The sequence below is a fragment of the Canis lupus genome, chromosome 12 (assembly GCF_011100685.1).
Source record: "Canis lupus familiaris isolate Mischka breed German Shepherd chromosome 12, alternate assembly UU_Cfam_GSD_1.0, whole genome shotgun sequence".
NCBI classification, from domain to species: Eukaryota; Metazoa; Chordata; class Mammalia; order Carnivora; family Canidae; genus Canis; species Canis lupus.
Genome location: NC_049233.1, coordinates 51,264,509 through 51,336,597, shown reverse-complemented (window position 1 = coordinate 51,336,597; position 72,089 = coordinate 51,264,509). Strand labels below are relative to the sequence as shown.

The 72,089-nt window shown below is 33.9% G+C and overlaps 2 long non-coding RNA genes across 2 annotated transcripts; one reads left to right on the top strand and one right to left on the bottom strand.

Annotated features, from left to right (window-relative positions):
• Positions 1–34,837: 34,837 nt before the first annotated feature.
• On the bottom strand, positions 34,838–59,278 carry LOC111098363. The gene is made up of 4 exons (XR_005368026.1): positions 59,094–59,278; positions 40,506–40,669; positions 36,668–36,877; positions 34,838–36,139 (listed from the first exon to the last, which is right to left on the bottom strand). It is a non-coding gene; the product is annotated as an uncharacterized LOC111098363 (long non-coding RNA).
• On the top strand, positions 36,622–60,743 carry LOC111098364. Its single transcript, XR_005368025.1, has 4 exons — positions 36,622–37,120; positions 53,850–54,129; positions 58,779–58,815; positions 60,377–60,743. It is a non-coding gene; the product is annotated as an uncharacterized LOC111098364 (long non-coding RNA).
• Positions 60,744–72,089: the final 11,346 nt, after the last annotated feature.

Here is a 72,089-nt window from a genome sequence, read left to right as displayed (position 1 = left end):
CTTTTACCTCTTCACTTGGTTGTATTTTCTTAAAGTCCTAACACCATACCTTCTATTTCTTTCTTTATTTTACTGGATGCTTATCATAGTATAATCCACTTGGCATATCCTTGCTGATTAATTGACTGATTGCTGTCAAGTTCTCATTAATTATTCATCAAATTTCAACGGCATTTTTCCTCAAAAAGATCAAAGAGTTCTACAGAAGACTGCATATTTATAGCATTTAGCACTATGGAGTTGAAAATAGTAAATCCAAGGAGGATGTAGAATAAAAAATCAAAGGGTTGAAGAAGGACAAATGATAAAATCAATTCAACACATACTTATTGGTTACTTAATTATATGCATTTCACTATATTTCCAAATCAGTTTGCCATCAAAGATGATTTTATTACAGTGGTACAAAAGCAGAAATATTCTTCTCTGTTTCACAGCCCTCAGAGATTTTGTCTGTGTTCGTGTGGATAGCCTTCAAGTCTTGTTTCAGCTTGAAGTGTTATTTCAGGTTTTCAGATTTCCAAGCAAAGAGTCAGAGACACATGCTGCTGGTCCCACATAGTGTAGATAGAGAGTATATGGGGCAGGGGAGGGGTTGGGAGCTTACAAGCAGGGAATTACTTGAGTAAGCAAGACCCTGCACTCTCATTATCCCACATTTTAGGCCAGCCATAAATGATCTGTATGCAGCATAGCTAAATTTCCTGTAAAGAGGCTCCTCTCTCAAAATGCTATCTATACAAATGTGTGTGCTGGGAAAGGGAGGAATGAGGGAGAGGGAGGGCACATCTATTCCACTCTGTAGTAATGGATATTCCCGGTTCAGAGAAGTGTCCCTGAGGCATCTAGTCTGTCCCAGTGAGTTATCTCACACTGCTGAGATAGCTCTCTGCTAACTACTGGCACACAGAGTGTGGATAGAAAATGAGCCTCCAGAGTGAGGCATGAACAAGAATAAGAGAATTTAGAAGTCAATATTAAATTGTCAAACTAAACCTTCTAGAGTAATGGGGCACTACAGGAATCATTACATTACATTTCTGGAAAACTTTGTTCAGATAGTTTTGACGGCGGCGCATGATACCGAGTAGCAGAGTGTTGGAGCCCAACTACCAGTCACTCTGCCCTTGGGTAGAAAGGGATTTTATTACAGTTAATGCAACGCAGATACCACCCTTGATCATATTCTTTCATGCTTTTACAATTGAGCACTTCCCAATGAAGAAGAGCCTGGGAATATCATTTCCCATGGCAAATGGTCGACTTGTTTGTATTATAAACATGATTTGGAGACTTTCAGATTGCTTTACATATTTTAAAATTTACTTGTAAATGTATATCTGAAATACACTGTTTAATATAAAATTATTTTTAAATAATTCTAAAATCTCTACAGTGATGCAATGTAAACCAGCATAGGGATCCCCTAATCATCTAACCACTACAATAATTATAGTCCTCATTGATTTTATAAGCTGTATTTGCCATTTAATTTAACATTTATCTTGCCTGTTTACATTATTTAGTTTCATGGATACATCTCTTCGATATGTATTGGGTATTTGGAGTAACAGGTTATTTGTTGCAATAATGTTCTTTCTCTTCTTCATAAGTTCAAAAACATATCTATACTTGCTCTCTCTTTTACTACCTTTTAGCTCTTCCTTACTTCTACTTTTATCCCATGTTTTCTTTGAGGACAAAAGTTTATTATTATTATTATTATTATTATTATTATTTCATATGGTAATAGGAAATGAATATTTAGAAGCCAGACAGAAGTTGTCAAGTGGAAAAACAGATAAGGGAGAGTTTGGTACCAAATCCATTTGCTATTGTATTAGATTACATTCATAAAAAAGGAACACTTCAGAAGAGTGAATTATAAAATTTTGGGTTTTTTAAAATTTATTTTTATTTATTTATTCATGAGAGACACAAAAAGAGAGAGAGAGAGGCAGAGAGAGAAGCAGGATCCATGCAGGGAGCCCGACGAGGGACTCGATCCGGGGTTCCCAGGATCATGCCCTGGGCCAAAGGCGGCGCTAAACGGCTGAGCTACCAGGACTGCCCGAATTATAAAATTTTGTACTTGGCCTCTCAATCTACTTAATTGCAAGGCATGGAGACAATTCAGAGAAAAATAAAGGGTTAGTGGGGGAAAAAGCTTAGTAAACATATACAATTGTTTTTATTTACAGCTCACTCATCTATGTGTCTCCTATGGTCTGCTCATTATTGTTTAAAGAACATTAGCTAAAATAAAGAAATTGAAGTCTTTGCTACACCTATATTGGATGAAAGTTTGAATTTAGATTTCAAAGAAACACCTGTAAGAGCCTGTTCACACATCTTAGTTCCCATTAAATCCCTCCTCTTAAGGTGAAGGGTCAATGAAGTCCTAGGTAGTGACTACTGTGAAGTGGTTATTTACTTATTTCTTGATTCCACGAGGCTCCCAACTTCTTCCATGACCCCCACAGAGTCTATCCACCATGACTGATTTAAAGCTGTTGCAAACGTGCTCATAACAAACTTGAGAACAGTTGTCGATTGTTGTGATTAAAAAAGCAACAAAAATAATTAGTAACTATCATAGAGTTACTGGAATTAGAAGGGAAAGAACAGATGAGGAAAACTATTCTTGTTTTCACAAGTCTAAAAATCAAGAAATTGAGTAAGCTTTTCTATTAGTTGTCTTGCAGTCCTATATTCTGTTACATGAGACACATTTCTATGGAATGTATTGATGGGAATACAAACGCTATGCTGCTTGGAAATTGGGAACTTTCAATTTGCAATTGGGAACTGCAAATGAAAAACAGTAAAAGGGGTTCTAGCATTGATGTTTAGTCCAGTAGCCACTCCCATCTCCATAAAAACACATAATAGAAGGGAAAAAAAAACAACATAGCAAATAGTGATCAAGCAATATTCATTGAATCTGCCGTCTAGCAAAAACAAAAAGTGCTTCTTTCTTTTGCTATAAAATTGTTCTTTACAATTCCTTGATAAAAACAGTGTAATTTGAAAATATATAGTGTTTTGTACTCATGTACAAAATAGTTTCAGGTATACATATATATATATAATCTTATAAGGTTTTTGATTACTTTTATTTAATAAATGTTAATATTTATTAAATATTTTATTACATTAATATTTTATTACCTTAAAATGAAAATAAGGGCATATTAAGGAGATAAGCCAATTAGAGTAAAAGAAAAGAATAGTTTATGCACAGAGAGGTTGGGCTTCACTTAATCATAATACCTCCAGTTTGGGTATCATCAAAATGCTCGAAGTACATCTCTAAAGACACAGTGTAAGCCCCCTGTGCCAGTCTCCTGAGACAGATTTAGTGTTTCAGAACATGACAGCAGCTTGTTAGTCAGAATTCACACAATTGTGAATTCAACACAAATTAAAACAAATTGTGACACAACAATCTCAGACCAATACATGGGAGAGTGACGTTTCTCCGTAACTGTGATTTTGACTGTGTTGGAAAGAGAACAGAGGAGGGAAACGCAAGCTCATCCCACTTAGTGTCGAGATCTATAGAGAAGCAACACATATAACCTTAATTTCTTTAAGCTAGTAGTAAAGGTTGAGAGACAAGTCCACTAAGCCATTTAGCCTCATCTCTTAATTTTTAAACTCTAATTTAATATCAATGATAAGAGGGCTGGTGAAAAATACTTGAAACTGTGATCAAATATATTGAAATGCATGTACTTATATTAATTATATCTTTTTAATTTTTAAAAAGTGCATACTCACTGTAAAGAATTTAGAACATACGTGAAAATTAAAATAAAAATTAAAATATGTAATCAAAATTACCTTATATAGGAAATTGCTATAACTAATTTGTATATATTTTTCTAGCTCCTAAGTTTATAATTTGAAATTATAATTAAATATTTATATACAATATCTACAATATATTAAGATTAGATAGACTTGTACAGAATTGCATCCTTATCTTTAACTTAATTGTAAATTGTAAGCATTATCGCATGTCGTTATATACTATTTTAAAATGTATGCTTAATCAATACCTCATGTTCTACTTTATAACTATAGTAAAATATATTTAATCACTATCCAAACATTAGACATTTAGGCAGCTCATAGGTTTTTACTGTTATAAATATGTCATGATTTTCATCTTTGTATTAAATATTTGTCTTGATTTTTTATTAGTTCCATAGGATAGAGTTCTAGAAGAAAAATTACTGTACTAAAGGGTATGAACTTTTTACAGACCTTGCTGTATGTATTGACAAATTGCTTTCCAGAAAGGTTGTACCAGTTTATGCTCTCACTAGTAGAGTATATTGATAAGTCTTACAGAGCACATATACTAGATACAACATTTTTTTTAGATACAACTTTTAAAATCTCTACTGACTTGTTATTTAACAGTAGTAACTGTTGTTATAATTTGAAAATTTGCGATTAATAGAAAGATTGAAATATTTTTCATGGGTTTATATATCATTTCTATTTCTTTTATCTGAATATGTTCATGCTGTGTTTAGGCTTTTCTATTGCTGTTTAAGTGACTATTATAACTTGTTTTAAAAGTTTGTAATTAAAGTCATTAATCTTTTTCGTTTTTATTTTTTAAAAATTTTCATAATTCTTTTTTGTCCTTTTATTTTTTATTTATTTAAATTCAATTTGCCAACATATAGTATAACACCCAGTGCTCATCCCATCAAGTGCCCTCCTCAGTGCCAGTCACCAGGTTATCCCATTCCCCACCCCCCGCCCCCACCCGCCTTCCCTTCTCAACCCTTTGTTTTCCCAGAGTTAAGAGTCTCTCATAGTTTGGTCTTCCTCCCCAATTTTCCCCACTCAGTTCCTCTCCTTTCCCTTATAATCCTTTTCACTATTTCTTATATTCCACGTATGAGTGAAACCATAGGATTGTCCTTCTCTGATATATCTTTGCTATTTTATTTCCCTCTTCGTCCTCAACATAGCTTTTATGATTAGAAAGTGTCTTCTGACTTGATAATCAGACCAAAATTCACCCTCAATTTTTTACAGATTTATAGGTCTGTTATAAAAATTATGATAGATTGCTATTGTTATTCAACAATGTAAAACACCAGATTTAAAGTGTTTTACGTTCCTACTCAATTATTTATTATATAACATGTAGCACTTTTTAAGGTATGACTAGCAGTTCATTTAAATTTCTAAGGAAATTTAAACCTATTGTAATGCAGTGTTTGAGTTCTGTCAGAATTCCTTTAAGCTGTCAGAAGTTTTGATATGCTATAATAATATTGATACATTTTAAAAGAAAATATAGCACCATATTCCCAGAATCAGCGTCTTTCATATAAAAAAAAAGTGGGAAAAGAGTCATCATATCAAGATTATATTTGATTCTGTGGTTTTTCATCGCAGTACAAATTTGTTTCACTGCCGTGATTTTCATCACATACTTTTCTAAGGTTATTTTACCCATTTGGGATTTGTATGGCTTTCTTCTGATATTTAATAAAATGATTCTAGAATGGTATGGGTGATTATCCTTGAAATGATCATCCAAGTGATATCAATGATTGGCCATTACTTTATAAAGAACTTGAACATCCACTCCCTCTATAATTTGATCCTTACAACAACAGGCCTGTGAAATTGGCATTTTACAACTATTCAATTTTTTTTATTCCGACTGACGAGAAAAATAAGGCTCAGAGATGCTGAGCAACTTTCCTAAAATCCTATAGTTAGAGATGACAGAGTTGGAATTTGAAATGGTTCTTCTCAGTCCAGATTCCATATTTTGTAGTATAATAGCTTTTCAGCTCCCAATGATCACTCGATCACTCGCTCGTGTCAACAAAAGGATATTTGAAAGGAGTCTTACTCATTTTGGAGTGAGTCAACCATCTATATATTAGAATAGTAACTGCTCTGTAGTAAATGGCTATGGTAAACTGCGTATGCATTTTCACATTTGTGTATTCCAGAATATCATTTGTGCATTCCAAAATTTGTGTATTCCGAAATATCATAATTTCTTTAGAAATAACTTTAAAAAAACTTGACTTTTTAAGAGAAGTTTTAGGTTCAAAGCAACATTGAGCAGAACATACAGAATTCTGATATGCCCCTTGCCCTGACATGTGTATATTCTTTAGGTTTGCATAAGCGGATAGTGACATATACCTGCCATTATACTTTCATTCAGAGTGATTTCATTGCCCTAAAAATCTGCTGTGCTTTGCTTGTTCATCCCACCCCCGACACTTAGCAACAACTGATCTTTTTATTCTCTCCATCATTTGCCTTTTCTAGAATGTCATATAGTTAGAATCATATAGTATGTAGCCTTTTCAGTTTGGTTTCATTCACTTAGTCATATGGTCATTTCAGCCTCCCCCATGTCCTTGCATAGCTTGATAGCTTAGTTCCTTTTAGAACACTTTTCTGGATAACTTTTCTGGATTTTCTGGATATACCACAGTTTATTTACGCACTTAAAAAAGGACATTTTTGTTGTTTTCAAGTTTTGAAAATTATGAATAAAGCTGCTAAAAATATCATGTGCTGGTTCTTGTGTGGGTATGTTTTCAAGCACTTTGGGTAAATACCAAGAAGCATGATTGCTGGATTGTATGTTAAAACTATGTTTAGTTTTGTAATGGGTATAATTTATTCAAATAATGTATTTATGCATAAAGATACATGCAAACACACTCAAGGGGCCCTAGTTTATGGGAGGAAGCCAATGCATAAATATTAATAAACTGAGCTCTTCAAGTTATAGCACATTACTCAGCTTAATGTTAAATTACATAATGCATAGGAGGTAATTATCATACAGTGAGATACGTGTGATGATGATCATCATATTTCTGCAACCTTTTAGATAAGAAGGTTTGCTTCTGAGCCTAGGTAGTTGTTTGTTATGTGATTTTTCTGTAGAGCAGATTATTTGTAGTCTACTCGAGGTGTTCTTAGTGACCTGGGGTTGGATTAATTCAGTGTTCTGAGCAAAAATTTCCTTTGTAAATAAAACCCAGAAGTAGTTACTACCTAGAAGAGTTGTGTTATTTAACACCAGCTAAAACAGGGAAGTCTTGAGAGATCAGCAGAAACTTGTTTCTGTAAGAGCTAGCAGGATGATGTGAATAACTTATTTGTGCCTAGTAGGAAACTATCAGTTTATTGAACACATAAATACTGAGCCAATTCACAAAAGTAGATTATCATTTGTTATAATTTTAAGTTATAATTGATTTGTTAACTTTCTTCCTTTACAAATGGTAACCAATCTGTGGGGACATACTTTTCTCATAAACGATCATGGCAAGATTTAACATCCATTTATGATTCTTCACAGAACCAATGCAAGTTTCTTTATAGACATGCATACCAAGTATATACTGATATCACCAACTTCACACCATCCCTGGGTTCTTACTTGCCTTTCCCTATGCCTCTCTCTGCCTTAATGAAAACCCTGGCTCCAGCAATGCCTGGGTGGCTCCACTGGTTAAATGTTTGACTCTTGATTTCAGCTCAGGTCATGATCTCAGGCTCGTGAAGTCGAGCCCCATGTTGGGTTCCACGCTCAAAGTGGAGTCTGCTTCTCTCTCTTTACCTCTCCTCCCATGTGCATTTTCTTTCTCTGTTATAAAGAAATAAATCTTTACAAAGAAAAAAAAGGAAGGAAAGAAAAGAGAAAATAAAAAAGAAAAGAAAAGAAAAGAAAAGAAAAGAAAAGAAAAGAAAAAGAAAAAGAAGAAAACCCTGACTCCAAACACCAATATACTTACTTACTCAATTTGAAAACATAAAAACCTTCAAAATTGCTTACACTAGACTCATACTAGCATGAAAACACAACCTACAAGGAAAAATTCGAGATTTATTTTCAATTTTTAAAAATATATTGATTAAAATAGCAACATCCATAGGAATAATGTGCATCAAAACTCATTTGATATTGAATTTGTTTATGGTTAGGACATGCTTCAACTTAAATCTATTTCCCTGAAACATGGGAAGCTGGACTCAAACATTCTGTATGCTGATCTTTGCTTTTCACTGGTCCATGAGAGTGGAATGGTAAGTTTGTTTCCTCTCTTGTGTGAATTGCCCTGCTGTTGTTGTATGCTGTGAATTCTGTGTTAAGAAGATTTCTGTGAACAGTCTAGATTTAGTAGCGATTCTGCTACACCATGAATACTGATGTCTGCCTTAGATATGAAACCAGCGCCTGGAAGCCTGTGTTTATTTCTTGTTTATTTGCTAGACAGTCACTTCTTCCTTCCTTGCAAACTCTTGTTTTCCATTAAAAGAAAGGAAAAGAGAAAAAAAGGAAAATAAAATGAGAGGCAGCATATAATGTTTTCTCATCAACTGTAAAGGTTGTTTTGAAAATTGAATTATATGGTGTTTGTAAATTAATTGAAAGTAATAAATCATCTTAAAATATAAGTTATTATTGAGTTTGGAACAGAGGAGACATAGATGTATAGAATGTTTCAATCTTATTTTAAGATAAAATCATTGGTGCCTTATTTTTGGCACCTCTGCATGGTGGGAATTAAAGTCCTACCTCAGAGACTAAGGTCTGTAATTTTAGAGTATCTAAGAATAGCAGGATAAAAATTGACCAGAGGCTAGCTCCAACTGGCCCCTCCAATGAGTCTGTGGGCTACTGGTGGGTCATGATCATAAAGCCTTCCAAAGCTCTGCCATGTTTCCTTTCAAGATTACCTCTGCTGGAATCCTAAGAACATCTGATCACAGCAGGAGGAAAACTTTCTCTCTGCCTTTTTACATTTCATCAGCCTGACTCATGACCTTCCCAATCAAATAGGAAACCGTGATGGAGTCTGTATTTCTGATTATATATTTCAACTTTCCTAGCATATTATACAAAATAAGCACCTTTCTCTGAAGTTTTCTAGTTCAGAACCAGAGGATACTCACTGCCATGCCATAATCCCTGGACATGACTCCTTGGGAGTCAGGCTGCCTTATGGCCTGTATTTCTGGAGCAGTGAAGCACCGCGCAGATCCCTGTGCTTGTCCTCCCTGCCAACCTTAATGCTAGTAATAAATTTGATTGAGCAGCAACAGCCACAGGGGAATCAAATACTGTTTTTCTTCTGCCATGAGGACTGATTTTTAAAATCATTCTGGAAAATCCCACCATTCACAGTCCCCTTACCATCCCTAAAATGCCAAAGCAGAATGATCATCCTGCCCAACAGAATATTGGATTTATGCACCTTAGACTCATCAGGAAATACAAGAACCACAACAGTAGCTTATCTGTAAATATTTTATTTTATTTTTCTTTTTTCATCTATTTGTTGACTAGACCAAATGCAAAATACATTATAAAATAAAAAAACAAAACACAAAGTCACCTCCTTTGAATATTTATCTGCCTCTTTCCTGACATCAAATCGTTTATTCATTTATATTTGTATTTATTATTCATCAAAGCACTTTGATATTTAAAGCTTGATGTCAAGAGATGGAATGCAAACAGTTACTTCTGAAAAAAGGACCCCCAGAACTTTAAGCTATGTTAAATCTAAGTTAATGTGCATGGGTATATTTTACAATAGCATTTAATTCATTTATGTAGCATTTTAAATAGCCATCATTAAGTGGATGTTTCCAAAGAAGCTGATTGCTTGAAATAAACTTTATATTTTGAAAAACTTTATATTTTGAAAAGTTTTATAAAAACCTTGAAGTTTTATGATAATCTAAAAGTCCTACAATAACGTTAAACTATATTTTAGAGCCATCTCATTATTTTTCAGGTTGATAGATACACATATACATATATGTATATAGATATATTTTTCCTTGAGGTTAGTAAATTAAATAAATTTTTAGTTGTTGCTTTTTTACTGAACGCTTATTGAAATATGCTGATATGCAAGGTCAGGCCTCGATGTTTATGGTTTAAAGACAGCCTCAGACAATAAAATAAAATAATAGACTAGCTACTTATAACGTCTTTATTTAGAAACATGAATTTTCAGTACAAATTTGAAAGATGTGGATTTACCATATGGTCCTCCTTTGCTATAAATCTCTATTATTGGAAAGTGCCTATTGATATTGTGAAATGCATTGCAATTGAAATAATGAAATAGATAAAAATGAAATTGAGAAAAAATGATAATGGTGAGGCTGCATTAATGTGCCTCACTGATAATCTAGACAAGGCAGGTGATCAGAGAATAATAATATGATGATTTCTTGAAATTTCAACTACATAGGAAAATTAAGAAAATAAACCTCTGAGGTAGAGATCTAATTATTTGAGCCTTTTAAAAACAGCAATATATTTTAATCAATTGTGTCTATGGAAGGGTTGTAAAGTGTGTCAGATATGGACAAAAGTCAAATCAAGTTAATGTGATGTTCATTAAAAATGAATTTTATTCTATGTTTCAAAATGCCTTATTGCCCAATCTTGATTATATGTTTTAGGTCCATCATTGTGTGTTCTGGCATTTCTTTGTCCTAAGAAGATGAATTTCAACTACTAAGTATATTGCATATTTCATATCTAATATATATGTATGCCCCTTATACAGTAGGTTCATTTTCACATTTTAATCTGTAAGAACAAAATGCCAACTGTAAAGACATCTACTTATTATTTAGTAACCATCATTCATTTTATTATGTTGGGAGAGTTAGCCACATCATGGCTATTATTTACACAGAGCAACCAAATTTCACTCAGTCTCAGTTACAAGTATTTGATGACATGTTTAAATGCATTCTACACATATTCATTCATTTTAAAAAATGAAATTGGTTTGTTTCCCCCTTTTTTTTCAAAATCACAAGTAATCCATCCACATCAAACGGACATTAGTTACATTCCACTGAAAAACTGATTTTTAAAAAACATGGTGAGCAGCTGACTCAAATACACAGTAAAGCACCTTTGATTACTAATTTTTATTGAGTTCCTTTGCCCTCTGTGCTAAAATGATACGGTGAAGTTTCTACACCACGACTGCATGGGTCACTGCAGCTGCTAGTGGATTTTTAAACAACTGCGCCACAACCTTTGAAAGTGGGGATTCATCATGGAAATGAGGACACCACCGTAACTGATGCAGTATGAATGGTTTTGCTCCATTATGCATGCTATTAGTAGGTGTAGCTGAAACTGGCCTCGATCGTGTTTAGCAAACTTTGACCAAAGAGAAGTCTTTGACACTTCAACAAGAAACAGAATTGTCTTGCGTGTTTTTATTTGTAGGGTGCAAGAAGAGGTTGCGTTGCGGGATTCATTACCAGGTCAGTTTCTTGGGGTTGGCTAATCACTGGCCCGAATACAAATCCACGATCTCAGCTTTTCCAGATATTTGTATGGCAGGCAGCTACACAGCAGCAACTTCTGTAATCCCTTCTCCTGCAGTTAGAGCTACCAGAAAAGCTTAATAATATCCCAGAGGCAAAGATGAAACGGTATTTCCACAGCTACTGTTTGCTGTAGAGAGCTTTTGAAGTCAAGCTTAAGATGTCTTTATTTCCCTACCAGAAAGAAATTTTTTTTGCCCTCTTTTACTCTGGTGTTGTCATGATGATGGCTTTCTGCTTGAAAAATATTCCAAGCAGCTGCAGCTCTCCCATAAAGCATTAGGGAATGAGAACAGCTTTTCATCAGGGGCTGTTGGAATCTGTGACTACAGTTTGTCACTGCCGAAACCCACGGCTATGCTGGTAGTGATCTCAATTTAAAACTCGCAGTTGCCTTCTTATCGGGCTTAGGGCAGCCACAACTTTCATTGTCAGCTTATTGGGGACTGCTCTCACTTTTAACTTTTGTGGTTAATTAAGTTCTAAATTGGGTGTAGTGTAGAGCTCCCGATTGAACCTTTGTTCTGTACCACCTAGAAACAAAAAGCAGTAGCCCCAGAATGCACCGAAAGTTAAATTAATTGCAGGAGGGGGTAACAAGGTGAAATGCAGATCCAATTTATTTAATATAGGGGAAGGGATACTACATGTTGATCTAGAAAGCCTTCATTTCACACAAACCCTGATCATAGGATCACAGTGAAAAGTCGTAAGGAAATGTAGAGAGTAAAACGACCTTTTTATTGATTTAATTTGGCAGTGCAATTGTAGATATAGTAGCATCTAGTGATTTTGGAGAAGAATGTAGCAATGAATTCTAATTATAAAAAGAAAAAGAAACAAATCAAATTGAACCAACAAGAAACCAAATAAATAAAAATAATATACTAATAACAACAAAGTCAAGAGGATTTGAAAGTTCTCCAGAAAACTCAACACTGTAAATATTTCTGTTTTAAAAAAAATTGTTTGAAAAGAATTTGTATTATACTGACACTATTTTACTGTAAAAACTCGATATACTATACAGAAAGCGAAAGTATTTTATGAAAGGAATAGCATACTCCTGACAGATATGTTTGTGGATTTTTTAAAAACATATTTTACAAACTTAAAATTTATTGCATTTATACTTTGAACTACAGACAAATGTAATTTGAGGAAAAAAAATCCAATTCCAAACACATTTTTTTTTTGTTTAAACAAACAAAAAATAATAGACATTTGAGGAATTTGTGCCTTGTTTTGTTTTTGAGTACATAAACCTCTATTACCACTAGGTGCTATAAAATAATGAGAATAATTTCATGTGTGAACAAACCCCATCAGATGATTCTTTCTCCTCTATTAAAGTTAAGAATTATGAAGAATTGGGTACTAATAATTATGGTAATTTAATATGTAATTCATAATTATATAAACTTTATGAAAGTTTTTGCTTAACTTGATAATCTTATCAATAAATGAAAAAGATTATGGCTGTTTTTGAATTTTGAAATGTGTTTTTCTAATACACTCTTTACTTCCAGAAAGGATTTGAGAAAGCTGAGATACCTACCCTATTACCACTAAATAGGTATGTAATTTGTTTCACAGTTGTAGTCCAAATAGTTCCATATCAAAGTTGGGAAACATGACTAATGGGGTTAGTCCTAGGATGAGTGCTATTTAATAATTCTATCAATCATTTCAAAACATGCTCATTTACTTAGTTAATAACATCAGACTGAAAGGGAAGGGTTATTTAGCACCTTGAAGGACAGAATTAAAATATAATGTGACCTTGAGAATTAACAAGTTCCAGAAGTTATCAGAATCAAATGATAAAAATCTTACATAAAATACATATTAATGTAGCTCTGTAGGCCGAAAATATCTCAATGGCAGGTTTGAAACAGATGCATTTATTAATTTTTCTAGGAAAGAATCTTATCTATCTCAGTGGAAAAAAATTAAATGAGACACAAATGACTCTCTTCTTAAAGATGGGTCTACGTAGTTAAGAGTGTGACCACGGCAATCTTCTGGCCAGGGTTCAAAGTCTGTGTCCTCCCTCACTGATTTGTGTGATCATCATTAGGCTACTTCATAGTGCTGTGTCTCAGCTTTCTCATCTATTAAGTGGTAGAAATTATAGTACTATCTTTAGGACTTTTGTTAGGATTTAACAAGGGGCTTAAAACAATACCTGGAAAGTAGTAAGAGCTATATAACTATACACACAAATATTTGTAATTTATTTGTACAAAGATCACGAAACAAAGAAATGAACAGGGCAATTTGGGTCTATTTTATCCACTGGGGAAGACATTCTAAGCAGCAGGAGTTTAGATCTAGTTTCTGAAAATGATAAGATTCATGATTAGCATATAAAGGAGAATGTTTCAGACACTTCTGTCTGTTAAAGCACAATTATGTCCCTCTAGAATCTTGAAAAATAGTTAAATCTATATAGAGTACTTCCCATATTGTCTCTTGGCAAGTGGAGAACAGCTATGACTTAAGAAATTGAAGGAGTTTCATTCAAGATGGAGAGTCATAAATTTACAATTTGATAGAATCTAGTGAACTAACAGCCTAGTGTGCTGGGTTAAAAACAACAACAACAATAACAAAAATTGAACTTTGTGATTCTAACATAATAGGTGCTAAGAAAAATGGGAGTATTACTTTTTTCAACTGTAAACACAAATCAATGACACTTACTTCTGAAAATGCCATTTTTTAAAAAGATTTTATTTATTTATTCATGAGAAACAGAGAGGCAGAGACACAGGCAGAGGGAGAAACAGGCTCCATGCAGGGAGCCCGACACAGGATTTGATCCCAGGTCTCCAGGATCACACCCTGGACCAAAGGTGGCACTAAACCACTGAGCCACCCGGGCTGCCTGCCATTTTATTTACATGAAACAAAATGTTATTTGTTTAAACTAAATAATTAGGAGACATTGGGACTCCTGGGTAGTTCAGTGGTTGAGCATCTGCCTTCAGCCCAGGGCATGATCCCCAGATCCGGGATGGAGCCCCACATCAGGCTTCCTGCATGGAGCCTGCTTCTCCCTCTGCCTATGTCTCTGTTTCTCTCTCTGTGTGCCTCTCATGAATAAATAAATAAATAAATAATAAATAAATAAATAAATAAATAAATAATAAATAAATAAATAAATAAATAAGAGACATAATTTCAGACCCTCCAGAAATGAATGAATACCCTTCTTTCTGGTCAGTGATTCTCACTTGAGATGAGGAGTGAGGGTATCAGAATTATCTGTGTGGTACTTCTGCAAATTAAAACCATTCCCACATAGGCACAATGCACAAATCGTAATATGTTACCTCGGAGGAAGATGATTCCATCCACATGAGAATTATCAATAGGTAGTCATTGCCACACAGGAGAAAATATATCCGGTAGTGCTATGAGAAAGTTCACGATCCTCTATTGTTATAATGTTAGCCTTTCTCTATATGTCTTTCTCATAATGTATCCAACTAGGCTTAGATGATGTATCAGTCAGAGTTAAATTAACCATCACAGTTATTGTACTCTATTCATGCCTCAGTCTTTTCATCTTTAATATGGGAATATTTTAAATTATTAAGCACTAATTGGAAGGTTAATTCAAATATGTTTAGTACTTGACAAAATATACAATGCCATGTGTGTGGAAAATAATAAGAAGTCATCACTATGTGCTGAAAATAGCCAGACCCAAGTGCACAGTAATTTAGACTACATAAAATACTGCCCCAGTTTGAGTTCCAGTTAATTAGGTCAAGATAATTTGGCAGCCTTTCTAATATCTTTCTCTGAGCACTAAGGAACGTGGTGATGGGCATCTCTGTAGTGCCTAGAGATAGACACTGAACAGAGCTGACTCAAGTAGTTTACTAAAATTGGTCATGCCCTACAAGCCTGCAGATTTGCAGCCATTCCCCAATGCCAGTTGTCATACAAATGTCCTCTCAGCAAAGTTCTGTACCCAGGTGCTTGGTTTTCAAGGCATTGTACAAATACGACCTGAGCCATAATAAATCCATCATTAAAGTTGTCACCATAAGCCTCTACAACTGACCATAACACGATCCAGAGATTTTTCAAGGAACTGATCTTATTCATGTTTATGTGGGGCATTATCTTCTACCACTAGAAAGCATCTCTTGTTTTCTTTAATAAACCTCTGTTTTTTCAGCTGAACGTATAGGAAAGTGTGTCATTTTTCATAAATGTTTCTTCTGTGTGCTTTTATTTATTTTCAGAAATACTAAGAATACAGTGTACTTCAGGATTTAATATGTAGCCTGCTGCTAAACTATTTATGTAAAAATAATAGCTAACACATTAAGAGGAATGATATTAAAACTAAGCCCCCTACAAGTACCTGAGAGAAACATCAAATTCTGCAGATGTTTCTTAAAGTTAAAATGGAAAGACTTGATCAAATTTAAGGAGGCATTTCTTTAAATTTGGTCAAGAATGTCTTTCAATAGATACGGGAAAGGGATTTTGTCATGAGATTATAGATTTAACTTGTCAGTTTTGGTTGACCACTTGAGTGCTTGAAGAAACTGAATAGGAATCTGCTGGCATTCCACTGATTTCATTAGCAACACATTATTTTTCTACTCCTCCTCACTACTGCCTCAATGCCTACTTCCTAATCATTGCATTCTGATACATGGAGAAGAGAGTGATGGATTTAATTTCAAAAAAATGAATTTAAATTTGTGATTTTCACAATCAAAAAATTTAAATAAACTCTCTCGTGTTTATTGAGAGGAAAAACAATGTTTGCATCAAAGAACTACTTCCGATAATTCAGTTTTATGTAAATTAATGGGGTGATTTCTGTCTTTCAAATCTACCCTTCCTACAAATGTGGCTATTATTTATCTAACTGCATTTCCATGATTATTCATTGATGAAATCAACAAAGACTTATGAGAACCTATCAGGCACTGGGTTATGGATAAGATGCTAGAGGTAACGTTGTATAACAGATAGTGATTTTTACTTTCAAGGTTTACTTTCAAGGTTACCACATTAACCACAGGTTAACTAGAGACACAAACAGAAAATGACAGTGCAATGTACCATCATTCATGTTTCATGGCAGTCCAAAAAATGGACGTCTGAACCAATTTTGTGTTTCAGGAATTGATAGTTTTCCAACAGATAGGCCAAATCTGTAATTAGACAGTAGCCACAGACACTAGAAACAGAAGAATAAAACAACACACAAACAGAAACTTTGACTGACTGTGATGATATTTGGTTAGGCAGTGGGAGGGGAATAAACAAGAAATTTATTGGATTTGCTTATACTTATTTGATGGCTTAGTGGATGTTTAATTGTATATAGACTGGTATCGAAGCCGTGACCTGGAAAACACAGAGTTCAGGAATAGAGAGAGATAGGAAGACAAAGGGGAGTCTGACTATCAGTGGTGATATGCAATAGCTCTCACAAATGCTCAACATGAAAGAATTTATCCTGATCTAGGAATTGGTAATAATCTCTTCAGTAAAACAGAGGTTCCTTCAATGCACAAATCTTGCCTTAGTTATGTTTATTAAAGCCAACACCTAGACAGGACTTATCAAATTTTAATATCATAAAGTCATCTTGGAATATTTTTGAAATATATATGGTTTTTTAGAAGGTCAGAGATGGGACCAAGATTCTACTTTCCTACCAAGCTCCCGGGTAATTTTGATGTTGCTGATCTGGGAACTACACTTACAGTTTTACAGTTTCAAAGAACTCTCCCAACATAAGAGAGTTTATAAACTATTGTGGAAGACAGACTTATATATACCTAATTTAAATAAAATAAGATTTTAATAAAGATGTATACCATATACTATGAAAACACAGATGAAGGCAGGAAGCTACTTATTCTGCAAGCAAGTTTATGGAAGATTTCCTAGAAGTGACATTTGAGAATAATCTTGATTTCTGATTGTAATTTCAATGAATGGGCCAAGAGAATTTTTGCAAAATTAGAGAGACACAAAAGTTAACAGATTTTCTGTGGATCATTAGTGTTCGGTGGCTTAGGGTGCATGCAAAGAAGTGAGAACAATTTAAAAAGTGGAGAGAAGATTTTGAATGCCCTGTTAAAGCATCCAAATTCCAGCCTTTCCTAAGTTCACAAATGTAAATTGCACAGAGAGTTGATGCAGATAAAGTACAGTTAGCAAATGTTCAGTTAGTGCAAACTGTCAAGCTAAATTTTTATGTCTGGGTTTGTAATCAATTCTATGCATAGCATTTCCTTCACCCAACTGGGATTATTAAATTTTTTTCAGAAATTCTCATACCATCGTAAAATTTTGTACAATGCTTAATTTTTTTGTGTCAACTTTGTGAAACCAAGATACCCAGATAATTGATCAAAAAATAGTCTAAATGTTGCTGTGGAAGGTATTTAGATGAGGTCAAAATTTAAATTAATAGAGTTTGAGTAAATATCACTCTCCTTAATGGGTTTCATCCATCAATTGAAGGTATTAAAAGAAAACAAACTGAAATCTCCCAAGGAAGAGAGAATGTTGCCTCCAGACTGCTTTGAAACTTGATCTGCAATGTCAATTCTTTCCCGGGTCTCTAGGTTGCTGGATCATGTGAGCCAATTCCTTAAATCTCTTTCTAAACACACATACACACACACACACACACACACACACACACACACACAGAGTTCCTATTGGTTCTATTTCTCTGGGCAACTCTTGCTAATATATTTTACTTCCACTAATTCTAGAAACTATTACCTACATAAGTTTGTCAGCATTTCAAAAAACTACACAATTTCAGGGATGCCTAGGTGACTCAGTCGGTTAACTAGCTGCCTTTGGCTCAGTCACAATCCTGGAGGTCCTGGGATTGAGCACCCCATCTGGTTCTCCACTAAGCGGGGAGCCTACTTCTCCCTCTCTTCCCTACTTGTGTTCTCTTGCACTCAAATTAATAAATAAAATCTTAAAAACACTATGACACTTCAGGCTAGTTTTTGAGTACTTCTTAGGTAATGGTTTCACTTAGTCCTGAGAGGTACTCAGGAAAAGAGAAACTACCTTTACCTTTAGATGTCCTATTTAATGAATTAAAAATACTATATATCAAAAATGTTTTGTATGTCTGAATAAATGAATGAATTAAAAATACTATATATCAAAAATGTTTTGTATGTCTGAATAAATGAATGGGATTATTGCCTTAGTTCAGTTTATTTCAAAACATGATTGGTGAGCACAGGGTCTATGTCAGACTTTGTGCTAGTAGCTAGGGATAAGGAAATGAATAAGGTAAAGTCTCTACGTTAAAGGGGAGACCATGTTCGATACTATATGGTGCATGCAAGATAGGTGAATCTGGAATGCTCATGAGGCTATGGTAGATATCCTGCAGAGTTGAATAAATAAATATTACTCTACAAATAGCACGGTATAGTACATAGGCTTTTTTAAAGATTTTATTTATTTATTCATGAGAGACACAGAGAGAGAGGCAGAGACAGAGGCAGAGGGAGAAGCAGGCTCCCTGCGGGAAGCCTGATGCAGGACTCGATCCCAGGACCCCGGGATCACGCCCTGAGCCAAAGGCAGAAGCTCTACCACTGAGCCACACAGGTGCCCTAGTATATAGGTTCTTTCTGGTGTAGAGTGCTTTATGGTTATTTTGGGAAAATAAACCGTTAACCATTAAGGGAAAGTACCTAATTTAAATGTCCCTAAATATTTGGTTAAGGGGAAGGGAAAAAAAAAACTTGAACAAATGGAAAATCTCTCTTTTATAGAACCTATCCTCAGCTTGGTATGTTTTTGATAGGTTATTAAGTGGTAAGTTGAGAGGCTGTAGTCAGTGGAACAGGTAATGAGAGGAGGCAGCAGAGCTGTTCTTATCTCTTCTGTGACACGTTTCCCTGCAGTTCTGATGGACCTCACCATGTCTGGACATCACATGTTACATGCATATCAGCCAGTCCTGCTGTTAGTAACTGACAAAAGCCACTGTCTCTTCACTTCACCTATGTCCTCAAACCTGAGGCAGCGGAGATTTGCTGCCACTCACCTTTTAGCCTACTCTCTGAAATTACCCAAAGTATTTCTTGGGTCACCCAATTTAGACTGGGAATCTGGTTTAGGAGTAATTTGAATGGCTTCAGACAATGATAATACTGCGATGATATGACTTTGGATTAATGTACACTTTTAGGTCTTTCTCTAGGGACAGGAGGGAGGGAGTAAGTACACTCCATGGCATCATATAAATTCAACCTCTGGGCTAGCAGGGTCGAATTTCCATGTTTTCTTTAATGGAAAACCAACTAGCCATAATTGTTTGGGAATGATTTAAAAATCTGCCTGACATGCATTAAGCTTTGGGGAAATGTAAACATGATCACGACTTTTAGGATGAGTGTTGGACGTTGAAGACAGTTGCAGGTAAAAGAGGAAACTATTTCTCTGTGCTATTGCTTTTAGTGGACTTTTGTGCTTTATGTCATTTTCTCCATTTCTCAGATAAGGCACATGAAATGAAAGGGAGCCAAATGAAACTGTGCCAATTTCTGGGTCAATTAAAATGTTAGATAGTTGTCCAAAAATAGTACAAGGAGTGTATTTGCTGATGTGTACTTGTAGGAAAATTACTTTTTTAATGGTCCCTTTTGTTTGTTTACACTGATTCCTATGGCATATATGGCATTCATGGACAAAGGCACATGGATGATTTTCCAGAAGTATATAGAGCACATAGCTCCTTCAGCAAAGGGAGGAAAGGAAAGTGGGAGAGAAGAGAACAGAGAAGACACGCACACACATACACACACACACAAACACATACAGAATGAGATATTTTTATTATTCTTGTCTGTTATAATTCCTTGAGCTTAGAGCAGAGGGTAGAGACTATTAAATCTCTTTATTCTAGCTAAGCACTTTGGTATTTGTGGGAAAAGAGGGAAAAATGAAGAGAAGTTCAACATCCAGGGAAATGCCTAATTTTCAAATCTGGAATATATTTTGTTGGAGTTTCCAGAAGAGTACTGTCTGTATGCCACTGAGCATTCATTAGATTGCTGGCAGTAACATCATGTATTTTAGCAGATGATACAACAACTTCACTAAGTGTAGTGTTTCTTGCATCTGTATGAATGTGACTTTGACTTTCATTGGGAAAAAAAAATATCCTACAGTGCAGCTTTCAATAAATTCATTCTCCTTGTTGCCACTTAAAAATTCTCACTAATTGAGATGTTACATATCATTTTGAGTGGTGTTAACTTAATTATTTCTTATCTGTTGAGGATTTAAACATGCTGGTGTAGCTGGCATTAATTATTAAATAAAGGAGAAAATGATCTGTAGAGCAGAGATGTACTGTAGATGAAGCCATTTTTTTTTTAAATCTTGCCCTTAACTTAATCTCTTTTTTTTCAAACTTCAAAAAGGTTCATGGTACCTGCAAATTAATTTTAGATAAAATAGGAAAATTTTAAGTACAGGAGCTGCAAACTTAATAGTCTGTTTTATTAATGAAGGGTTTGCTTATCAGTGTCTTTAATTTTTTGAAATGCTCCCTTTCCAAGCGTGTCAGGAAATATTGAAATGTCAGACCCCCTTGGGAGCCACCAAAATATTCATGAGTGCCTCAGAGAATCTTATCTATGTACAAACAGAAAAAAAAGTACGACTAGATATAGATCAGGGAAAACTTATTTTTTTCTTACATGAAATGCCTTACAAATGAAGATATATTATTTTCTGATGTAATTGAAATTTAGTTCTCATAAACTGGCAGTAAAAGTCCAGCCATTCATCAAAACACAATGTGATTACAAGTGAATTATGATAGTTAAATACTACTGAAATAATTTTTCTTTTTTAATTTTAAAGACCAAAGTTAAATGCTTAAACAACGCAGAAAGAAAAATTACACCCAGCATACAAAGGCTTTTGATTTACCTTGTTCTCTAATCATGAACAACTTGAAATTTCTTCTCACTTTTGGCCTCTCCCTTTCCTTTACATTAAATTTGGCTGCCACACTTATCTTAAATCATTTTACCTGAAATATTTCGTTGGTTTCTAATATTCTTTCAACAAAAAGATATATATTTTGCAGTCAGGCAATTCTTCTATCTTTGGCTAAATGCTTATAAAACCATCTTCATCTTCAATTTAGGTCTTTCCCTTTCTTCCTTTCGTAAAGCTTATGCCTCCTAAAATCCAGATTCATTTTTCTGGGTAAATTCTATTTTGAGGCATGATTTATTAGGGGCAAACTGCTAGCTTGTGCTTTAAATATGAAGCTATCAGGCAGAAAAATAAGAGAAATTGGGAAAAGTCTTAAACAGCAAAGTAAATCTGCATAAGAAATTAAAACAATTTCTATCAAAATCATTTCATGTTTTTTAAATGTTAAATGTCAAATCTCAAATGTCAAAACTACTAAAAACAAATTTACTTATAACTCTCAGGTTTTAGGATTGATCTCAAAGAATGAATAAACACTAAGATATTCCTTTGTAAGTGATAATTTCTATCTCATCAGTTACATAACTCAAGATTCTCCTTTTCTGAATATTTAGGCAAAGGACACCCTATGAAAATCAATTGGAATGATTATACTTGGAGTTATCGTTTTATGACCTTAAAATACAATTGTTATGGATACATTTTGCCTTGATACTTAAGTATTTATTATACTTTTAGCATTTACTGTGAAGTAAGTATATCAAAATAGTTTAGGAAGTGCATATGAAATGCAAATAGATGAATTTCTCTGCCCTGGAAATAGCTTAAAACTTCTCTTATGTAAGCTGAAGCTGGTGTACACAGAACATACAGCGAAGTATATCAAAGAGCTGATTTGGGTAATTTTAGCAGAAGCTTAACATCCATATAAGTCCACCAGTAATTTGTTTGTATTGTGCAGACAGTGATGGGAAGCAAAGCAGGGGATGGGGAGGGAATATGGCCTGAAGTCAAATAGCTGGTTTTTAAGTCGGTCGGCCTTCCTTTGGTACTAATAATCAGTTCTTCCTATCCAAACAATTACAGTACCTTTAGAATATTTTTTAATGAATTTAAAGGAAATCACTCATAGAGAGATTTTTTTATTCTTTGATCTCGCTTAGGTTATTATAGTCTCCTTTAATCTTCAACACATTTTTTTCAATTGCACATTATTCAGAGAAGTAAAATAATTCAGCATTTCAGTAATTGTAAAGAAATGTGGAAACATCTCTTTGTGGGGTTTTTCATGTACTGTGAATAGGATAGTCAATCAGTAACTTTCCAAGAGACAATTTGGTAATGAATCACAGAAGATTTAAAATTCAAACTCATTAACTTAAATTCACATTAAGTAATCTATGCTAAGAAAGTAATTTAAAAATATGCCCACAGAAATTCATATATGACTTTTTTGTATTGTCCAGTTACAGTACAGGAAGTAAATTTGAAACCAAATCCCCACCTCCCCTGCTAGAAAATCACCTTATGGAAATGGAATTCCAGTACTTTGGAATATTTTGTATTAATTGAAATGGTGTTAGAGAACCATATAATGAAATAAAATAATAAACAAAATGCTCTTGACTTAGAAAAGAGAGCTGATTTGATCCTACTTTGCTCTAATCTCGTTTTATTTAAAAATATATTTCATGTATTCCTAGAGGAAATAACCTAAAAATGTACATTCTAAATGTTAAACTGTGAAAAGATTTAAATATTACCCAGTGTGAAGTTTAAAAACAATAGATAACACAATGGATTCCTTTTTTACCATCCAAAAAATATGCATATGCATAGTGAACCTTTTTTTTTTTTTTCTGGAAAGGCTTTATTTATTTGTTTGACACAGAGAGAGAGAGAGAGAGAGAGAGAGAGAGAGAGCACAACCAGGGAGAGTGGGAGGTAGAGGGAGAGGGAGAAGCAGACCTCCTGCTGAGCAAAGAGCCCTCCCCATCTCCACACATACCCCAATCCCACCTCCCAATGTGGGGCTCAGTCCTAGGACTCTGGGATCATGACCTGAGCCAAGAAGAGACATTTAACCAACTGAGGCACCTAGATGCCCCAACAGTGAACGTTTTAAAAAGCTTCATCTTTACTCTCTCACTTAAAATCTTGAACTCCATGGGAAGACGGCCCTCTGCTTCTGCCCCTTCTTCCTCTTTTCCACCCATCCTCTCCTCCTCCTGCCCTTTCCTTCTCACCTGCTCTCTCTCCTCTGCCTCACATCTACTCTACTCCTCACTCATCCTTTTGTTTTTCGTCTCTCTGCCTCTACATCCTTCGGGGAGTTTCCTCCTATTCCAAGAATTACTCTTTTTTCTTATCTCTGTAAACTACTATTTACTTCCTGGAGATCATGAGATCCGAATATAGATATATTTTACCAAAAACACGTGCTCTGTTTTGCTTTATTGCCTTTCCATTAATAACCATATGGGATTTTAAGAATAAAATATCTTCTGATTTAGAATCGAATAGATAGCATCTCAGAGCTAAAGCCAGGAAGACTCTCAAGAGCATCAGTGTATGATGGAGCCTGCAGTAGCCATGACCATAACGTTAACACATACTCACAAAGACCTGTGCTATAATTCTTTTTTATGCTACCTGAGCTGAATCATTTATAAGTTAATTATGTATTGTACAGGATCGTAATAAAGATACTGACCTCTTTTTTTAAATGTGGCCTTTTATAAAAGAATGCAGGTTAAAGGCAGTATTTAAAATGGCAAAAATATCCTGTATATTATAAAAAATGTATCTTAAAACTATGTGAACAATGAAATTTAGATATTTGTTTTAACATCACAAATACTTTGTTTAACAACTCTTTCACTTTTGCAAATCTTAATAAAACTCTGGTGTGGCCTGCTCAGGACTGCATTTTCTTCTCTCTTCCTGCTGCCTCCCATCCCTATTCTTATTCAAGAACTTCTCTGAATGTCAGCAGTACATAAGGTGATCACAGGGCCAGGCCTGAATGAGCGCCTAAAAAAAGTTGAAAATCCTGCCTGATAGAAGTTGTATCATCTCCCCAAGGCATTTAAGGTAAGGTGAAGTATCTAAGCAAGGCATTGCAAGCCAATGATGCTCCTGATTATTTGAAAAGGGTAACATTCAAAGCATATAGCCTAAATTACTGAGAACCTGTGAACACTTGCTAGTGGTGAGAGTAGATGTCATTGATTTTCCTAGCTGAGCATAGGACAGGAGATAAACTTTAATTCATGTTATATCAGAAAGAGTCATTATTTCATGCTTTTACAAGGGGTTTCTCAGAAAAATGGACAAAACTAGGAAAAAAGATAATCATAGGAAATTTTTTTGAAGTGGCATGTGTACCAATCCTTTAGGGCAAGGGCCACCCATGACTTCTAGAAGATTATCTTACCTTGGCAGACCATGCTACCTGAGTTTGTTTTCTAACTTTATACAAATGAGCATTTGGACGAGATCTCTGATCATTACATCTCATTGTCTGTACTATTGTGTACTTTGGTGAAAGCTGTCTCCTTCCTCTCCAAAATGTGTGCGCGTGCACACAAACACACACACCAATGAGTTATTGAGAATGTTGGGGGGAAATGCTGCATGTATAACCCGGTGACTGTAAAACCTACACTTGAAATGATTTTATTTTTCTTTTGATTCTCCAGTCACTTTTAAGTATAACAATTCTGTAGAGTGAAAATTTACTTACCTATCCAGTTGATTGCTCTTTTCCTCCACTCCCTCTGGGTCTGCTGAGTGTTGGCTAGAGAGATTTTTATCGGCCCTTTCACCTCTTCTCCCCTTCATTTTGACTTTGCCTTCTTCCCCCTTAGTTGGAGTGAGGACTCAGGAGCTGTAAAGGGAAGCATCTGGCTCCTGCTGTTGTTTCTTGGTCATCACTGATTTTCCATTCAAAACTGGTATCTCAATGCCCTCCATTCAGCAAGCATCCTAGTGCTGGTTCTCAGGCAGGTTAATGTGTGAATCATCCTGAGAGCCTTCGGAGTCCCTTTGTGCATATGCCACTCAAGAGGGATATCTACTGTGGCTAAGCTTTTAACTGCACCTCAACTTCTGCTTTTGGTGGAGTAGACATTTGCTGTTGGAGGGGTCTAGCATGGTAGCCAGTCCTGCCAGTCCTGTTGGGTGGTATAGCAGCAAGCTGGTTCAAGCTAAGCTAATTTTGGTGGTGCTCACTTAAGTCTCCAGAAGCTCAGATGTCCTTTTTTTATACTTCTCTCCACCTCATTATTTACCTGAAGTTATTTGCTTTTCTCACTTTCCTTGCTCGCATAAGCACAGTAGGCAGACAGGCAAGTTTACTGTGTAGGCAGATGTCCAACCAGGAAATAAGATGTCAAGCTCAGTTTTTATAGGTTCCCTTAATCTCTACAAATAAATCTCTTGGAATTCCACATTTGACTTTATGGGAGAGAAGTTTAGCATAGTAAAAAAAAAAAAAAAAAAAAAAAAAGCAGGAAAAAGCCACAGCATTCACTCTCAGGCTGACACATCCTCATTCAGATCCAACTCTACACTGCCATCTTGTTTTACCAAATGGTAAAGTTTCAGGGAGAAAATATTGTGTTGTTTCTTGGTGTTGATGCGTGTGTGTGTGTGTATGTGTGTGTGTAAAAGAAAGGCACACACAAGAAAGGCAGGATGCTGCTAGACCTCTCAACACTAAAACCAGCCAAGAATATGCCTCCAGGATTTTTAGTTCATCTTGTTTCTCTCTTCTCTGTATGCTGAGCAGCACATGTTGAAAAATGTGGCTACCAAACCCCTATATTTAGGATATGAAAATTTTCAAAAGTCATAGAGAAGGGTGTAGCTTTCAGAATTGTATAAGAACCTCATTTTAGGCCAATCAATTATGCACAGTGAGGTAGAATCATATAAGAATATGAAAATTTACACAATATATAGCATATATTTCAATAATTCAAATGTCCATCAACTGATGAGTGGATAGATAAATGTCTTTTATGTATACAAAGGAATCATATTTGACAATAGAAATGAGAGAAGAGCTGATGTATGCTACAAGATGGATGAACCTTGAAAGTCATATTGCTCTAAGCAAAAAAAGTCAGAAAGAATTGCATATTGTATAATTTAATTTATATGAAATATCCAGAATAGGAAAATCTATAAAGATAGAAAGTAGATTAGTGGTTGCTTAGGGCTTTTGTGGGAGAACAAAGATGCTCTAAAGTTAGATTGTAGTGATGATTGTACAATCCCATGAACTTGCTAATGAAAATATTAAGTTTACTTTAAATAGATGAATTATATTATATGTGAGTTGAATGTCAATAAAACTGTTAAAAAAGAAAAGTAAAAAATATATATGGAATTCTCAGTAAATAAATGGGATAATTATTCTTTTTTTAAGATTTATTTATTTATTTGAGAGAGAGAGAGAGAGCATGAGTGGTAGGGGCAGAAGGAAAGGGAGAGAGAATCTCAAGCAGACTCTGTGCTGAGTGAAGAGCCCACCTTGCAAGTTGCAGCCAGAAATGGCCAAAGTATTACATGGGATTAATTTTTCATATAAACAAAAACAAAGACATTTTCGATGCAGATTTTGCGTGTTTTTAAGTAATATTTTGTAATTGATCAAAATTGAAAAAAAAGAATCTTTGTATCATGCCGGAGTTATCATATTATATCATAGAAACATACTGGGAAGAATTGTCAGACCTAAATATTTTTCTTTATTAAAAAGTGTTTCAAATTTGCAAATGTGTGTATAAGTGAGCTAATAACATGCTCTATACAAGATGACACTCCACACCTCCCCACAAAAAGAAAGATGAATGAATAAATATATATTTAATGTCATTTTATAGGCAAAGTTGATAGTTTAATAGGAAATGGGAAAGTAGAAAATCAAAATGAAAGAATGACACACTAGAGAAAGCACTTTTGGAAATAAGTGTTTAAAAGTGTTTCCATAACTGATTTTTTTTTTTTTTTTTACCAAAAATGAGATAACTATGTCAACTATAAAAAAAAGTCTTTTAGGTATATATTTAAATTTCAAGGCAGGATTTTGTCCACTATTTTAAATGTTCAAAATGAAGAATTTTGGTAGGTTTGGACACACTCATTAAAATATGGACATGAAATTACTTCCAATTAGTTTTTAAGAACAATTACATGGACATTTTCAAACCAAATTTCAAAAAAAGATCTCTGTACTTTGTACAATGGGTAGTTGGAACTAACCATTCAATAATTAGATTTAGAAAGGATAGCCAACAATGTTTTTCTTTCATTTGGACCCCATAATCTAGTAATATGCCATTCCCCCCATAAAAGCCACTAAAACAAGCCTTCAAATAAATGAAATTTAGAAGTACAACATTACAGAGTTATATCATAATATGTTAAAATAATATTTTCAAAAACAATAAAGCATATTCAATGACAGTATGTTCACTAAACATATTTTTGAAAGAATAAGCATGGTTTTGGACTTTTTATAGATAAATGTAAGCAAAATACTCTTGAAAAAATATTATTAGTTTCAATTATTTTATTTTTAAATCATTTTTTAAAAAATTAGTTATTACTCCACATACTCATCCTGGTTTCAATAGCCTGAAAGAAATAGACTTAACAAAGAATTTTGAAATGATATGCTCATTAATTATACAAAAAGTTATAGAGTTAGGCAGTGCTACAGTTGGCTCAGCAGCCCAGTAATTTCTTCAGGAATCTTCTGTTCTACTCTTCTACCATTCACACTATTCTTATGAGTGCAACCTCCATGATGGCTACAGGATCTTTAGGCATCATGTCCTTAAGCAATTGCCTCCAAAGACTAGATCAAGGATGGTCAACTCAAAAAGATATCCTCTCCTTTGTGGCAATACTCCTTTTTCAAAGAATAAAATCTTCCCTGGAGATCCCTAGCAGATATCCTTTTATGTTTCATTGGCCCTGACGGATTCCATGATTACTTTCAGACCAAACCACTGGCAGCAGCAAAGAGTGCTGCCATGATCTGCTGAGACTCAGAATGATTAATTCTCAAGGACACAGTACATCACTATCCAAGTAAAATGAGTGTTCTGTTAACAAGAAGGGAAAAAGGTATATCTGTTTATCAGACAACTAAGTTTCTGCACTCAAATATATTAGTGGAGTAGTCCATGTATATTACGTATAAGAAATTAAATATGCCTGTATTGGTAATATGTACTCATTTTTATTTTATTTTTCTGATAATTGTGTGGCATCAAAAAAAGTTTTCCAGTCATGCGTATCCAGTAGTGTATGTAAAAGAATGATTTAATTTTAAAGTTTCTAATTCATCATTTTAGAAAGTGAGTTAAAAATAAATTACCGATAAGTAAATCAAAATTCTGTAAAGGGGATCAAAAAATGGGGGATGGCTTGAGTATTGCAGACTTTGGTTTCCTTTTTAATGTGCCATTTGTGCTTAAAGGAAGACTACAAAGAATTCTCAGCATCTCAGATTAACTGGACTTAAAACTATCAAAAAAGATCAGGAAAAATATCTATGGTAGCTGCCACTTCAGATGAATAAACTGAGCCCCTTACATAACAGATTTACCAAAAGAAGGTATATGTTTCCAACGAGAGCAGTCCAGGACAGACACTGGATTTCTCTTTACTTCCAATCTTGACATAAGGCATTTTTTTTTAAAGTGGATTGCTCATTAATTAAATGTTTATAATTAAAAGTTATATTCATCAAATGTAAATTAATTTCCAGTGAACATCAAATTAAAGCCATGTAGTTAGTAAATCAACAATGTTTATATGTGGAGATTTACAAAGGATGGTTAGAGTCCTTAAGAACACAGAGAATCCAGCGAGGGTAACAGGACAAACACAAACTGAAAAGATTGAATGGAGAATATATAATGGCAAAATATACAAAGTAAATGCCACACTATCCAGCTCTAAAGAACTAAGTACATAAATGCTTAAAGAAAGCTGAGGAAAATTGAGGTCAAATGGAATTAGGCAGTAAAAGATTTATAAATGATGTCAATATTTCACTCATTTATTGAACAGGCCTGTAGACTTGAGGCTGAGAAACAAGTGATCCTGTGTCCATCCCAGTTGTCCTGGAAGAGTCCCAGTTGATACTGACACTATTCTATTGGTATCCTGATTTAGATTTGTCTTACATTTTTCATTTTTTAAAAGAATATTATTAACTAACTGCTACTCTAAGATAATGTGAGATGGTTTTGGTAGACTTCTTTTTCATATTTCCAGATTCTGCACTAGCTTCCTCTAGTAGTGAATAAGACACATACAGTGGGCATAGTTTTCACTCTAACATGTGGATAAACATAAAAAGCAACAAGCAACAACTTATTACTCTTTCTTCCAGTCTTCCCAGATGCAGAGCAGATATCCTCTCCCTTTTGAGCCAACAACATAAGGGAGCACTTACTGATAAACCAAGAGTCTTGAGGGTTTTGAAAATTCATTTTTAAATGTTCTAATGAAATCATTTAGCAGCAGAGAACCAGTTTATGAGAAATTTGTTTTTTTTTCTTAAGTTTCTACTGTTTCACTTTTTATTTTTAAGTTTTTATAATTCTTTGCTATTTAAACTTCTTATTTTTATGAGAAAAATTTCTTCTTTCAAGGATTTTTTTGTCTTTTCATTTTCATTTCTTTTAGATCTTTTATTATAATTTTCTTATTCTTTTTTTTTCCTTTTTGTAAATAAGTTCTACACAAACAAGATCTACAAATCAATCCTTGTAGAGCTGAGCAATTGAGGGAAGCATAGATCCGGGCTTGAGCCTGGCAAGCATAACAAGAGTGCCTGGTTTCATAGGAGATGTCACCAATGACTACAGAGATTTCTCTGAGAACAAGAAAGTCCCTTACAAGGTATTGGAAATGATCACTCCTTCTAAGTCATTCATTCTATCTTAGTGAATGCCAGAACCACATGAAAATTATGTTCTGGATTTCTGTGCCCCAGGAAAGTAACAGTATATGTGACTTTCACAAACTCTTATTGACATTTACCATTTACCACAGGTTTACGATGCTATCATTGATGAGATAAGAAGACCTAACCTGCTGGAAGATTAATAGCCTTAACTTCAAATACAAGAAGCAGTTTTAAGTCCCTACTTGAAAATCATGGGCCATAAGCAGCCACATAAGGTTGTGCTGGTATATCACTCTGAAAACATAACATTTTGGGAGAAAATAGCTCTTATTAATAATTAAGTTCTCTCATCTTTATTTCTAAGCTTTCTTGTGTATTTAAAAAGTGAAGCTAGAACTGTTATTGCATTGACAGAACTTTTCATCAGTTAAATGATGCAAGTTTGATAATCAACATCATCAGATACTTCAAATAGAAAATCAGTTAATTACAGTAATGGTGTGTTGTTGTTATGATTTCTTCATACAATTTATGGAATCATAATTGAGCTTTTAGAAATTTTCTTTGAAATATTTGATAGTATTGTGAACGCATAAATTCAGATGAAATTCAACATTTACAATACAATTTTTATGGGGAAAATACAAAGTTTTACATTAAGAAACCTTTGAAGGGGCACCTGGCTTGCTCAGTGGTTGAGCATCTGCCGTTGGCTCAGCTCGTCATCCCAGGGTCCTGGGATTGAGTCCTGCGTCTGCCTCCCTGCAGAGAGCAGCTTCTCCTTCTGCCTATGTCTCTGCCTTTGTGTCTATCATGAATAAATAAATTAAATCTTACAAAAATAATAAATGTATAAAGCAGCTATGCTATCATACTTGGTCAAAGGGCACATATAATTTATGTGTATTCAAATAAGCTACACTTATTCTGGCAACTGAAATATAAGCCATAGTTACTAAAAATAATTTTAATATATATACTCAGCTTTACTACATTTTCTGATGATACTGTTATTGAACAGATACTACCTCATCATGGTTGTTTGGAATTCATCCTTTGTTGCACAACACTAACCTGATTTTGGATATATTTAGGTCTATAAAGAATTACTTCATTAATCAATCTAATCTTCCTATCTTTGTATTAAAGTATTCTGTAATATTTTGGTTGCATAAAAAATTAGAAATGTTTAATCAAAGTACTCAGTGATTGCAACACCCTACATCTTCAGCTTCTGAAGCTTTTAGCAAGTCAGTTATTGAAAGTATAGCATGCAGACAGGATGATGCTAAATTTTGTTCATACAAAACACAGGAAAAACAAAGAAATGTTAAGAACTCAGTATACAAAGTTTATTCTAGCATTGCATTCTTGTGTTTTGAAATATTTATATTTGTGGGAATAATATTTTTGATAGAGTTCAGTATACATTGAATGAACGTATTCTATTTGGGTATGGAGTGAAAATGAAAAAGTCTAAGGTTTTATAGTATTTAAAATTGGTGAAATGCTGGAAAGAATCATAAATAGATACAACTTTTTTGACAACTTTTATCTTACAAAAATAGCTTAATAAAGACACTGCAAGATAGCAATGAGTGGATCTTTACAATAGATTGATATACATGTGCACATTTCAATGAAAATATAGAATTGAGAATATATCATTTTGCATAATTTGTTTTCAGACAAGTAAACAGAAGGAATTAACAATTTCAAGTGCATTAAAAATAGAATGAAACTTTAAGAGGAAACCAGAATATTTTATGAAAAATAACATGTCATATTTTGAACACAATATTTCATCAAAAAAATACCAGTGACACAATATTAGAGGCAAAAACAGTTGAAAAAATAAATTAATCACTCATCTTTCTATCTATTATATATCTATATTGAGAAAATTTTTTCAGCTTGTGTTATATATGATATTCAGATAATCAATATAAATACACTTTTCATTTTATTTAAGGTTTCCGCTTATATTGAGTGATTTTGTAATGCTCTATGTTCTTCTAGAAAAATATTTTTTAAAAAAATTAATAGAACTAGTTTACAAGTTTCCAGATAAGCCAATTTAAATCAATAAATCAGTAACTAAACAGTTTAATCAATGAATGATCTTTTTAAAATTGTTTATGTTTTATTATTTTGGTCTCAAAACTATTCCAATATCATAGATGATAATTCTCAGATAACAGACTCCAAAACCAAACCTAAAATAACTACTCTAAAACTTAGTAGCTTACAACAACCTATTATTATTTCTCTTTGTTTTGTGGTTGACTAAGATCAGTTGGATTCTTGTAAGAGGTCTCTCGCATAGTTACAGTTATATGAAGACTCAATTAGGTTAAATATCTAAGATGGCTCATTCATGTGGTTACAAGCTGATATTGGCTATTTGCTGGGACTCAATTTAGATAACTAACTGGAATACTCAAATATATAAATATATATATGGAATATTATATATATATATATAGTAGCAAAATATTTCAGTCTTAGCAGGCTATTTTTTTAGAGTATTCATACAAGGTATATTTGGGACTAGAAAGCAGTCCAAAGGAAGGCTGGTAGAGGATTCAGATTATCTGTAGTCATCCAAATGATGCTGGTGAACAGGCAGTTGCAGGTAAAATCAAGGTGATATAACTTAAATGATAAGTATATATTAGAATTTTAAGTCAATGTAGTGGATAGGATAATTTAGGGAGTTACTGTTAACAGATAATAATAAAAGAAAGACTGACCTATCATTACAATAGTTAGCACTTGGAAGTCAAGTAATGAAGTTTTAAAAGGAGGAAGTAGCAAGGGCATGGAAGTAAATCAGGAAACATTTCAAATAAAGAGAATTTGCTGGCTATTTTTTTTTAAAGATTTATTTATTTTTTCATGATATATGGAGAGAGAGAGAGAGAGAGAGAGAGGCAGAGACACAGGAGGAGGGAGAAGCAGGCTCCATGTGGGAGCCCCACGTGGGACTCGATCCCCGGACTTCAGGATTGCACCCTGGGCCAAAGGCAGGTGCCAAACCGCTGAGCCACTCAGGGATCCCTTTGTTGGCTATTTTTAATCAGACTTGTATTTTAAATAATGACATAAAACTGAATCTTGGATTTAGCATCAACTGTAGTCAATGGGATCAATGTTTTAAGTTGTGTGGTGGACGCCCAATTTTTTTTTTTTTGTCATGTTTTTAAGAAAGAATGAGAGCAGAGCAATGAAAGAGTCAGTGATTACAAGACAACTCTTTAGAGGAGTTTTTTGGTTTTTGTTCTAAGAAGGGAGAGTTATGAGAGATACTGCTGAATGAAAACAAAAAAAGTTTTTAAAAATATAGTTATGTACTAATGGAAAAGTTTTAGGGGAAAAGAAAGAGTTTAATACAGAAGAAAGAGGGACATTTGTTGGCATGTGGTCCTCGGGTAGATGAGCATAAGGAAACCCACCTCAGATCCTCTCAGTTTTCTAAGTGGAATAGGAAGCCCAGTCTTCAGATGAGAGTAAAGATAGAAGAGAGGCATTGGAAAATTAAAAATAAAGGAGAAAGGAATTCTCATGTCAGAGTTATCTAAAAGAATTGAGGAGTGAATGGACTATGGTAATGCAGAAGTATGACAGATATGTTATATCTTCAATAGGAAAATGAGCACTTGGGGGAAATTCAATAACTCTCATAGGCTGACTCTGTCCTATGACATCATGTAATAATAATGTATTGACGATACAATGCCGTAATGATACATTGCCGTATGATACAATGTAATAGTAATAAAATAAAAATAACAGTGAGTGAAGTAGGCCCTATACTAAGTGCTTTAAGTAACATTCAAGAAACCCCCTAAAACAAATACTATTATAAACACCCTTTGACAATTGAAAAAAACTGAAGTACTGAAAGCCTACATAACTTAAATAACATAATCAGAATTTGACTTAGATACACCAGATTCAAAACTGTTGTTCTTTTTCACGACCATTGACTTTAATGGGAAAAAATAACATACTTATATTTCAACACATTTAAGCAGCTTTGTACTAGGGCAGCCCCGGTGGCTCAGCAGTTTAGCGCCGCCTTCAGCCCAGGGTGTGATCCTGGAGACCCTGGATCGAGTCCCACGTCAGGCTCTCTGCATGGAGCTTGCTTCTCCCTCTGTCTGTGTCTCTGCCTCTCTCCCTCTCTCTGTGTGTGCCTCTCATGAATAAACAAATAAAATCTTAAAAAAAAAAAAAAAACAGATTTGTACTAAACTTTTTTTAAATTGAAAGTCATAATTCAAACCTAAGCATTTGGGTATTTCTATCAACATCAAACTTTCAGTAGTGAAGCCTGTCTATTCTATTAGCATAGCCATTTAAATTTTTCCAGTTCTATTTATGTTAATAAATGTTTGGTTTGATCAAAACTATTATGTAATTAATAGTTCTGTTGCTTTAGTTTAGAACAATAATATTCTACTTTTAGTGAAAAAATAAAATAACACAAATATTTAATCTTACAGAATATAGAGAATATAGAAAGCAACAATTTTAAATAAATATAGCAATGACATGTTAAGTAATAAAAACAAAGAGGTAAATAGGGTTCTATTTATATTGTAGTTCTGCATGGGACTCTAGTTAGAGTTAGCTATGAGTTAGCTAGAGTTAACACATAGCTAGCTATGTGTATAAGACATTTTATTTTCCTTAGGTTATCTTCCTTACTTCAAACTTACTTCTAAAGTTAAATAGTCAGTGTACACCTGTAAATAATCATAGACTTATCTCTCCAGGTAAGGAAGCACCAACAAGCATTCTTCTCAGTGCCCCAGAAAGCAAGCCATTTACAACCTGAGAATTTGGGGGTTACCCGCTCCATAAAAAGATAGTAATGTGAAGTTGTGTGTGGAAAGTATTTAAGAAGTAAGTCATGTCTTTTTTGTTAGCATTAATTTGTGATATAGACTAAGTAAATACTGAAATATCTGTGAAAGTTAGGAAGCATTCACCTTGGAAAACACAATAGACATTTTATTCAATTCATATAGAATGCTATAGCGACAATTCATGAAACTCTAAAACCTCCTATGACAGCCAAGAAAACCATCCTTAGAACAAACTGTTCCAAAGAAAATTCGTCTGTTCTATGCTAAAAATGGTGAGATTCTAATGAGAATGTATCTACTGATCAACAACCTATTTCTACTATTATCTAAGTGACATATGGCATAGCATTCGTGATAATTTTAACATTTGTATTGCCATAGTGAAGCCAGCTTATCTTCAATTCTCATTAAAGGAAAAGGAAAATTCCCAGATCTGCCCACAAAAGGTAAATATTGAAATAAGAAATCTTTGTACCATTACTGCTGTTTGTGCTCCCCTTCTAGTGTCTATTTTTCATGCACAGCAGGTAAAGTAAGAATTAAGGCATCGGCATCAGTGGCATCAAATTTTGTTTATTCCAGAAGAGCTAAGTATAATCAGATATATGGAAGCTAATTTTTGGATAATGCATTCTGAATTTTTCTCATACGTGGACCATTGCTATCTATAGAGAAAGCATGATTGAATTACATTATTTCACACAAACACTGTAGAAGCATATCTTCATACTGAGCATTTCTGGAAATTCAATAAGCAAAAGAATCAAGTGATTTTTGACATCTGCTATTTAAAGTCTTCACCAATGTGCAAAAGAGAAAACTAAAGATTATTTAAAAGCAATAACTAAAATATACTGCACATTGGAAGACATGATAGCACTTGAATCCAGCCGCCCTTTGAAGAGATGAGTTATTTTGCAGATGGCTCCCATCCGGCAAGATTCTTCCGTTTATAGTGCTGCAGGTGGTAAAATAGGACACAAGAACAGGGGTGGAAAGGTTAGAGTTATATAATTCTCTCAACAGTAAGTTCAGTAAAATTAGATTAAGTTTTCAGGCTTCATTCATTATCAGTACTGCCATCTAAGATGACATGGAAAGAATCATTTTGATGAGTATTAAGCTTAGCTCATGATGTCAGTTTTTCATAATTTATCACACTAGTCTAAAGAAAATAGCTAAAATGAAAACACACTTTCAAATAGTGGGTAAGACTGAAATGCCCAGTTTAATGAACCTATACAAAAGTCATGAACAGCCATCTCTAGTTGCCTAGTTTGCAAGTGGAATAATTCTCATAATTAGCTTGAAGACTAGGAATAGATTAAATTTAGAATGTGGGTCAGCCAAGACAGACCAGGAAACAACCAACCTCAAATTTCAGTGACTTACAAACAATACGTTTATTGGTTAAGCTACATGTAACAATGCAGATTCACAAGAGAGTTCTTATCAAAGTGGCCTAAGATCCAAGCAGAGGCCTTACCATCTTAGGATGCTGTCCTTTCGATGTATGCATCTATGATTGTCCACGGAGGAAAAGAGTTTGAAGGCTTTGCGACAGCAATTAAATACTCCAACCTAGGACTGACACACTCTTCTCGTGGTCATCTTTTAACAACAAAACAAATAACGTCTTCATTCCTAACTTTGCAGGAGTAAGTGCAATTCTCTGTTCCTAGAAGGAGAACAGAACCTAAAATAATAACAATCAGTAGCAGTGTTACCACAGAGGGAAATTTCATCACTTAGTGCCCAAGTCATGACATGATAATAATATACCTGATATTTTATCATCTTTTCTTAAAAGTTTTTTTGCAAATACCTTCCTAAAGATAGCACCATGCTGGGACACACAGGAAAATTTAAGTATATCATTAAAAGAGAGAAAGAAGAACGATGACATTTCAGAGGAAAATCATTGCCAATAAGATTTGAGGTAAGATCTAGAACACTATTATATAAACACTGGTTGAACATAGAAAGGGACAGATAGTGTCACTGGTAGAAACAGCTTGACAAAATTGTTAAGTGAACTTTCCTAAATTTTACATATCAGCTTCAGATCCCTCATATTAAAAATTTGATTTTGCTTCCCAACATCTTTAAAGATTCAAAAAAATTTTTTTAAAGGCTGGCAAAGTTAATAAGATAGTTTCATACTTGCTTTGAGGCTGAGTGTCTAAAAGTATCTATCACCAAAATCTTTGCTCTGACCTGTAGAATCTATCTCCTTGCTTGATGAGGTTAGTTTTTTTTTTAAAAAAATAAGAATGTCCAGAAATGTGGATAAGCTTAAGAGAAAACGTGTACAAAACTATCAAGGAAGCCGTTAAACATACTGTCACTGACCTAGTCTAGCAAAGTTGGCTTTTATTAAATGGCAGCTGTGTCTGATTAAAAAATTATGACTCCCCTCAGGAATCATGAGGGTCATTAAAAACCAAGTCATAAAATCCTCTGCTCCCTGAAGGCACACTGACAGAGAACACTTCCCATTTCCTTACTGTAATTTAACTTTAACTACCATAATGCCCAATGTGTTCTTAAAAGATTTCTTAAAAATTATCATTGTATCCTTTACACACCTATATCAAATTGTTAAATAATTACATTAAATTAGTATTTGAAAAATACAAATGACCTGAATTATAAATATGGTCTGGTAGCTGGTCACCTTAAGTGCTTTTATCTCTCAGATTTATCAGTGTATTTTCAATTAATTTATTTTAATGAGTATATCCATATGTCTTTATCTTCATAATTCTGGAAGAAATTGGATGAGAAAACAAAAGACTATCTGTGGGGGAAAAAATCTATAGAAGTTCATAGACTTACCAAATATTACAGATAGAAAAGTTTGCAGATATCTTCCTAATTCTAAATTTATAAATAATGGTTTGCAAACTTTAATATATAAATTCTCCTTAGGGAAAGATTTTTCACTTTTTTTTCTTATTATTTTAATCCTATCATACTTCTCTTTCAAAGGTTGCTGTTTTTCAACTCCATTTGCAGTTAAGGGTGACAACCAGCTAAAATTATTCAGATAATTTACAGAAAGCCAACGATATGATTAGTGCAATGGACCAGAAAATTCCTCATAGTCATCTTTCCAATGTCAGTTTAGAGTCTCTACAGGATGGCCATTATTATTCTTAAAGTTCAGATTTATAAGTTTTGGCTTTAATCTACATTGCTGGTGTGCAAGGAGCAGAATAACTTTCTGGAGCCTCTTTTATAAGGGTACTAATCCCACTTATGAAAGCTCTGACTTTAGGAACTAATTACCTCCCAAAGGCCCAACTTTCAAACTGCTTGGGGGTTAGGATTTCAACATATGAATTTTTGGGAAAAGCAAATATCAATCTATAGCAGTTGGGATGCAAAGGAATATTAAGGTCGCATGCTATCATGGACCAGTGATGACACCCTTCAGGTCAGGGTGTTGTAACAAAATACCATAGATTGGGCGTGGCTAGAACAGCACAACTATTTTCTCACAGTTCTGGAGGGTGGGAAGTCCAAAATAAGCTGATTTTGTTTCCAGTGAGAATTCTCATCCTGGCTTGTGGAGAACTGCCTTTTTGCTGTGTCTTCCCATGGCCTTTTCCTTTGTGCATGTGTTCACAGAGAGAGAGCTCTGGTCAATTTTTCTCTTTGTATGAGAACATTAATCTTATTGGATTAGGGGTCCACTTTTACAATCTCATATAACCTAAATTATCTCCTAAGGACCCTATCTTTAAATACAATCACACTGGAGTGTTAAGGCTTCAACATATGAACTTTGGGAAGACACAACTATTCAGTCCATAACACATGGCAACTAGCTGTCTTTTTAGGAGACTTTGCTGTCCAGAAAACATCAAACTTCCTTAACATCTTATTGTATATTAAGGATCTGTTCCCCATTTGTATATTTATTTTTGTGACTCTGTAATTTCAACCTGTCTATAATCCTTTGGTACTATAAATTTCATGAGCTTGTTATTTTCTATGCTCTGTAGTATATATTTATTCTATAGTTAAGACATAAGGGAGGGCTCCACTGTTTATATTAGCTGACTATTTGATAATTGAGTTTATTTTCTCCATGTATCTTTCAAGAATCAGAAAACATCAATTATATTTTTCCTTGCCATCATCTTTAGATTTAAGGTCTTATTATTGAATTTTTTTTATGCAGAGCCTATCCTCTTGCCCGTGTCACTATCCATTTCTAGAACTTTTCTAACCTCATATCAACATAATTTTCTTACATTGCAGACATCTGGCTTATACAGAGCATTTCAGATATAGTGAAACTGCTTACTTAAGAGGATAAGCAAATGTTGATTTTTTTCAATGTAATTATTATAGTTTAGTAGAAGGAGTGTCTTGGAAGTTTATAGAAGTTTATTCTATCTAATTCCTACTTTAATTGGCCATGTTTACTTAAATAAGTTTTAAAACTCTTTGGCCTTTAGCTTATCAAAAAAATAACTAAATACAATTAATTGCCTCTCACTGCTTAAAGTTTTCAATCTTGTAACTATACTTTAGACAAATATGAAAAATATTTTTTTTCAAATTGTCTACTATGAAAAAATTGTCACTATAGTGAACTATAAATTTAGCCATGTACTATGGAGGGAAGTCAAATATAATTTAACTATTCCTTTGATATCCAATTTATAAAGTAACTATGAGATATTATATAAACTTTCAAAACAGGAGTATCTAGGTGGCTCAGTTTGTTGAGCGACTGACTTTTGATTTCAGCTCGTGTCTTGATCTCAGGGTTGTGAGAAACCCCACATTGGGCTTCATGCTGGGTGTGGAGTCTACTTAAATTAAAAAAAGAAAGAAAGAGAAAGAATCTTTCAAACAACAACAACAAAACACAGATGTTCAAAAATCCAGTACTAATTGACTATTAAATATAAAAGTGTACAGCAGTAACAATACATAGTATTGATCATGTTGTACAAACATAGGATTATGTATACATTATCTTTTCAAGTATAAATCAGTGCATTAATTATGGCGGCTCATTTAGCGAATACTAATAATTATGAACATTTTGGAGTGTTTATCTTTTGCCAGATATTGATATAAGTTCTTTTCATGTATTGACTGATTTAATTATTTGAAAATCATTCTGATAGATAATGTACTTATTCCCATCTTACAGATGAGAAAGTGGAGACATAAAATGATTAAATAATTCTTTTTAGGTTATAGAGCTGTTAAGTGTCAAATCTAATTTCAATTCAATAGGTTTAACTCTAAAGCCCATATATATATTAACATTTAATTAAAACTGCATCAAGTAAAGGTACCTGGGTAGCTCAGTCAGTTAGTTGTCCGACACCTGATTTGTGCTCAGGTCGTGATCTCTAGGACCTGAGATCAAACTCCAAGTCGAGCTCCATGCTTAGCAGGGAGTTTGCTTGAGGATTTCTCTTCCTTTCCCTTGACCTCTGGCCCCACTCATGCTCTCTTTCTAAAATAAATAAAGAAATCTTAAAAAAAAAAAAACTGTGTTAAATATAATTAATAAAAGAATGTGCTTGTAGTTTGACACACCAATCCTTTAAGTGAATAGAAAAGTAAATGAAGACTAATGTGTAAATATGGTGGTAGGATATTGTGTCAAAAAGAAAGCTATTGGAAACAACTTAAATGGATCATAAAAGAAAATGGTTAAAAAGAAAAGACTGTACATCCTTGGAATCAAATGCTATGGAAATAATACATGTCAGTCTAGAATATAACAGTTAAAGCTATAGAGACATGTTTATGATTTTCTTTTAAGAGAAAACAGCAGGTTGCTATAGTGTAGGTGCAATGTAAACCTAATTTCATATGGATCTATACCCAAATGTTAACTGTGATAATCTTCGAAAGCTAGAATTTTAAGTGGATTTTTTCTATGTTGCTATAGTTTTGAAATCTATTATAAAATATACTAGTGTTGTATATTAAATAAAATATTAATTGAAAATGTTCAATAAGGCAGTCACATATTCCAATTTTCGGCATATTTATTTGTCCATAGTTATGCCTTTCTCAATGAATTTTTTAACGGATTTAACAAATTATGGGCAAGAGACACATTATAGCTGTGTAAAAACAACAAACAAAAAATAAAAAACAAAGCACTCTGTAAATTTAAAGAATATTAGACCACCATTTGATGGAATAAATAAAGAAATCTTTAAAAAATACTGTGTCAAATATATCACCAAGTGATAAACCAGTCTGGTTTATCATTTCTTTAATGATGCTGACCCTACCAGATGGCGAATTTCAATGCAGGTATGGGATACATGATGTGAAAATCTCATTTTAAATAGATGTGATGTGGAAAGATATTAAGGACGAATAAAGCTAAATATTACTGGTTTCATTTTATACTTCTGGAAAAACTTTGTATTCCTGATTGATACACTATTAATTTTAGTAATAATGTGAATCAAAAATAGTCATTTGTCTATCTGTACAAAACCAGCATTAAATTGTAGAAGTGATTCTTAAAGGATTAAGATATGTTGCTATAGCAACTTCCTATTATACTACAAGCTGTTAATACAACTAGAATATACCAAATATGGGTTAGAAATAGTCTCTGTGATTTAAAAGAAAAATTAGACTTTTTTGCTCTTTAGGATTAATATGTTTCAGATATTTATAACATTAGAATGCTAAAAATAAGAAAATCATATAACATTTTGTTGTAATTCTGAGGCATATCTATATATATTAAACTTTAATTTTATCCAGTAAATGCAATGGGACAGTGTCTTGCAAAAATTTTTACTGAGTCAACGAATAAGTAAATTGGGGAAAGTTATATATAAAACATAATTTAAAATGTAATAAAAGATTCCATTTTCTTATTTTTGGTTATATATAACAAGCTAAAAGGGAGACAAAATAAATACTAAATCAACTTCACGTTTCCCCTTTGCATCTATGACTATGACTGGGACTCCTTAATTATCAGTCTTTACCCTCTTCTGTGTACTCTCTTGGTCTTTGTCTAATTTTATCTTTTGATATCATCTATCCCTGGCATGAAGATCTTGGATGTCATGGAATTCAAGAGGATATAGGGATTTGAGAAGGAGTGAAGAGCTAAGTAAGAAGTAGGGTAGTATGAAGGTAGAAAAGAATCTCTGATGTTTGACAACAATCATGGGAATGTAATAAGTGTAATTTAATAGAAATGTTACAGGGAAAATTGAAATGAAAATTAATACAAGATGAGCAAATAGAGAAAAAGGCACATATGGTTTTCTGTGAGATTTGGCTGTTAGACTGAATGGAAAAATCAGAGTGTAACTTAAGGATAATAGGAGTTATGATGGGATATAGAAGAACACACTGATTAAATGTTAAGAAAAATCTAGTAGAGTGGAAGAGTTTAATGAAGTAAGAAAAGGGGAGGATTGCATGAAATAATGTCTCAAAAAATTATAAGTAAAAAGATTACTATAACATTTGCAAGGAGTGGCCTTTGAAAATAAGAAGTAACTTTTATTCTTCATATTTTTTTTTTAATCTGAAAAAACTTCATAGAAAGCTATAAGGCTTGTTAGCTAATCTACTCTGCTCTTCAGCTCTAAGGAAGTTTGTCTAAGCAATTTGACCTTTATGGTGGGTAAGATAGTTTGGAGTAATTCTCTCTCATTTTTGAACTTTTCTTCTTTAGGTTTCTTTTCATAGACTATAGCAAAAATCAATGGATGGCAGCATGAACTTTTTTATTAATCAACCATATTATATTCAGAATTATATTGTTCCTTATGTGTAAAGGAAATTAATTCTTATAAAAACATACATATTTTTCAATTAGGTAAAAAAAATCTGCAACATTCTGGTCTGTGATGTGCTTACAGTCTAGTTATATTTTGAATTCCTTACTTCAAGAAAATAATCAGGAATTCATTTGATACTGTGAGGAATGGAAAAATCTCTGTCAGAGCCAAAACACTTATTTTCTGTGGTAATTTTGGCAAGCCCTCAATCTAAATGGCATATGATGCTTCCTTATAGAAGTACAAGTAAAAGTCACAGGGTTGAAGAATCCAATACCTGGACTAGAAGATAACACTGGAGGGATTCAGCACTAGACTACATGAAGAAGGAAAGATCAGTCAACACAAAACTAGGGACATGGAACTCACTCAATCAGAGCAGGGAAAAAATGTGAACATATCCCAAGCATCTTCTGGGACAAAATCAAGCAGACTAATATTAACATTATAAGGATCCCAGAAAGAGAGAGAGAAAGAGAGAGAGAGAAAGAGAGAGAGAAAGGAGCAAAAATCTTATTTGAAAAAATAATAGCTGAAAACTTACCTTAGGCTGGAAAAGGAAACAAACATCCTAATCCAGAAATCCCAGGGAATTTCAAATAAGAAAGAAACAGAGAACTACAAAATGTCCAAAAAAATTTTTTAAATGGCAAAAATTGCTTAAAGTGAAAAAGGCCTAAATTTTACAACTGAAAGACATAGAGTGGCTAAATGTAATTAAAAAAAAAAAAAAAAAGACCCCGCTATATTCTGTCTTTAAGGTATTCACTTTAGATGTAAGGCAATAGACAGACTAAAAGTGCAGGGAGTACAAGAAGGTATTCCATGCAAATACAAACCATAAGAAAGCTGGAGTAGCTGTACTTATATCAGACAAAATAGACTTTAAAGACCATAATAAGACAAAAAGATGGACATTAAATGATTATAAAGGGTCAATCCAAAAGGAGAATATAATATTTATAAATATTTATGAACCCAATATAGGAACACCTAAATATATAAAGCAGATATTAACAGACTTAAAGGGAGAAATAGACAATAATAACAACAATAGTAGAAAGCCTTAATTCTCCACTTACATGAATGAATAGATCATGCAGATGAGAAATCAGTAAGGAACAGTTCGCCTTAAATGAATGTTAAACCAGATGAACTTATATGGATATACAGAACATTCCATCCAAAAGCTGTGAAATACACATCTTTTCAAGTGCATGTGGACATTTTTCAAGGATAGATCATGTTAGGTCACAAAATAAGTCTTAATAAACTTAAGAGAATTGAAATCATATCAAACATCTTTTCTGACAATGATGTTGTGAAACTAGAAGGTAATTATACAAATAAAGCTGGAAAATTCACAAATATATGGAGATTAAACAACATGCTACTGAATAACCAGTGGGTCAAGGGAGATATCAAAAACAAACATTGAGAAAACAAAAAGGGAAATGTAACATAATAAAATTTGTAGGATGTAGCAAAAAGCAGATCTAAGAAAGAAGTTTATAGTGATGAATACCTACTTTAAGAACCAAGAAGTCTCAAGCAATGTAAATTTATACCCCAACAAACCAGGAGAAGAATAAATAAAATCCAAAGTCAGTAGAAGGAAGGAAATAAATGAAATAGAAACTAAAAGATAAAGGATAAAAGATGAAGGATACATTTCATATGACCATTTCAATAAATACAAGAAAAGCATTTGACAAAATTCATCACCATTTATGATAAGATTCTCAAAAATGTGATGGAAGGAATGCACCTCAACATTACAAAGCCCATTTATGGCAAAATCACAGCTAACATCATATTCAATGGTAAGAATTGAAAGCCTGTCCTCTAGAACCAGGAACAAGACAAGGATGCCTACTATCACCAATTTTATTCACCATAGTATTGGAAGTCCTAATCACAGCAATCAGAAAAAAAAATAAAATAAAAGCATCCAAATTGGAAAGGAAGAATTAAAACTCTCATTATTTGCGGAGGACATGATAATATATACAGTAGATCCTAAAAACTCCATGAAAAAACTTTTAGAACTAATAAACAAATTTAGTAAAGTTATAGGATACAAAATTGATACAGAAAAATCCGTTGTGTTTTTATACACTAGTAATAAACTTTCACAAAGAGAAATTAAGAAAAAATAAATTAAATTAAAATTAATAAAAGAGAAATTAAGAACAAGCCCACTTACAGTTGCATCAAAAAGAATAGAATACCTAATAATAAATTTAACCAAAGAGATGAAAGACCTGTATACTGAAAACTATAAGACTTTAATTAAATAAATTTAAAGAAACACAAATAAATGGAAAGATACTTTATGTTTGCGGACTGGAAGAATTGCTACTGTTAAAATGTCCATACTACCCAAAGGAATCTGAAGATTCAATGCAATCCTTATCAAAGTTCCAGTAGCAGTTTTTACAGAAATAGAATGAGTAATCCTAAATTTGTATGGGACCATAATAGGTTCCTAATAGCCAAAGTACTCTTGAGAAAGAAGAACAAAGATGAGGCACTGTGCTTCCTGATTTCAAACTATATTACAAAGCTGTAGTAATTAAAACAGTATGGTATTGGCATGAAAGCAGACACATAGACCAATAGAACAGAATAAAGAGCCTAGAAACAAACCTCCACATATATGATCAATTAATTTGCAACAAGGGAGCTGAGAATATACAATGGAGAAAGGACAATCTTCAACGAATAGTTTATGGAAAACTGGATAGCCACATATTAAGAATGAAACTAGACCACTATTTTACACCATACACATACACACACACACACACACAGTAGTTCAAAATGGATTAAACACTTGAATGTAGGACCTGAAATCATAAAACTCTTGGTAGAGAATATAAGCAGTAAGCTCCCTCACATAGGTCTTGATGATACTTAAATCTGACACCAAAAGCAAAAATAGCAAAAGCAAAAATAAGTGTGACTACATCAAACTGGAAATCTGCACAGCAAAGGAAACCATCAGCAAAATGAAAAGGCAGCCTACTGAATGAGAAATAATATTTGAAAATCATATATATGACAAGGGGCTAACATGCAAAATATGTAAAGAACCCATACAACTTCAAAACTTGAACAACTTGATTAAAAAATGAGTAGAGAATCTGTATCAACGTTTTTCAAAGAGCCAACAGGTACATGAAAAGTTTCTCTCCAACATTAATCTGGGGCATGGAAATCAAAACCTCAGTGTGATATCACCTACACCCTGTAGAATGGCTAATATTGAAAAGACAGGAAATAACAAGTGTTGGCAAGAATGTGGAGAAAAGTGAACTCTGGTGCATTGTTGGTAGGAATGTAATTTGTTGCAGCCACTATGGAAACCAGCATGGAGCTTCCTCAAAAAATTTAAAATAAAACTACTATGTGATCCAGCAATTCACTTCTGGGTATTTATCCAAAACAAATGAAAATACTAACTCAAAATATATCTGCACAACTATGTTTGTATCAGCACTGTTTATAATAGCCAGCATATGGAAATAATCTAAGTGTCCATAAATTAGGAAATAAAGAAACTAAATATTGATATAAAATACACATACATTAACACACGCATACACACGATGAACTATTCAGCCACAAAGAAGAATAATATCTTGTTATTTGTGATAACATGGATGGACCTCCAGGCCATTGTGCTAAGTGAAATAGATAACAAAGTAAAAGATAAATACTGTATGATCTTTCTTATCTGTGGAATAAAAAAAAAAAGAAATTTAAGAAAAAAATATTTTTAAAAATAACACACGTAGGCACCATTCTGACCATCAGAGTTTCCACACTATCATTATTTTTGGTTGTATCCATTCAACCTTCATTGACTTTGTCAATGAAAACTTTCGAAAAGTGTATGGACCAGTAAAATATGATCCTGCATAACTTATCAGATAATTATTTTTTTGTACTTTGGAAGTTCATGCAAACTGTTGTGTGTTACATATAAGTACACACAATCTAGCAAATAATATATTTGGGTAACACAAATTTTCATCTTGGATTTTTATGTTTTATAATCTTCCCCTAGCATATTGAGGATTCTGAGCATAAAAACAGTTTTATTGTCTCCTCTCTTCTTAAATTTCTTGGTATTTCATGAAATAGCCTTATTCTTCACAAATTTAATAAATCAAATTCTGCAAAACAGACACATCTTGCAAAATGCTAGTAAGTGAACTTCTAACGAGGAATAGAGAAGACAAGCACAAATATAGCTAGGTTTCCAGACTTATTAATGGGATAACGCAGGTGGTTCCTTCTGCTGACTTCTTTTTTAAATTTTCCCACTTGGATTACAAGACAAAAATGAATCTGCTATTGGGAGTGTCTCTAAATAATCCTCTAGGAACATTAGCTTAGATATGTTTAAGGTAAAAATTTAGCTACTGTAATCCTCAAATTTCAAAGAGACAATTATTTGGGGGGAAATCAATTTTTGAAATAAGAGATTTTAACTCAAAAGGAAAAATTGCAAACAAATGAATTTTAGGTAATAATATGCATATTGAAATAGGTTTGGTTGGAAATATAATAATGTCTGCAGCCTCAAAGTGTACTACAAATAAGAAGGATTGATGGAGATTACTCAATATTCAGACAAGTAAAAAGCATAATGTGATTTATAGAATTTAAACAGTGGGATTATGACTTTCACAGTAAAATTCTGTAAACTGTTCTATGTGTTTGTAATATTTCATAGTAAGATGTCTGAAAAAGCCAAATCTGCATTCTAAAAGAAAGAAAAGGCTTATTTAGACAAAGACATACTATTATACTTACTGAATAATATCCCTAAGCTTTCATATGCCTAGATGCAGACTTTTTACCTTTGCTGTAGCCACGACCACCGACTTAACTACATCTTTATAATTTGACAAATCAAATGATTCTCTCAATCCATTTCATCTACAACTTAGAGAAAAACAATATAGAAGAAGGGGAAAAGAGACTTTGGATTTTCTCAATCAATAGACTCTTATTCCTTGATTGATTAACTGATGACACATGCCGTCAATTTTATTTGACTTGTCTGTTACTCAGAAGAAAAGACAGCTGTCCATTTGTCTCTACCCTTAGAAAGATTGAGATTTGACCACCATTGGAAAGAATTTGTTTAATAAATAGTGGTGCCTATAAAATGGCACATATATAAGCCTCTAAATTATAAACTTTGCAGGCTAAATTCAGAGGCTTCATGATGAATTTGGTAAATTGTGTCTTTGTGCTTTGTCCCCACTTCTTATCTGCAAATAAACCCCCATATAGTCAGACAAAATCAAAATTAGCATGTTCTGTTACATTATACAGATTAGTCATGTTCTTTGTAGAAAAAAAATAGAGAATCCAGAAAAGCAAAAATAAAACAAAACATAATTCCACTAGAGGAAAGCATCATTTTTTTCACATTTTCAAGTGCATATGTTCATATTCTATGTAGGCATGCATTCATAAAATAACCATTTATTAATTTATTGAGTTTTTATACTTTTTAGTTTCATAATTACAGAGGAGATGCAAAAAATGCTATGGATCTGGGGATGGAAATTAGGCATACCACAAACAATGTATTTAGCCTCAATTAAGCAATAATTTTCATAATGCTAGTCTATTCTAAAGAACAAAAGTGGAATGCTTATCTAAAATTTGTGATGTAATTATCAATTTTTGCAACATATTTAAGTTGCTGGGCATTGCCTTCTTTCACATAATGTATAAATTTATCATTTGAACCTCATCTATCTTATTTGTTTACAATTTTTAATACACAATATGAAAGTAATCAATGTCCTTTCTATGACTATTTCAGTAAACAGTCATGCACATATATCTTTGGCTACTTTTCCAATCATTTGTTTATTACAAAATCCTTGAAGATGAATTGCTAGACTAAACAAAATGTGCATTCATAAAAATCTACTCTAAAAATGGTTGCATAAATTTAACTTGCACTAAAACCGATTATTACTTCGGATTACCTTGGTTCCAAGCCAATTCTGGGTATTATACTTTTTATCTGGACAGAAGACAATATTCTTCAATAATTTTGCAATAGAATATTTTTATTTGTATTTATAGACCTTTTTCCATGTCAGAACTCAGCTACAAAGCACTGGGTTAATGCATTTTTTTCATGTATGGCATTCTATCTTCCTTGATTCATGCAAATTCCTTCATTGTCTTTTTTTTTTAATTAAAATTTATTATTTATTTTTTAAAAGATTTTATTTATTTATCCACAAGAGACAGAGAGAGAGAGAGAGAGAGAGAGAGGCAAAAACACAGACAGGCAGAGGGAGAAGCAGGCTCCATGCCGGGAGCCTGATGGGACTCAATCCCAGGTCCCCAGGATCACACCCTGGGCTGAAGGCAGCGCTAAATCACTGAGCCACCCAGGCTGCCCTTAATTAACATTTAAATTAAGTATTCATCCTCTCTTTCCCCATTCTTCCACCCATTTACTTTTCTAATCAGAAAACTCTTCTAATGTGTTTATTTTATACTCTTTGTGGTCATTATTGTTATTATTGTTAGCATTCTCTTTCAGTAGGCATTTTGTGCCTTTTCCACTTAGCATTATGTATTTAAGAACTATGAATATTTGTCTGTTTTTATCACCTATACTTCTAACTTTGCACTCAATTGTGAAATCCTACCACCTTTTACCCACAGATTTCTAGTAGTGGGACCATAGTCACTTCTAAAACCTGACACTTCAAATAATGTTGCAATGAGCATCCTTTCATACAGGTCCCACTTTGTAGCCTTGTGAGAATCCTCTGGGACATTTGTCTGGGAGCAAATGCAGAGGCCTAAGCTGGGGACAGTGGAGCATCCACATTCCCTCGGGTGGTACATGAGGACTCCCAAACCCATGCTTCCGGCCCAATGTAGTATCTGTTCTCAAGGATGTAAGGAGGTAGTAGAATGCACCGCTTCCTCTTACAACAAATCAAGACAATGGTAAAACTCTAAATGAGCAAATAAAAGTCAAATCCTATGATTTGGCCCCTGGGAAATGCTCAAAAAAGTAGCTCTTATTATTAATATTTTAGCCCTTATTACAACAAACAATTAAAAAAGATAACCAGAAAAATAGGCATCCCACAGATCACAAAAATAAATAGAGCAGTTTTTTTTAAAAGCAGAAAACAAAAGCAGATAAATAAAACAGATAACAAAAAAATAAAGTCTCTGCCCCATCTTATTCTAAATATAAATGATTTTGCTTATGTCAGCATTTCCCGTTGATCCCGTTGATCACATTCTGAATATTTCATATTACCCATATCCCATTTTAAATAGCTCATTAAGATCTTTTCTGTCATTATTACTAGACTCAAATAAACTTTACATCTGCATTTGAAACACTGACTCTAATGCTACAATCTCTTATTTAGACTAATCTTCCCTTCATTTCTTGACATTGAGAAAGGCCAAATTAATGTATTTGGAAAAATGCCCAACTAGAAACACATTTAGAAATATATAAATGGTTTTAACATAACATTTAAAATGCCTAAAATCATCTTTTCCTGAGGCATTTAAAATGGTACCTCTTATATTATTTTGCTCAAGGCTGCAAACATTTTGCATAAGCATTTCAGTTAATATTGAAAGTATTACATTGAGTAGGATTGTTATACTCTAGATCTAAATCTAGTGTTCTGAGAAGTATTGAGAAAAATCCTAATGTATGTGTCTCATTTTTCTAATTTTTTATTTATTTGTTTTAATTTATTTTTTTTATTGGAGTTCAATTTGCCAACTTGTCTCATTTTTTAAAAATGCCTTTCCTACCTTTTTTTCATATTATTGCAAATCTTAAATGTTTACTTTTGAGTTTTCATTCATATATACTAAAAAACAGACAGAAATGCTTCAGTAGAGTGGGTCAATGAATTGTAACAACTGAAGTCTGATTTGAGAGAATTTGAGAGACGGGGTTTGTGGAAATAATATGTTTTATGTGGAAATAATATGTTTTAAGTTAAAATGCCCCTATCATATAATCAGTAATTATATGAATATATTTTGAAGTCATTTGTATTAATTAATACAAAGTATTAATTAATTAAGTATTAAGTCCTGATCTTCCTATTGCTCTTTTATGGATTGTTTTCATTATATGACTATGGATGAGGCTATCAGATCTGGTTTCCCTCATCAGAGAGGGCCAGGGAAGATTGGCTTCTGCAGGCTATCCAATGTATAAATACGTGTCTTTATGAACACAACATGCTAATGGAGAGATATTGGTCAAAGAATTAAATGGAGGATTTTTTCCTATAAAATGTAAGATTATATAAGCTTACATTATTCTTAAGTTTCTTATTTTCTTCTACCAGTTCTACCACTTTGAGAATTATGCATTCTATTTGTATTCTAGTGGTTTCACATAAAACATTAGCCAATATTTTTAAACTTAGAGTTGCCCAAAAATCGTAGAGCATTTAATTTAGATTTTCTTTCTCTCTACCTTTCGGGCTTCTTCTCATCTGCCATGTTTAAATCATCTGGAGTCAAATTGAATATTGTCATTTTAAAATGTGATTTTTGCAGTCAGTACCTATTTGATGAAAATGGGTTACTAATTTCTTTGTCTTAGCTTTTTTTTTTTTTTTTGTCTTGTTTTGTTTTGTTTGAGAAAAGTTCTTAGTGAGGTAAATTTCTTGGGTCCTTCTATGTCTGAAATTTTTTTCCCTCTCACTCTTGAATGATCTTTGACTGGGTTGAGAATTCTTGGTTCAGCACTTTGAAGATGCTGGTCCTTTATCTTCCTTCTACCAGAGTTACTATGAAGTCTGTGGTCAGTGAGTCTTTTTCCTTTGGAGGAGAACTGCTTTATTTTTCTCTAACAGTTGTAGTTTCTGAATTTGCTCTATCATTTTTTTTTTGGAAATGTATTACATATCTAGCTATTTAATCATGTTAATGTTTTGCTATTATTTTCTGAGATCATTACTTTACAGACATTTTCTCTTCCTCTTCCACATTTCTATGAAAAAAAAATCAAGATTATTTGACTCTTATCTTCTATGCATCCCTTTTTTCTCTTATGCTTCCCATCTCTTTATCCTTGGTGCCAGCTATTTTGAGATATTTCTCCTGCCCAATATTATTGCCTAGAGTTCTTATTCCATCAAAACTTCACTTTATACTTGGAACTGGATACTTATTAGCTTTCTGAAAATGTTTTCTATCACTCTCAAATTTAGTGATGGGAAGAAACTGCCCTGTGTGCCAAATCAATGGTCTTAAATTCAGTGTCGCTACTTGTTTTTTTTTTCTTTCACTTTATCAAGATATAACTGGAGTTGAATAGAGAAAATAGAAAGAAAATAGAAAAAAAAGTGGTTTGATTGTCAAAATACAATATGTTGCAAACTTTGACTGACACAGTAACATTCAACAAATGACTCTGTCACCTACAATATACCCAACATACCAGGCTCGGTTCTAGGCATTTAGGATATATTAGTGAACAAAACGGAGGTGGGGGGGGGTGCAAAAAAACAAACAAAAAAAAACCCTTGCTCTCCTGAAGTCATTCCAGTGTCTTATCTAGTATTTTACTAACACTAGTTGCTGCAACATTAAACTCTTTTAATAATATGGAGGCATTTAATAATAGTAATATAAAATTATTCATTTTATATATTTATTAATTAGCAATGTTTACTGCATATCCATTTATATACTACTGTGCAATGTCTTGGAGACACTACAGAAATCATCAAAGGAAAATAAGAGGTCTCATCAAGAACTCAAAACCAGTATATATCTGAAACTTGTAGTAAAAAAAATATATATATATATATGTATGGAACATACAATTAATTATATAAATATTGATTTATAAATGTTATTTATAATACATTTGTATGCCAAATTTTAGTTAGATTATACTATTATATGCATGATTAAAAACACAGACTATAAACTTGATAAGCATAAAGATATAAATATAATATTTTTTAAATTATTAATGGTATATTATGCCCTCAAACTTTAAACGTTTATTTTTATGTTCTGGACTTTTGGGTTTTAATAATCTTGCTAAAAAAATACTTTCAAATTGCCATTGGATATTCTGAGAATTGCTCGCTGTTGTGACTCCCATCCCCAGCCCTCAGGATCTCTGTTCCTATGTACCCCTCTAATGGTGCCATCACCAGGAGCCTGTTCTTTCTGGCCTGCAGCCTGCAGCTCGACCTCTACCATCTGGGGTTTGTTACCTGTGTGCTCCAGGTCCACTGAAATGTATGCCATGTCTGCTACACTCTTAGTGTCAGCATTCTGATATTGCAAATTATTAACTACCTAATGTGATAAACTAATCTGTACTGATGGGATAGGGTTACAGGATCAACCACTGAATAAAACTGACATCAAACTTCTAGACACAATGCCTTTGTCTTTAATATAGTGAGAGGAAGAGTGAGAATTGCAGGCAGAAATGGAATCATGCCATTCTTCCCTGTCAATAGAGAAGATATTTTTGGAACAGAGCAAAATGACATCGTGTTTTATTTTTCACTTCATTATTATTCTTGAATATCTCTTTTCTTCAACACACCTTCAAAGCTACTCAGCATTCATTTAGTACCTAATAAGACAGGTATTAATTATTCTTGCCTAGTTTAAAATTAAATTTTCATAATAACTCATTAAATAAACTCATTTTTTCTGATGAAAAATTGAAAATCAAAGTTAAAGTATTTAAGTCCATATCATAGTGTATGAGTTAAGGTTCATTCAGAGAAGTGAGAACAATTAGGATATTGATCAATCTATATATCTATTATCTTCCATCTACAGATTTGTTATTTGTTAGAGGGACTTGGACTCACAAAGTCATGGGAGCTGGTTGAGCAGTCTCTGCAAAGCTGTTGCCTTGGTGCCTGAAGATGAAGCTTGAGTTCTCCAAGGCAATGGATGGAAAGGCAAGATGGATATAAAGTTGGAGAGGACAAGAAAAAAGTGGGAACCACAAAAATGTTGTGAGGCCCACTGGGACAGATTGAAACCATTTCAGTATGGCTGCCTCTGACTCTGGTGGTCTGGTATCCCGCTGAAGCTGAGACACTTTATCGCTGAGGTAAGTGCACCCACCTGACAAAGGTATCACAGAAACTGAGGGGCAACATTGAGTGGTAATTGGCCCAGCCACTGTCAAGAAGATGAGTCAACAGATGAATGACAAATGTGTCAGATACAAAATGTTTGCTTCTTCCCTTCTCTCGAAATCTCTCACAAGAATCCCTTTTATGGTCCACCTTAATTTGAAATGTACAGTAAATTCTGGACAATGAAATTCAGCCTATCCAAATTTATACATTACTAAGTCACCACACATCACATTTCCCACTGAACCACATTTTGCTAGTTCTACTGTTTTTCAAATATGTTTGGAAATACTTTAAGTTGCATTCATAAAATCAGGCCACATTACATATCTGAGGCTAAGTAACACTCCAATAACCTGCAAGGAAAGCCAGCAGATGAGAGCAACCATCAGAACAGTTAATTTGATTTAGTAATTATATCAGTTTCATATTTTGCTAAGTTGATCATCAGAATGGGTGATTTAATCATGAATATATGCAAGCTTTAAAGAAATTTTGAAAATGGCATTATCCTCAGATAAATAATCAGCGGGTGGTTTAAAAATCCAGTCTCTAAAATGTAATTATTTTTTTATAACTCAAGGAAGCACTCAAGGCATAGCGCATAAAAAAATTTTATCCTCACAATACTCTCTGAGGTAAATTGCCTGTCATTTCTGATTGTAATACTTTATTTGGTCATTCTTTATTGTGTCATTTAATAATTTTTATTTGTCATCAGCACCCAGACAACGAGTAAAGTTAGCCTCTTCTAGAGAGAAATCAAGACAAATGTTTGGAAATAGATTATTTATTCTATTTACTTATTTCCTTAATAGAATTAGGTCTGCAATCCTCTCAGCCACTTAAACATAGCTACGTAATTTAGTGGGATTTTCTTTGTCTTGGGCATTAAACTTAACTGCAGGCTTAAAAAAAAATGAGAAGGAAGTTTGGATTCTTATGTTTAATTTTAGAAGAAAATTAAAGCAATATAAAAAGCATTAGGGAAACAGTATATTTGAATTTAAAAAAAAAATATATATATATATATATTTCATGGACCTATTTTCTAGTCAGTATGTTCCATGACATGAACATACCATAATTTACTTAACCAGTTTCCTAATTTTTGCTATTTTGGTGGTTTCCTTTCCGTTGCTGTTTGTTTTGTTACACAAAAATTCTGTGGTGAAAAACCCTGTAAATTTGTGAGATAATTGTCTAATTACTGCAGAACAGATTCCTGTAAGTACAATTGCTTGATCACTTATTTTACCCATATGTAATCTGAACAGAGTCTCCACCAACCATTTAAAGAAAATGTCTCACTGCCAACATTTTCACCAGCCTGGGAAAGTATCCATCTTTTTAAAAATTTAAGCCAAACCCATAAAATGTTTTTCTTCCATTTTATTTTTTTAAATTTTAAGTTCCAGTTAGTTTTTGAAATGATTAATGAGGTTGAACATCACATTGGATGTTTAGTGACTGGTTGTATTTCTTCTTTTACCAATTAGCTATTTGCATAATTTGCCTATTAAAATAAACAAGACTGTCTATCTTTTCCTTAGTAATCTGTTAAGTACTCTATATCCATTAGGGATATTAGTCCTCCTTTGTTTTTGTTTTTGTTTTACTTTTGATATTAGGGAATAGAACACATATACCTAAATAAGAGATTTAGCGAATAATTATAAAGCACACATTCAATCCTTTATAGAAAGCACACTATCATTGAGATCAAGAAGCAGGACAATTACCCCGGAAGCTCCTTATGTGTCACTTCTGACCACACTACTCTTTCACCCTTGGAGGTCCACTATCTTGACTCTCTTATCAGTTACTTATTGCTACCTTGTTTTCTTTATGGGTTTATGACCTTTTCATGCTTCGTAAAATGATACAGTTTAGAGTTCCTGCCCCTCTCCCAACCAAACTCTGCTCCCCTAGTTACTGCCGGTTTTCTTTCTCTTCATTATCTGTACTCTGGATATTTCAAAAACACATTGGCTTTTTCATATTAAAACCAAACTACTTCCTTTGGATTCCCATTGCCATTTTCACTTCTCTCCTTTTATAAAAACTCTGTCAGTAGTTTCTTGCTTTCCCTTCACTTTATTTTTATTTTTAAGTGATCAGTTCAGTGACATGGAGTATGTCACAATGGTGTGCAATCACCACCACTAACAATTTCCTAAACTGAAAAACTATATCCTACAAACAATTGCTCCCCACCTTCCTTCCTTTCCAGCTTGGGCAACTACCATTCTATTTTCTGACTCTGTGAATTTGACAATTCTAAGTGTGTAATATGTAATGTGTAATATTACATGTAATGTGATCATGTAATATGATCGTGTAAGGTATGTTCTTGTATGTCTGGTTTATTTCACTTAGCCTGATGTCTGCAAGGTTCATCCATGTTGAAGTATTAGAATTTCATTCCTATTTTAACACTTGTGATACTCCATTATGTATGTACACCATTTAGTTTACCCATTCGTCCTTCGATTAATATTTGGTTTCCTTTCACATTTTGACTATTGTGAATTATGTTCCTACAAACACAGGTGTGCAAATATCTGCTTGGATCCCTGTTTTCAATTCTCTTGAGTATATACCTAAAAGTGCTGAATCATAATGACATTATATGTTTAATTTTCTGAGGAACTGTCATCCGTTTTCCACAGCAACTATGCCATCTTATAACAAAGTTCTGTGGCACATACATTCTCTCTGATTTATATATTGTATATGGTTTTGGAATTTTTAAAAAATTTTGTGTACTTGAATATGTTATGTTGTCTATAGTTTTTAAGTCATCTATTGTTTTACATATTGTCAGCATTTTTCCTTTTTATCAGCCATTATCATATTTTTCAATGCACTGGTAGAAGACAAAATTTTTAGAAACATTTCTGAAAAGAATTTGCCCTCAAAAAAGCTGTTATTTATGCTAAGAAAGGTATTCTTTAAAACTATATAATATTACCTAAGGCAGAATGCTAGGATATTATCTAAGACCTATATAGAGCTGTAAAAGGCAATAGTCTAGAATGTAAGCTCCATGTGGCCAGACATCATTGTATTATTCCCTGTATAGGGTTCCTAGAATAGAATATGGCACAAAGAAGTAACTCAATAAATATTTGGTTAAATTGGTTTAGTTAATTCTACATTTAATACTTCACTATCTATGGTTTAGCTGTGGGTGCATGAAAATCAAACTAGAGCATTTTGGATAAGGTTAGTCACAATATTTTCATTAGCTATTTTCCCTCTGGGATATAAAAGAAAAGATTAATGCTTCCCAAAATGTGGCATGTGTCAAATTATCTCCTATGGTAGATATTTGAAGAAGATCCCTGTGATATTTCACCTGTTCTCATAAAATTACATAGAAAAAAAAATCAGCTTTGAGTTGTTATTCTTCAAGGGAGGTATTTTGTATGGTCATTGTAATAGCTAAAGGTTAGTTATACCTAGAAGATATTATAAAAATATATTAACAATTAAGAGCATGATAACTGGATCCTCTCAGTTTTTATAGATCCTAAAATGTGTAAATTATAACCCACTAGACTGATTTTTGATGTGAGTTGTGAGACTGCATTATATGAAACAACCACTCCTGGAATAATAAACACTTAAGTGTCTTTAGACTTCATTAAATATAGAACAGGAAAAAAACTGATAAGGAATATTGTAAGTAAGGATCTTAGAAATAAAGGTAACCTCGATATAAAGGTAAATCTTCAGGCACACTTGAAGAATGGATGTGTACCTTGTTTTACCCAATGAAGTAAAGCTCTGAGTTTTATTATAACCTCTGACAAGCTTTGAAGACCATTGTGCAATTTGTTAAGTCTTTTGTTTTGAGGTTCGAGGTCATGGGAATATATATCTATACAATTTTAAGAAAAATATTGGTCTTCCATTTTAGTAATATAGCACACTTGATATTTAAAAAATACCTTATTTCATGTAATACATAAGTTTTGATAGAATGTAACAAAATATACGCACATGGGCAAAAATATATCTGTAAGAATATTCACAGCAGCATTGCTAACTACAGCAAATAATTGGAAGCAACCGAAATTTCTAACAGAAGAATGAATATATAGCATGTAATAATCCACCATAGAGTACTATTCAATCATGAAAATTATTAACAATGTTACATGTATTCATCTGAATTAACGAATCATGCAAAATATTGAGGAAAATCAAGAAGTAAATTGCAGAAGAATATATACATAGCTAATACTTTAAAAAACATGCAAATATGCACACAATTATATTTGTCCATGTGTATACATGCATGCATTCATCTACACATATGTATGTGTTTGTGTGAACATATGAGGGAGAGTTTATACATACCTGAAGAAAAAATACCAAATTCAGGTTAATTCAAATTTTAAGTCAGTGAAATTCTGTATTACTTTTGGGTGAAGAGTAAAGAAAATACTAACAAGGAGGATTAAAGCAGTGGTTTAAATTATATATGTTTGTCATAGCGTATTTCTTGTATTTTTTATATTATATTATTTTTATCTTCCTACAAATGTCTTAAATATTTTATAATATTTCATAAAATAAAATTAATAAAAATAATAGATATAATTTCTTACAGTTCCAAGATGGTCTTTCCTTCCGTATCTATGGTCAATGTAAGTAATAAAAACTTTATGGTCCATTCTCATTAACTATAATTGATTACAGGGGGGAAGAAAACCAAGAATGTAATATTTGACCCTAAGAAGACTGTGGTCGAATTTAGAGCATAATGTAGAAGAGCTTTCACTTTTTTACCCTGATTTGACCCTGCAGCCTCACTTCCTGCCACATTTTCCATATATTCGATATTACATCAAATTATCATTGTGTCCAATTACACATAACATATTCTTTGTAATTTTACATAAGATATTCCCCTAGTTTGAGACACCTTGTTCTTCTTGGCTAAGTGATCCTTCATCTTTCAACAGGAACAGACTTTGGGGGTATACTTTATTCCGGAGACCCCAAGAATGTTTCGTGTTTCCTCTGAGCACCAACTGTCTGGTCTATGCCTCTGTTCCAGAAATGACGTGCTGCCCTGCCCTGCATCTATGCTCATGTCTGTCTTTCTAACTAATGTGTGAACACCTAAAGAACAGGAATGGAATTCAGAATCTTTAATACTAGGAATTTGAGTCCATAATAATTCCAGGGTCTAACCAGTAGATTCTTACTAATTATTAACATGTCATAGCATTCTGAGACTGTGCACTAATATTTCTAAATATTTGATGGTTAGGACTACTCTAACTCTGAAGACATAAGGAGTTTTCTGCTTCATCTTAAGTAAGGCAAAATATACAGAAAATTTGTATATTTTTCTACAGAAAAGTCTTTAGAAAAACTTCACTGCTCTGCGAAATAATGGAAAGCATTTTCTTGGTGGAAAGAATAAATGATATCTCCTGAACTGAAAGATGAGAGATTTGAAGCATAGTGGTGTGGTGTTCAGGCCAGATCAGGAGTGAGCTCTATAAACTCTGATGTTGGTCATTCTGAGAGCAGGTTTCAGATTGCTCCTTTCGTCGTTTTTTTTTTGTTTTTTGTTTTTTTTCTTTAAGTCAATCAGTAAATTAAAAAACAAAACCGGGCAGCCCAGGTGGCTCAGCGGTTTAGCGCCACCTTCAGTCCAGGGCGTGATCCTGGAGACCCGGGATTGAGTCCCATGTTGGGTTCCCTGCACGGGGCCTGCTTCTCCCTCTGCCTGTGTCTCTGCCTTTCTCTCTCTCTCTCTCTCTCTCTCTCTCTCTCTCTCTCTCTCACATGAATAAATACATAAAATCTTAAACAAAAAAAAAAAAAAAAAACTATCAGTAAGCAGAAACAGAGTTGCCTGGAAGAGTTGATAATGAAACTCTTAGGTAACTTTTATATTTCTAGAACTATTGCTAGAATATCTTGGAGAATTAAAAACCAAGCAAGCACCAAGACAGATTTGTGGAAAATATAAGTATCCCTTTGGGGTTTCAAAAAATTATGTGGGGAAAAGAAACTAGTAGAGGAATGAAATTTTCGCAATCCAGGGAATGGGGTAGATAATGGCAGGGTGAACTCATTTTATACATATAACTTGTGGGGGTCTGAGAAAAACTAGAGCTTACAATTGAATAAATAATTGGAGGAAAATAAATACCTTTTTAAAGAAATTGTATTAAAAATTATTTGGAATAGATGAAAGATGAGCCTTGCAAAAAGAAATGAATTTGTGGACTCCGTGTTGGGCAAAGTCACACAGAGGACATGACCACAGTTGACCCAAGAGCTGAACTTCAGCAATCAGAGGATCCTCATCTCCTCCACTGTCCTTGGAATGTGAATTCTGCTTGATTTCTCACCCCCAGAGGCTGCTCCAAGGTCATAGCCTCAAGATAGTGATGTGACATTGGGACCATCTGGATGGTGTATGTGGGTGAAGGTAGTTACAGCATCTACATTTAAGAGTTGCCAGAGGGATATGAAGATCTATTTGTCTCTCATGGTGACCCAAGAAAAGCCCCCTGTGTAAGTTTCCTTGCTTAATAAACCTGCCACCTACCAATCTGGAGTGACCTGCCTCTTTTTCTGTCTTCCTTGCTCTCCACTAATGGGGGTGGGGCACTTTCAGATCACACTTGGGAAGTTCCCCAGGACCTCACAAACCAACACTCGGCCACTATTTATACATGGAAATGTCATTCCTTCTAGTGGTTAAAGCCTGTGAAGAATGCTACATATTTTGTTAATTTTTTGTCTTCCTACAGCAGATTCCTATACCAACTATCTTTAATTTAAAATATAAAGAAATACCGAAACAAATTGAGAAAATGGCCATAACTAGCTTTGTTAGCAATTATGTTATTTCTTTCAGGATCTTGTAAATAGATGTTTGGTTTTCTCTCTTCTTACTTCTGAGGGAGATGAAGCCTGAAGAGATCAAATTATAAGCCCCAAACCACCACAGCCTCTTACAGGATCAGCTTGAGAATTTATTTTATGTCTTCTGTTCCAGATCCTATCCTTTCTCCTTTGTACCACACTCTTTCCACTTTCTTGGAGAACTTTATATGCAGGATATATTCCTCCAGCCACCCAGTTCACACTTATGTCTGGCCCTGGTTTTTCTCTCCTTTTTATGTGTTGTGTCTATATTGTAGTTTTCATTTTACCAATGTTCAAATTTGGTCCAAGCTGACATTTTTTGAAATTCTTCAGCCACTGAGGAAATAATAGCTTTCATGTTTTAAAAGGATCACTTCCTATTCCAAGGCAGGTTGACCTGTCCCCTAGCCCATGCTGAAGACTGAACAGCAGGTATTTGACTCCTGAAGAACTCCCTGGCTCATGACCTCATTTTCTTACTGCTTTCTGCTTCTTAACCTGAACCTTGACCCTGTTTTTGATTTACTTTTTGAACATGATCTGCTCATATTAACTCTTAACTCTTTGAAATGGAATAGTATATAACGTATTTACTTGTACCAATGACTTGGGAGATTAAACTCAGTTCCACTTTCTTTTTCTTGTAATTCATGCCCTATCTTCATTTTAAAGAGGAGACACACTAAATTGCATGAAAATAAGTTCTATTAAGCTAGATTCTAGTGCAGGACATAATCATTTGAGTAAACAGGATATATTTGCTTATTTTATCTTTCTTATAGCACATATACAAAGCAACCTATGTGAAAGAAGCCTTCTGAGAATGAAGACTTTTCAAAGATTAAATACAGATAGGAACATTTTTCTCTTTCCCCTGACCTATTGTGGAGAAGGGTTTTGATGAATATTTCTTCCAATAAAGATGAAAGCCAAAAAGAATGTTCTCGGAAGTTTGGGAGTTTTTCTAGGGTCCAGGAACACTCTTGCTTGAAATCTCTGAATGGCAGGAGAATATAAATGTGTCTTCATAGGGTCTTGTGCTATCCTTAAGTATTGCCTGGAGAGGGTGAGGGTAGCTCTACCCTGAATCCTGAGGTTAGGGCAGGAACAAAAAGAAGTTCTTGGAAGTTTACATTATGCAGTACAGAAGACATAGGGTTTATTAGAGAGAGACACACACATGAAATTTACCAAATTAAATGACACTCAAAAGATTTCACAGAGTAAACTTGATAGCAGCCAAGGGTAAATGTGACAGCCTTTCTTTGGAACTGAAGCCCAGGGAAGGAAGCCTGGGAAATGAATCACCTACATCAAGTGTCATGGCTTCAGAAACCCATGTTTGGCCCATGTGAGCACACAGATCATGAATTCTTGAGATATCACCAGGTCAGGCAGAAAGCATGCTTTAGTGACTGCAGAGCAGCCTTTATTCCTATTTTCACAGCATTTAGGCAAACTTGTTAGCTGATCATCACACATCCTATTATGCCACAGTGGGCTGCCCCACCAAAATAAACTTCAGGGAGAAAGAAGGACTCCCAAATCCTTCTCCACTCTAAGTGATTCTCTTCAATTACAGGCACTACCCAAACACTGACAGAAGACTTTAGCTGGACAGCAACTGAGCATAACAAATACAGACTAAATTTGAAAGTCTAACAAACAAACATCCAGTTTCAAACTGTAAATCATATGAGATGGGGAAAAAATGGACTTTTTAATATTAGCTCAATTCATTTTTCATACTGGAGAGGAAACAAGAAATTGTCAAACAATAAGAAATCTTGGATTTATGTAAAAGGGCAAATTTACATTTAGATTTTAATGTGAGCTCATTAGAACATAGCATCATATGAACAGGATTTTTGTCTGATTTTCTGACTACTGAATTCTCAGTGTCTAGAATAGCACTTGCGTCTACATTAAGTATTCAGTAAATAATGTTTTAACAAATTCTTGAATTTTCACCTATCTGGTATTAACTAGTATTATATATGACAAGGGATATGAGCACAGATCCTGTAAGAGATTAAGAAATCAATAAAACATCTTTATTAATAAACATCTTTAATAAATTTGATAAAGGAACAATATGAACAAATTTCTTGAAAATACAAATTACCAAGTTTGACACAAGAAATGAAATATTCTTATATTTGGTAAAGAATTTAAATCTGTAGCTAAAAATCTTTCTACAAAGAAAACTTCAGTCCCATATGGTATCACTGGTATACACTTTCAAACATTTAAAGAAGAAAAAGAAAAGTTATAGCAATCTCAAATGACTTATTTCAGAAAGTAGAGGAAGAAGAAGTAATTCCCAGTTAATTTTATGAAATTATCATAACCTTGAAATTAAAACCTAATTACAACAAAGAAATTTGACAGACTAATATCTCTCATGAGCATGACACAAGTACCAAACATAATATTTGCAAATTGAATCCAGCAGTATATAAACAGGAATAATTCATCTTGAGTAAATGGGATTTATTCGAGGATTTAAAGTTAGTATAACATTCGAAATTAAGCAATACAGTTTACACTATCAACATAATAAAAAAAAGAATAACAATCATCTCCACGGAGGCAAAAAATATATTTAATAAAATTTAACACTTTTAAAGTATTTATTTATTTATTTATTTATTTATTTATTTATTTATTTACTCATGAGAGACACAGAGAGAAAAAGAGGCAGAGACACAGGCAGAGGGAGAAGCAGGCTCCATGCAGGGAGCCTGACGTGGGGACTCAATCCTTGGTCTCCAGGATCAGGCCCTGGGCTGAAGTCGGCTCTAAATCACTGAGCCATCTGGGCTGCCCCTAACACTTATTTTGATTATAAAAAAAAACACTTATTTTGATTTAAAAAAAAAAAAACCCTCAAGAAACTGAGAGTAGAAGGAAATTTTTTCTTCTCAGTTTGTTATAGGGTATCTACTAAAAACCAATAGCTAATGTTACCTATAATGCTGAGAGATGTTTAATGTTTCCCTTCAGAGCCAGTAATAAGGAACGATGTCCATAATAACTTTTATCCACAATTTTACTGGCAAACTTAGGCAGTGCAACCAACAAAAAAATTGAAGGTATGAAATTTTTAAAAGTAAATTTCAATTTCCACAGATGGTGTGATTATGTATTTAGAAAGTTCAGAAGAACTTATAAACCATTAGCAATAATAAGTAAATTTGGCTGGGTTATTGCATGTCATGAAAATACAGAATATATTGCATTTCTATACATTCACCAAAAAAAAACAATTCAAAAATAAACATGATTTAAAAGAATATCAAATACTTAGGAACAAATCTAATAGAAATGTGTAAGAATTCTTGATTAAAACTACACATACCACCAATAGAAATTAAAGTGGCTCTAAATAAATGGATACATATACCTTGTTCATATATTTGTGAGGTGCCAATTTCTACGTGATTAACCTACAAATTCAACCCATTCCCTCCCCACCAAATCTGATAGTTTTTGTGAGGGTGTGTGTGAAAAATAGTTGAATCTAGTAGCAATTAGAGGACTTTCAATAGTGAAGACAAACTTCAAGAGGACACAGTTATCATTCATTACTATATAGTTATCAAAAACAAAGCAACATGGTATGGGAATGTGAATAAGAAAATCAGCCAACTGAAAGTATCAATTCTTCACCACCATTTGCTAATCTCAGAACTTTATAATAGTTCTACCTAATTAAGTCTTTTTTTGTATGAGCTACAGTAAATTAAGAAATCTATTACCTTTTTCTTCCACCAAAATCTACAATATGCTTATATAATCTATGTACATCAAGAGAAAATCAGCAGAAATTAGACGAATGTTAGGGATAGGCACTTGAAAAATGGATAAGTGCAAGTGGTGAATAAGCATGTGGAGTTACTGAAACTCACTGGAAGTCAAGGAAATGGGAGTTAAAACCATGGTGAGTCCCATTTTGTGCCTAGATTGTTCTGGTTTCATAAATTGGGTTGTGACAGGAAAAAGGAACTCTTTGTACTGCTGGTCAGAGTATATCGCATAGAATGACAGCCATCTTCCTTCTATAAAGATTAGATAAATAAAAAAGACCCTATAAATCCTGGGTATATACCTAGAGAAATTCTCACATGGAACCATAAATGTTCATCTGTAAGACATTCTGTACCGGTGAAAAGCATGACACACTAGATATCCATTACTGGGGAAACACAAAAGAATGTGGTATAAGCACATCATGGAATTCTATTTAAATGAGAAACAATTAAATAGATGCTAATATAGCAACATGCATCATTCATAAAAACAATGCTGGCTAACAGAAAAAATAGCTCAGTAACATCTAGGCAAACTTCAAATTCATGTACATAATTGTCAGAAATAAAAATCTAACAAAAAGAGATACACATCAAACTCATTTAAATGGTTGCCTGTTGGTGGGAGGAGAATGTGAGTGAGAATTATGGTTAAAACAAAGTGATAAAATAAGAATAAAAGGAAAAGCACTTTGAACTAATGGTTTTAGCATTGCACAAAAGAAGGAGTTTTGTTAATTTAACTTTCTGCTTGCCCTTGAGCTCAAAAAGGTAGCAATCAGTCAATCGATCAATAATGGCACATCCATATAACGATCCAACAAGTGTACTGATTTTCTATTGCTGTATAAAAATTTAAGTCAACACAGTGACTTAAACAAATGCATATTTATTTTCTCAGAGTTTCTGTGAGTCAAGAGTCCAGGCATGGCTTTGTCAGATTTTCTACTCAGGGTCTCATTAGGCTATGAAATATTGGTCAGGCTATCTTTTTACCTGGATGCCTGATAGGGAAGAACTAACCCCAAGCAGATCAATGTAGGCAGAAGTAATTTTTTTTTTTTTTTTTTGCAGCTGCATGACTGAGATTTTGTTTTTCTTGTTATCTGTTGGCAGGGACCTCTCTCTGCACTTAGGCCTGCGCTCGGGCCCTTACCATTTGCCTTCCTTCTCACAGGCACCACAGCTTACCTCTTCAAAGCTAGAAAGGGAGCTCCAGTTCCTGTCTGCCAAGATAGACTCTTATACAAAGAAAAGTAATCAGGAAAATGACATGCCTTCACTTTTGCCATAAGGTAACTGAATCAAGGCAGTGCCTCTCATCACTTTTCTGTATTTTGTTGGTTGGAAGCAAGTTCTGCCTACATGCAGGCACAATGGACCACAGAGGACATGAATTTATTAGGGGTCATTCTAAAGTGATACTGCCCTTTATCTGATATGTCATTTGCAAATATCTTCTCCCATTCTGTAGGTTGTCTTTGAGTTTTGTTGACTGTATCCTTTGCTGTGCAAAAGCTTCTTATCTTGATGAAGTCCCAATAGTTCATTTTTGCTTTTGTTTCTTTTGCCTTCGTGGATGTATCTTGCAAGAAGTTACTATGGCCGAGTTCAAAAAGGGTGTTGCCTGTGTTCTTCTCTAGGATTTTGATGGAATCTTGTCTCACATTTAGATCTTTCATCCATTTTGAGTTTATCTTTGCGTATGGTGAAAGAGAGTGGTCTAGTTTCATTCTTCTGCATGTGGATGTCCAATTTTCCCAGCACCATTTATTGAAGAGACTGTCTTTCTTCCAATGGATAGTCTTTCCTCCTTTATCGAATATTAGTTGCCCATAAAGTTCAGGGTCCACTTCTGGATTCTCTATTCTGTTCCATTGATCTATGTGTCTGTTTTTGTGCCAGTACCACACTGTCTTGATGACCACAGCTTTTATTAAACTCAACACCAAAGAAACAAACAATCCAATCATGAAATGGGCAAAAGACATGAACAGAAATCTCACAGAGGAAGACATAGACATGGCCAACATGCATATGAGAAAATGCTCTGCATCACTTGCCATCAGGGAAATACAAATCAAAACCACAATGAGATACCACCTCACACCAGTGAGAATGGGGCAAATTAACAAGGCAGGAAACAACAAATGTTGGAGGGGATGCGGAGAAAAGGGAAACCTCTTACACTGTTGGTGGGAATGTGAACTGGTGCAGCCACTCTGGAAAACTGTGTGGAGGTTCCTCAAACAGTTAAAAATATACCTGCCCTACGACCCAACAATTGCACTGTTGGGGATTTACCCCAAAGATACAAATGCAATGAAACGCCGGGACACCTGCACCCCGATGTTTATAGCAGCAATGGCCACGATAGCCAAACTGTGGAAGGAGCCTCGGTGTCCAACAAAAGATGAATGGATAAAGAAGATGTGGTTTATGTATACAATGGAATATTCCTCAGCTATTAGAAATGACAAATACCCACCATTTGCTTCAACGTGGATGGAACTGGAGGGTATTATGCTGAGTGAAGTAAGTCAGTCGGAGAAGGACAAACATTATATGTTCTCATTCATTTGGGGAATATAAATAATAGTGAAAGGGAATATAAGGGAAGGGAGAAGAAATGTGTGGGAAATATCAGAAAGGGAGACAGAACGTAAAGACTGCTAACTGGGAAACGAACTAGGGGTGGTAGAAGGGGAGGAGGGCGGGGGGTGGGAGTGAATGGGTGACGGGCACTGGGGGTTATTCTGTATGTTAGTAAATTGAACACCAATAAAAAATAAATTAAAAAAAAATAAAGTGATACTGCAAACTTTTAAATGAATGAGGCACTTCTACTTTACTTTAACTTATGGACAGATTTCCAAATTATATACAGTGAAAAAGCAGCGTGCAAAACAATGCATGTAATATATTATCAACTATGTTCAATAATTATGTGGTGGAGGGGTGGGACGGTGCCTGGTTGGCTCAGTGGTTGAGCATCGCCTTTGGCTCAGGTCATGATCCCAGGGTCCTGGAATTGAGTCTTGCATGGGGCTCCCCACAGGGAGGCTGTTTCTCCCTCTGCCTATATCTCTGCCTCTCTTTCTGTGTCTCTCATGAATAAATGAATTAAAAAAAATTTTAAATAAAATAGTTATGTGTGTGTTTAAATTCATAGATAATTTCTAAAAGGATAAACAAAAAACTGGCAACAGTGACCCTCTCTGCAAAGAGTCATTGAGCTGTGAGAGCAGGGAAGGAAATAAAATTTAGTACTGATTTTTTTTAAATAATTTTTATTTTGTACAAGTATATTTACTAGCTTTTTGAAGTGCATATAGTAGCTTTTCCAAAAAATAAATAAGATTTCCTATAGAAAACTGACATTTTAAAAATGGCTAAATATGAGGGTGCATAATATATAAACTAAAATAAATCAGAAACATCTCAAGATGAAATATTTTCTTTCACTCTAGAATTGCATATGGCAAGAGAATGAAGATATGTTTGTAATCATGGCCTTTTGAAAATCAAATCTCTAAATATAAAAGGATTAAGCTGCTATTCATCACATGAAAGCAAATTTTAGGAGTCTAAAATTTAGTCTTAGATTTAAGTTTAATGAATATATAAATTAATTGATAATTGTTAACTTCTATGAATAAATAATAAAAAATCCTCTAAACATAAATTCAACAACTTCATCTTACCACTATACTTTGAATAATATCAATTCTTTATAGAGTCAATTATTAAGAATCATTCTAGTTTAAAAAGTATTTAGTTGATCAATATTCAACTTGCATACATCCCGGTATGTAAATTAACGTGGGGATAGACTTTTATTTTTCAGGTATCATGGACTTGGTTTTGTAAGGTAGATAGTAACAGTATTCAGGAGTCACTCCACTATATTATTACTATATTTACATTTCAGAGAAGACGGAGAGCAAATTTTTCACCTGTGTACTTTCGTTATCTCTCCTAGTGATTGGCTCTTAATTGATCCTCAATAAATATTTGTCAAACATTCAAAAATGTGTGATAGAAAGTAGTGAGATTGGTTTTCATAAAAACCTTTAAGTACAATAAAATGATCAGCATTTGATAAAATATCATCTTTGTCTCTGAATGCCTTAAAGATTCTGAAAGTGACACATAAGCAGGCAAAAGTCTGTCCATCATCTGAAATGTAGCCTATACTTTTTCAATTATCTCAGTACAGTGATACCTAGGTTAGAAAGTCATAGGGAACAAAGCTACTTTGAACAATTTCAGCCTGAGATAATGATAAAGTTTGGCTCTCCTTGGCACTGGACCAGAATAGTAGTAACTTACAGCAAACTGGGGGGAAATGGTACTAAGTTAGATGTATTCTGTGTTTTCCAGATACTGTAGTTCCCCTCCTCTCATCCTATGGAAGATATGATCCAAGAACCTCAGTGGATGCCTAATACTGCAGATAGTACCAAATCCTATTTATGCTTTTTCATATACATATATTTACATGTATATTTATGATAAAGTTTAATTTATACATTAGGTAAAAAGATTAACACAATAACTAAAAACTAATAAAATAGGGGTGCCTGAGTACTTCAGTCAGTTAAGTATCGGCCTTTTGCTCAAGTCATGATCCTGGAGTCCACAGATCGAGTCCCGCATGGGGGTCCCTGCTCAGAGTGGAATTTGCCTCTCCCTTTGCCCCTCACCCTGCTTGTGCTCTCTCTCTCTCTCTCTCTCTTTCTCTCTCTCTCTCGATCTCTCTCTCAAATAAATAAAATCTTTTAAAAAACCTAATAGAACATCAATAATAAAAGTTATGTGAATGTGGTGTCTCCCTCTCTTAAAATATCTTGTACTGTACTCACCCTTCTTCTTGTGAAGATGTGAAATAATTAAAATGCCTACATGATGAGATAAAATGAAGTGAATGAGACAGGCATTGTGACACAGAGCTAGGCTACTATTGATCTATAGACAATACATCAAACGGAGGATCATCCGGACTGTGGTTGACCCTAAAAGACCAATAAGGAGGAACTATTGTATTCCCAAGAACACATATTCCTTTGTTAGGCCACTTCTCAGGTTTCAGATATATAAATCACCTCTGTAGACACTGAAGCTTCTAACTAGTAGCATCACAGTAGCTCATAAACATACATGTGCATGTATGTGTATGTGTGTGTGTGTGTGTGTGTGTGCTTGGTTATGTAAATACTTCCTAAGTGTTATGGTTTTAAGTCCGTCACATATATTGAGCTGTTTGTTCCTTATAACAGTGTTACAAAGTAGAATCCATTTTTAGCCTCATTTGAGGAATCTTAGGCACAGAAAGATAAGTAATTTTCCTGTCTCTTAGGGACTAAAAAGTGCCAGAGTGAAATTCAAACTCAAGAAGTCTGACACCAGAATCTGAGCTCCCTAACACTGGCCAAATAGCCTCCCTAAGTGTGCTGAAGCCCTCTGCTTGGGAGAACCACACTGCAGGGTGTTAGACTCTCTGAGTAAATTTAGCCTATTCACCAAAAGTCAGATGGGAAGGGAGAAATCCAATCATGGAACACAATTCTAAGCTGAATGAAGTTTTTGATAACAAAGTGTGTCATTGAAACACCCTTTTTTTAGCAGTAGCATGACTATTTTGAAACCACCCAAGCTGGCGTGTTTGTCCTATGAATATGCCTTGGAATCATCTGCCTTGCTTATCTTATAAGCTTCCTGATTTTTAATATGACTTCTCAGCCCTTCAAGGAAAAAAAAAATCTGCCTTGCACTTATGTGGTGTTTGCATTTCAAAGTACTCCTTATTATCACTCTGCTCTAGATTTACTATCAGGGAAATGAGGGGAATAGGAAGTATGTATTGGTATATGTATCTGTGTTATGTTTATATTTTATGCTCTTTGTGACTCTAAGCTTAAACTTACAAAGTAGGCAAGAAGTAGTTTTTATGCTAAAAAATAGACTCATAAAAATTAGAATGTATGTTTAAGAGGTACAATATTTAAATTACTCCATTATAAACAGACTATTAGTGCTGCTTAAGTTCACTTCCTCACATCTTCCCAGCATGGAATATTCCATTTTATCATATACATATCTCATTTTATCATAAAAAAGTAAAGGAGTGCTTTGAACAGAAATCTCATTTATTGGCAAGTCTGAAGCCATCTTTCATTAATTTATACTTCGATGTTTTCTTACCTCAATCCAGTGTGTATGTATGCATTGAAGAATACCCACCTTTGCTTTTAAAATTCTGCTTCTTGACAGCACTCTTCTCTGTCGTCTATACATAATTCATTATAATTGCTATCACTAACTTTCCAGTGCTAAGCTCAATTCTCCCAGGAGCGTAGAAAAGGGGTATGGATGACGGCATGCTTTTAAGCACACAAAACTGTTGTAACATTAGTTCTAGTGGATACCCACAGATTCCAGAAGAAACAGGAAACCCTTACAATGCACAGATGCTGTGTTCCCACCTACTGAAGCAGGGGATACTGTAAGACCAGAATTGCATTGTAAAATTCAGAAGCTTGCATTGGAGCTTGCAATAACAAGAACTGGAACCTGATTACTTTTGAGGCCAATACTCTTTGAGGGAAGAATCTGGATATCAATTTGTAATACCACAGTTTGCTTGTGCAACTTGGAGTTTGTTTACTAGGGGAGGCACTATCTTTGTGGGGAGTTAGGACTTCCTTGATGAGAGTAGAACCATAAGGCATTTGGAAGGAGACAGAATAATGACGTCGGTAATGTTTGCAACCTCTTGGGTATGTGAGAGAATAAAAGTTTAGAGAGTGGCTCGGGGTTTCTTAGACCAAGAGAAGGAATGAGCATTTCAATGGTGTGTCTGTATATACTCAGGAAGCAAAGGCTTAGAGCCATGCACAGATTTATGTGTGCTACCCTTGTGAATAGCCCCTCCGCAAGTCAATAAAAGTTGTCTGATTTCCTTTACTTTCTTCTTCAAGGGATCAGGACTGCCTCATTTCTAAGAATGGAAATACACATTTGGAGTCAGCATATATTTCATGTTGCTCAGACTGTTCCAAGATTTGCTCGGATCTTGCTTTTTGCCCTTAGCATTTCTAAGCCCAGTGTGGATGCTTCCCCTGCATTCTTTTCTCTTGGGTGTGCAAATGAGCCACAGGCCTGCTATGTGTCCATCAGGAATACAGAGGTTGTCAAAAGCCCTCCAGACAGAA